This window comes from Oxyura jamaicensis, chromosome 1, assembly GCF_011077185.1.
Source record: "Oxyura jamaicensis isolate SHBP4307 breed ruddy duck chromosome 1, BPBGC_Ojam_1.0, whole genome shotgun sequence".
NCBI classification, from domain to species: Eukaryota; Metazoa; Chordata; class Aves; order Anseriformes; family Anatidae; genus Oxyura; species Oxyura jamaicensis.
This window is the reverse complement of record NC_048893.1, coordinates 157,031,845-157,084,001: the sequence shown is the minus strand read 5'-3', so window position 1 is coordinate 157,084,001 and position 52,157 is coordinate 157,031,845. Positions and strand designations below refer to the sequence as shown.

Genomic DNA, 52,157 nt, shown 5'->3' with positions numbered 1-52,157 from the left:
GGGAAGGGAAGGGAAGGGAAGGGAAGGGAAGGGAAGGGAAGGGAAGGGAAGGGAAGGGAAGGGAAGGGAAGGGAAGGGAAGGGAAGGGAAGGGAGGGGAAGGGAAGGGAAGGGAGGGGAAGGGAAGGGAAGGGAAGGGAAGGGAAGGGAAAGTTATTTGCTTGGATTCATTTCACCAGATTAAACACCTAGGAATTCAATTAGCTTGGATAGCTAATTTAAATAAATATAAATTATGTCTTTTTTCTTTTATTTTCTTTTTCAGATAAAATTTACCACTGCATGGCTGCAGAACCACCAAGGCTGCTTAAGTTCTGTTCACTGGTGAATAGGAGCTGACAGATCCAAAGGTGTAAGAGATCTAAAATAAAATTTATAAAATAATGAAAAAGTCTCTTTTAAAATCCTATGAACCAAAATTTAGTAACAGGTAGCTGTTTGCTCACATACAAAGAAAAAAGTTAATGCTGGAGAAAACTTAGAAGAATTTGTTTTATGTAAATTACCTCCAGTAGGACATGAGGAAATAAAAAATCCACAAACAGCTTGGAAAGAGACTCTGACAGACACAAACAAAATCATACCCCTTCAGACCTCCCCACTACAAAAACTTTGCAATGTAAGCCCAATAGAGAAAAAAATAAAATTATACATGTATATACACACATACACACACTATATATATATGTATGTTCCAGTGTACAAAGTAAACTCACTTTGTCTTTTAAGAATCCATTTTTCTTAAGTGCTAAAATCACATAATAGATTCTTTCTCTTTCTTAACCTCCTCTTTTAATCATCAACCACAATAATTTTCAAACAAAGAGATGCAGATTTTATCAGGCCTTTGATTACTATTGATGGATACTCTAAACAGTTGTGAAACAATGCAAAATGAGGACCTGGCTCATACTATAGGCAAACAAAAGACATCACAGATTCAGAATTTAATCACAAAAGTAGCAATTAAGCAAACACTTTTACTTTAATTCATTCATAAGAAAGGCATTTAAATACAGTCAATAGGACACTAATATTGCAATTTAGAAGACAAAACTAACATAAAGAAAATCTGAGCACAGACAAACAGGTACTGAATACTGTGTAAATTGCAGGAACTCTTAAGGCTGGAGGTCTGTGTCTTAAGATTTTCACCAGATTTGCCTGAGGTTATGAACAATCAGCTACTTTAAATCATATATAACCTATATTGTTTTGTTACTCTGTATTTGTATTTTATTTTGTAAATTAGTCAGTGTCTCTCTCATGATTGAAATGGTACTGGATTTTGCTTATCATTACTGGCCTTTTATTGGTTTTGGTTTAACATTTGAGATACATTAGGGTTATAAAGTTACCCTTTAATTCAAAATTTGTATCATATTTTAGGCATTTTAATTCCAAAAATAAAGAAAAAAATGCAATTCATGCTTGTTAATTTTAGGTAGCTAAAAAGGTAGCTAACTTTAGGTAGCTAACTTTATACAGTTATTATAAATAGTTAATTTCTTTAGTTATTTTGCATATTGATTTTAGGAAACGCTAAACACTTATTTGGAAACATCCTTAAAAGGAAAACTAGCCTAGATTTAGCATTTGGCCACGTGAGATGCATGACTTCTTGTGAGCTGAATGCACCTGAGTTCCCTTGATAATCTATTACATTAGATTAATCCAAAGTATGGGCAAAAAAAAAGCTGATGTGTTTAATAATCACTGCCTAGCACTAGCCAAAGGAAATGCTCAACAATGATGAGAGTCCTTCAGTAGACACTGAACTAAATGTACCCATTTATCAAATGTAGGCAGTACTGGTAACCGTCATTTATATAGTAGAATACTGCCAGGGTCCTGTGCTCAGACATGTGAAAACTGGGGTCCAGTTTTCTCTAGAACCTTATGGATATTCAACTTCTTTCATCTCCAGGAAATGTCTTAGGCATTAGACTAGAAAGCATTCTGGAAACAACTTCTACCATTTTATTTATTTGGGGCTGGGTCACTACAGTCAGGAATGTAGGAGTCATATTGAATGAAGAGACTGCAACTTCTAACTGTTGTCTGATGATTAGGATATTTCTTTGGGAGCAGGGAGCCCTTAGGTCAATACAACTCTCTCCGTATATTTTGAATTAGTCAATCACTACATAAAGAAATGGACAAAGAGAGATTTAGTGTTCTACCTTTAATTGGTCTACCCAATCTGAATGTCTTACATAATAAATTATAGTAGTTTTCTTAAGAGTGAATTCCAAATAGAAGACCATAAATGAAGTAGCAAGAGTTTGGAAGAGAATATAAACTGCCTTACATAATGAGCACTACATGAATCATAAAGTGAGTCATTATGCTGGGTGGTTCACATTAAGAACAAGTTGATGTTTTCCATATCTGTATTCTTAAAAAGATACTGTGGTGCATTTGCTCTCATTTGTATTTCTAAATACTTTAATTAAGATAATTATCCCGCAATGGGAAATTATCCTCCTTCACATATATAGAAACTTGTAAATGCCAAATAATAGAAATGTAGATTTTTCCTTCTTGTAGGAATATTTGTTTTCTGAAATATCCTATTCCTTCTGGGGCAAGATTCCTTAGTAGTACCAATCATAATGTCAAGGAGTTGTAGGCCTTTATGCATTCTTTTTTTTTTTTTTTTAATTTTTATTATTTTTATTTTAATTTGTATTTTTTATTCTTATTTATTTATTTATATCTCTGGTTGCATCTTAACTGTGGATCATGAATGCTCTATTAAAATCTGGGTCCCTGATCCTCCAGACATGGACAGCAGTTAGTGCATTACAGTTCATACCTGCTTGTACTGTTGACTTTCCTTATAGCTGAATCTAAGGAGAGTGTAAGATGCACATTTGTGTCTCATACTAAAAGGAGATCTAGATGTCTCTAGCCTCAGCAGCTCAAAATTAGTCCTAGATTTCCCAGTTTCATGGAATCAGAGAATGACTGAGGTTGAAAGGAACCTGTGGACGTCATCTGCTCCAACGCCTCTCCTCAAGCGAGACCACATAGACCTGCTTGCCCATAATCACATTCAGACATCTTTTAGGTATTTCCAAGGAAGAAGACTTAACCTCTCTGGGAAACCAGTGCCAGTGAGCAGTGGTTCTCACTGTACAGTGTTTCCAGGATGCTCAAACAGAACCTCCTCTATTTCTGCTTGTGCTCTTTTTCTCGTGTCCTGTCAGTGGGCAAGACAAGAAAAAAGCCTAGCTCTGAGCTCTTTGTACTCTCCCTGCAGGTATTTATATACATTGTTGCTAAGATCACCCCTGAACCTTCTCTCCTTCAACCTGAAGAGTCCCAGCTCTCTCAGTGTTTCCTGTTAGAAAAGATGCTCCAGGCCCTTAATCATTTCTTGGTGGGCCTTCATTGGATTCTCTCTAATAGTTCAATCTCTCTCTTGTACTGAGGAATTGAGACCTAGTGCTTCAGGTGTGGCCTCACCAGTGCTGAGTAAAGTGGAAGAACCATCTCTTCCGTAGCCTCCATGACTCACTTATTTTTTTCTTTCTAGAACCATTGCTGGAGGAAATGTCTTGTCATTGGGCATCCAGAATATATTATAGAATACCTCCTTCACTGAGGAGATACATCTGTGGCAAAACAGAGGGAAACACCTGAAACATACCTGAAACATGTATTTTACTTCCTTAAGCAATCTGGATTTTTTTTTTTTCAATGAGAGGAAATCTGCCTCATTCTATTTTCATTTGAGTCCCAGAAAAGATATGTCTAGGACATATATTTACAGTTCTTTAGAACACATTTTGGGAAGTGAAAGAAGTTACATCATAGTAAGTAGCTGTCCATATTCTAGTATGCAGAGATAATACACAAATGGTAAAAGTGAAACTATTTTAACAATCCCAAATGAGTTTCCAGAAGTTATGTTCAATCTTCTAGTGTTCTGACAGAAGCAGGAAAAGATATCTCTTTTCTACCTCCTTTATCATAGGAGTAATTTATGATGCTTTGAAGCTTGTGTTTTGTCACTTTTACTCTGCATTCCTATTTTCTACATCTTTTCTTCTGCCTTTCTATCTGAGAGTACTTCTGACATATATCATTGTCATAGGCTGCATGAGGATTAGCACTACTAACATTAATTAGCTTACCTATCCTATATTTTCTTAATCCAATAATCTAAACATAGTAGTTTTTTAAATTGTTAGAGATTATTTAACTCTTTATTGATAGTTTCACTGGCTTTCCTTTTTTTTTTTAGAAAAAAAAAAAAAAGTTGAAAAGAAATAGTTCAGTGTTCTAACCATCATTACCTTTTCTTCCTGCTATACACTTTTAAGCACAAGTGAAATTCCATTTCACTGGAGCAACATTTTTTCAATAGTTTTTCAGCAGAACCAGAATATATGTCTTCTGGAGTGGCTGGACAAGATGATGAGTAGTGCTGTATGAAGTGTTAATGAACAGCAAGCATAAAAAGGAAATTGGCAGCCAGTGAAAATGACAAAAAGCTTATTCATGAAATGTAGTACTGATGATATTCTATGATTTTTGGAACCTACCTAAATTCTATGGCTCTATCTACTAATGCATTATTCCCATTTCTCCCTCTTCAGTCACATTTTGCATGCAAAATAGAGAGCAACGTGCCTAACACAGTGCTCTCTTTCCACCAGTCAAAAAAAAAAAAAAATGGTGCTTGGATGAGATTCAAACTTTGCTCAGACTGATCACAGATCTGAACTTCAAAATTCAAACAAACAAATAAAGAAAAACAAGCAAACAAACTTCAGGAAAAAGATCATGAGAGGAATATATTTACGAGAATAACTTAACTGTGCATGACCCGAGACAAAAATACAACGTAATAATAAGACAAACAATATATGGAAATATGAGTGTGATACAAGAACTCAACTGTAACAGCAAGTGTAGAATCATCATGTATTCCACTATAGGTTGTAGCAGTCCGGCTCTTGAGACACAGAGAAGCCAAGGCAGGTGAGTCAGAAAATAAAGTCAGTGAGATAAAAGTAGCACTGATACAGTAATTCTATGCTATTGCACTGCTATTGTTATTTATTTTATTTTACATTATCTTAGCTTGTTCTTAGGATAATTCAGGTCAATTTAAAGAAACTCCTGTGAATAAATCCATTTATCTTACAGAAATTATGGGATTGCTTAGAGAAGTACATACTACTCAAAGGTAATTACAGAAACTAGCCTTAATATGTATGAATCTACCTCTATTGTGGTAGAGTTATGCTCCAGAAGTTAGTGGTGAGAGTAGAATCCTAAGGAAAAAAAAAATATATATGTTTAAAACACAGCACAGGAAAATAAAAATCCAATAGATTCCTAAATTCTTAGATAACCCAATATAACAGCACATGCACATGCAGTAATGAATCACGTTTTATAGGGATCCTCTCATTTGTTGACAAACACAGTTGTCTATCATCTTTTTAGGATGTACAGTAAAGCTAACAGTAAAAAACAAAAACCAACCAACCAACCAACCAAATGAAAAAAAAAAAAAAAAAAGAAAAGAAAAGAAATGCCACAAACCAACCAACCAAAAACCCACACCACACAAATACTTTATTAAAAGTATTCAAGGCATGCAGCATTTTATCAGAGAATACAAATAACGGTTTTGCAGGAGGAAAAAAAAAGATCCCTTCATGAAAAAAAAAAAAAAGTAATAGAAGATCATTCACTCACTGAAAAAGGACACAAGTTATTTTACAAAAAAATAGTAACAGTAACAGTAACAGTAACAGTAATAGTAATAATCTAGAGGGTTTATGTGGCAAGGTTTTAGTAGCAGGGGGCCACAGAGGTGGCTTCTGTGAGAAGAATCTAGAAGTTGTCCCATGTTAGATAAGGGCCTCACTGCTGATGACAGTCGAGCCAATAAGTGATGCTATTTGCACCTCTGTGAGAACATATTTAAGAAAGGGAAAAAACGCTGTCTCATAGCAGCTAGGAGAGCGAGAGGAGTGAGAAACAGACTTGCAGGCGCCAAGGTCAATGGATCAGTGAAGAAGGAGGGGGAGAGGTGCTCCAGGCACCGGAGCAGAAGTCCCCTGCAGCCTGTGGTGAGGACCACGGTGAAGCAGGATGTCCCCCTGCATCCCATGAAGTACCACGGTGGAACAGGTTTCCACACTGCAGCCCATGGAGGAGACCACAGTGGAGCAGGTGGACCTGCACTGATGGAGGCTGCGGCCTGTGGAGAACCCCTGCCAGAGCAGATTCTGGGACGGACCTCTAGCCTGTGGTGAGGAGAGCACTCAGGAGCAGGTGACCTGGCAGGAGCTGCTGCCTGTGGGGGACCCAGGTTGGAGCAGTTTGCTCCCGAGGGATAGACCCCGTGGTATGGAGCCATATCTGGAGCAGTTCTTGAAGAGCTGCTACCTGTGGGCAGCCCATGCCGGATCAGTTCAGCAAGGACTGCATCCCATGGGAGGGACCCCACAGCACAGGGGCCAAGAATGACCGAGAAGGAGAGGCCGTGAAGAAGCGCTATAGACTGACGATAACCCCCATTCCCCCACTCCCCTGTGCAACATGTTGGGAGGAGGTGGAAGAGGGTGGATGCGGGGAAGGTATTTTTGGTTTCTTTCCTTTGTTTCTCACTTCCCTATCTTGTTAGTAATAGGCAGTAAATCTTACTATTTCCCTACTTTGAGTCTGTTTTGCCAATCACTATACTTGTTGAGTGATCTCCTCGTCCTTATCTCAACCCTTGAGCCCTTTGTGTCATGTTTTCTCCCCCTTTTCCTTTGATGAGAGGGAGTGAGAGAGTGGCCGTGGTGGAGCTCGGCTGCCCACCCAAGTAAAACCACCACAAATAATAAGAAAGCTAATTGAAATAGGTATCAATTTAAGATTGTATTAGGATATAATTGGAATTTACAATGTGCAGCGTACAACCAAATTATACAAAGTCTTAAAGAAAGACTTTTGTATAAGTAATCAACTTTGTTCAAGAATTACTGTATCCTGCTAAAAACCAACCAACCAACCAACAAACAAACAAACAAAACTGTCTTCTAGTTCAAATATAATGCTTTAAAAAGTGGTACAGGTTTCATCCGTGGCTTTGATTTGCTCTCTTCTAGAAAAATATGTTAACACTTCAATTTAGAATGTTGCCTTATAATTCTAACACAAAATATTCACAGAAAGAAGTTGTGTAAGTCAATTAATTTATGCACACTCATACGCACACAAACATACTTGCACACATTTTCATATCTACAAATAAAAAAACAAGCATTAATTTAAGCAATTATTGATCTTAAAGTATATAAGATTTTATATCAGATTTTTATATAAGATTTTATTAATTTCCTATCTTTTTTAATAAAATACATGTTTTCAATAACACCAGGATGAATTCTAGTTCTACTCTCTGGAAGCAGGTGGTGGGAAGAAAGGAAGTAGTTTTCCCTCATCCTGACAGGCAGTAGAAGGAGACCTAGGCCAAGGAGGGAAATGGAGGCAGGTTCCTGTTCAGAGTGGTAGGCGAGCCCTGTCCCTGCCCACCTCACCTTCCCATCTACCCTTATATAACAGGTACAAGGGTCTAGAACATGACAGTCAGAACAATGGAGTAGATGAAAGCCCGTCCCAGTTGAAGAGGGTGCCTAAGGTAAGGCAACCTACCCCCTGCATTGCTACATCATCTGTCAAAAAAGAAAGAAGGATTATTGTCATGGGGGACTCCCTTCTGAAAGGGACAGAGGGCCTGATATGTATACCAGATCCAACCCGCAGGGAAGTCTGTTGCCTCCCTGGGGCTCGGGTGAGAGACTTTGCTAAGAAAGCTAAGTATGGCCCACTGACTACTACCCGCTACTGGTCTTTCAAGCTCGTAACAATGAGGTAGCAACGAGAAGTCTGAGAGCGATCAAAAGGGACTTTAGGGCTTTGGGGAGACTACTTAAAGGATCAGGGGCACAGGTTGTGTTTGTCTCTGTTCTTCAGATAGGGGGGATTGATGCTGACAAGCAGGCTCATCACATTCACACATGGCTTCGGGACTGGTGCAAGTGGCAGAACTTTGGGTTTTTCAATCACGGGAAGGTCTACCAGGCCTGCTGGCACCAGATGGGATGCGCCTCTCTCAGAGAGGGGTAAGGATTTTTGGTCAGGAGATGGCAGGGCTGATAGATAGTGCTTTAAACTAGAGTTGAAGGGGGAAGGATATAAAACCAGGCAAGCTGGTGATGAGCTAAGGGATGGTGCACTAGAATCAGAGGGACTGTGTGCCAGTGAGGACCTTCGGTCAGCTCCACAAGGTGCTGCGTGTAGGGAGGTGCATTTGAAGTGCTTCTATACAAACACACGCAGTATGAGGAATAAAATGGAAGAGCTAGAAGTCTTGGCTCAGTCCCACAGCTACGACATCATTGGCATAAGCGAAACCTGGTGGGATGAGTCCTGTGGCTGGTGTGTTGCAATAGATGGTTACAGGCTCTTCAGGAGGGACAGGCAGGGTAGGCAAGGTGGCGGGGTGGCGATGTATGTGAAGCATGGGCTGGACTGTGTGAAACTTCAGGTCAGCGATGGCAAAATTGAGAGCCTCTGGGTAAGGATTAAGGGATGAACAAATAAAGGGGATGTTGTTGTGGGAGTCTATTACAGGCCACCTGGCCAGGACGACAACGCCGATGAATTATTCTTTGCAGAACTAAGAGATGCCTTGAGATCAACTCCCCTTGTTCTTGCGGGGGATTTCAACTTGCCAGACATCAACTGGGATCACCACACAGATGACACGAGCAAGTCCAGGAGGTTCATAAAGCACCTAGATGATAACTTCTTGGTGCAGGTGCTAAGGGAGCCAACTAGGAAAGGTACCCTCCTAGATCTGTTGCCAAAGAACAGAGAGGGCCTTGTGGGAGAGGTGGCAATTGGCAGCCAGCTCGGTCATAGAGACCATGAAGTGGTTGAGTTTAGAATTTATGTTGACAGAAGGAAAACTGCCACCAAAACTTCAGCCCTGGATATGGGGAAAGCAGACTTCAGGCTGCTCAGGGAACTAGTCAGCAAGGTCCCCTGAGAAACTGCTTTTGAAGGCATTAGCGTCCATCAGTGCTGGTCAATCTTTAAGCACTGCCTCCTAAACGCACAGGATCGGGCAATTCCAAAATATCGGAAGTCAGCCAAACGGGGCAGAAGGCCAGCCTGGCTGACCAGGGATCTTCTACTGGAGCTTAGGCGAAAAAAGAGAGTGTACGACTGCTGGAAGGAGGGTCAGGCGACAGGGAAGGAATAGAGGGATGCTGTTTGTGTTTGTAGGGAGGAAACTGATGTGGCCAAAGCCCAGCTAGAGTTGAAGCTGGCCATGTCTGTGGGAGACAATAAAAAAGATTTTTTTAGATATGTGAACAGAAAAAGGAGAACCAGAGAAAACATAGGTCTGTTACTTGATGGGGAAGGTCTCCTCACAGACAATGACATAGGCAAAGCAGAGACGTTTAATGCCTTCTTCACCTCTGTCTGTAACGCTGATGATGGGCTTCGGGACCCAGGGTGCCCTGAGCTGGAGGACCGTGATGGTGGGAATGACAAACTCCCAACCGACCCTGAAGGTGTGTAGGATTTGCTGCTCCACCTGGATCCCTACAAGTCCATGGGTCCGGATGGGACTCATCCCAGGGTGATTAATGAATTGGATGACGTCATTGCGGGACCTCTCTCAATTATTTTTCAGTGATCTTGGGAATCTGGAGAGGTCCCAGTAGACTGGAAGCTGGCAAATGTTGTGCCAATATTCAAGAAGGGTCAGAAAGAAGACCCAAGCAATTACATCCCTGTCAGTCTCATGTCAGTGCCTGGTAAAGTTATGGAGAAGATGATTCTTGAAGTTATTGAAGCACACCTGAGGGACAATGTAGTCATTGGTCCCAGCCAACATGGGTTCATGAAGGTTAGGTCCTGCCTAACAGATCTGATTTCCTTTTACAATAAGATCACCCGACTAGTTGCCAAGGAAAACCAGCTGATGTGATCTTTTTGGAATTCAGCAAGGCTTTCGACATGGTTTCCCATAGGATCCTACTGGACAAAATGTCCAGCATACAGCTTAACAAAAATATCTTACGATGGGTGAGCAATTGGCTGATGGGCAGGGCTCAAAGGGTTGTGGTAAATGGGGCCACATCAGGCTGGTGGATGGTCACCAGTGGGGTCCCTCAAAGCTCCATTTTAGGGCCAGTCCTCTTCAATGTCTCTATAAATGATTTGGATGTAGGACTAGAAGGTGTTTTGAGCAAATTTGCCGATGACACCAAACTTGGAGGAGTTGTGGACTCGTACGAGGGTGGAAAGGCCTTGCAGAGAGATCTGGATAGGTTGGAGAGCTGGGTGATCACCAACGGCATGAAGTTTAACAAAAGCAAGTGTCGGGTCCTGCACCTGGGGCGGGGCAACCCTGGCTATACTTACGGACTTGGCAATGAGATGCTGGAGAGCAGCCCCGCAGAGAGGGATCTGGGGGTTGTGGTTGACAGCAAGTTGAATATGAGCCAGCAGTGTGCCCTGGCAACCAGGAGGGCCAACCATGTCCTGGGATGCATCAAGCACGGTATTGCTAGTCGGTCAAGGAAAATGATTGTCCTGCTCTACTCTGCACTGGTGCGGCCTCACCTTGAGTACTGTGTGCAGTTCTGGGCACCACAGTACAAAAAGGACATTCAACTGTTGGAGAGTGTCCAGAGGAGGGCGACAAAGATGGTGAAGGGCCTGGAGGGGAAGACATATGAAGAACGGCTGAGGTCACTGGGCCTGTTCAGCCTGGAGAAGAGGAGGCTGAGGGGGGACCTCATTGCGGTCTACAACTTCCTCGCGAGGGAGAGTGGAGAGGCAGGAGACCTTTTCTCCATAAACACCAGTGATAGGACCCATGGGAACGGAGTTAAGCTGAGGCAGGGGAAGTTTAGGCTTGACGTCAGGAGGAAGTTCTTCACCGAGAGGGTGGTTGTGCACTGGAACAGGCTCCCAAGTGAAGTAGTCACTGCACGAAGCCTGTCTGAATTCAAGAAGCGATTGGACTGTGCACTTAGTCACATGGTCTAAACTTTTGGGTAGACCTGTGTGGTGCCAGGAGTTGGACTTGATGATCCTTATGGGTCCCTTCCAACTCGGGATATTCTATGGTTCTATGATTCTAAGTACACATTTACATATCTACTTCAGGCTTTTATATTGTCTAGTTTCAGAGATGACATAATGTTCTATATGAGTCTTTGCTCCAGGTGAGCATCTTTTTTTCTTATTCTTGGAACAGGTGTTGAAATTCCTAGTCCACAAAGAAAGCCAGTGTGTTTTTTGGGAGCAACAGATTTCAAGCATATCAGCAGATATTAAAGCTTGAGTGTCTGAATATTGTAGTGTCAGTTTTGAAAGATTCTAATGTGGCTATGTTCTTTTTCTGATATCCTACCTGTGTAGTTTCCTTTGGACCTAGCTATGCCTCTATTTCAGTGTGTGATAGCAAATCTGAATGCATAATACTGTCTTACCATAGGTAGTTAAGTCCACACTACATGTGAAATGAAGAGTGAACCTTTAAAGTGTTTTATAGTCAAGTGGCAGCAGACTGTGATCAAAGATAAATTCTGAAGACAGCGTGAGATCTTCAGGCATGATGACATTGCATGTATACCTTCAGATGATACATCAGCAAAAATAAATGTATCCATTTCCATATAGTAGGCTCATAAAATCAAATAATCAACTCTCAGTAGCATTAAAGCTCCTCCTACACAGTCATGGCAGTCAGTATCTTTATGCATAATAGTATATACTAAACCAGTATAAATTAAGATGACTAAGTTCAATATAATATTATATTCCAGTCCTCTGCTTGTTGTTTAGAACAGTCTTAATTCAAAGTTTCAATTTCCTTTCACATTCCCCTGATTGCTTCCTTTATACTTATTCAAGAGATATATATATATACATATATATATAATATATATAATTTACATAGGTGTAATTTTGAAAGGCTTTGAAAGGCCATCATGGCTTTGGTATCCTAGTTGTAACACCTTTGGTTGGGATTTCTGTGTCTAATCTGTAATATTCTACAGAGAAAAAAATAAGAATCTGTAATATTCTACAGAGAAATAACTGTATTTCCCTCTGGACTGTGTAACATCTGGAAACCTGAATGCCTGTTGTGCATGTGCAGTGTAATAACAGCTCAAATTGATAGAAACAGAGAATCATATAATTCTGTGGATTTGAAGGGACCTTAAAAATCATCTAGTTTAAACCCCACTGACATGGGCAAAAATGCTGCTCATGAGATCAGGTTGCTTCAAGCCCCATCCAGCCTGACCTTAACTAATTCCAGAGACAGGGCATACACAGCTTTTCTTGGCAACCTGTTCTAGTACCTCACCACCCACACAGTAAAGAATTTCTTCCAAATATCTAATCTAAATACATCTTTTATTATTATTATTATTATTATTATTATTATTATTATTAGCTTATAATCATTCCTCCTTGTCCTTTCAATACACGCCCTGACAAAGAGTCCTTCTGCTGATTTATTTTAAGCCTCTTTAGGTTCCAGAAGGCTGCAACGAGATCTCACTAGAGCCTTCCCTTCTCCAGGCTGAACAATCCCAACTCATTCAGCCTGTCTTTACAGGAGAGGAGCTCCAGCCCTCTGATTATCTTTGTGTCCCTCCTCTGGATCCACTCTAATAGGTTCTTGTTCTTATTTTGGGGGCCCCAGAGCTGAACACATTACTCCAGGTGTTTCATGAGAGCAGAGCAGAGGGGGAGAATCACCTCCTTTATCTGCTGGATGTTTCTTTTGATGCAGATCAGGATATTGTTGGCTTTCTGGGCTGCAAGAGCATATTGCCAGCTCATGTCAAGCTTCTTAACAGTCAACATCCCCAAGTCCTTTTCCTCAGAGCTCTTCTCAACAAATTCAATGAGTTGATGCACATGCGTTGATGCACTAGTGATGCATTCAGTGTAGTATAAATTCCCAATTAATCTGGTTCGTTCAGACATAGTAACTCTGATGATCCTTTGATGTATCACATGACCTGCAGAATTTACTTGCAGTCCTCCAAAATGCTTTATAATATCATCCTCTATTTCACCCTCACTGTTCAGGGAGTTGTATGGCACATGCATGAATGGCCTGGACACACATTTTTCATGGATTTTTCTAGACAAAAATATCAAAGCTTCAGGTATGTATCTTTGTGACTCAGCTGCAGTCACCCATTCACCTTTCCCACCATGTGGTTTAAGGTTGTTTCTGTGCTTGATTTCACCTTTTATGAGATTAGATTCCAATTTAATCCTTTCACTTATTTCTTTACACACTACATGTTCACTTCTTTTAATTACTGTTATGGTAACACTTCCATTCTTTTTCTGTTCAGAAGTAATTGATCTCTATTACAATATAATTTTCACTTTCTAAATCCACCTGTTTTATTAGAATACAATGAACCAATTTAATATCCTTTCAGTGGAACTGATTTAACAGCAAGAAGAAATATCTTCAGTGCTGGAAGCTCAAGTTTAAGATTTAGACATAAATATACTACAGCAGGGCACCTCCCTTACCCAGTAAAATGATAAAGCTGCATTTAAAGTTAAGGAACTGCATACACGACAGATTGTTGCTATGGTAGTAATGCTGTTCTTCCTTGTCAATTTTTTCCCTTGGTGCTAGGTTGCATTTTTTTTTTTTTTTTTTGCAGTTTCTTCTTTTCCTTTGTAATTTATTGTCTGTATGTTATGGTAAAAAATTAAGAATAATAATAATAAAAAAAGAATCAGGATTTCCAACTGAATGAAATAGACATATATATATATATTGTATTGTAATTTAATTAGGAATTGTACTGACAATGAGAAGTTCTACCTGTTTTTTTCCTAATCACATATAGTTTCTATACAGAAAAAAAAAAAAAATCCATCATACATTAAGAGGTTTCTCAGTTCTCCCATTCTCTCTCTCTATTTTTTTTTTTTTTTTTTCCTTCCCCAAAGAACCAAAATAATTTCTAGTTCCCAGGTCAATCCCATGCTGGTAACACTGCAGTCACAAAACTCACCAGAAACACAGAGGATAGGACAGCTACTGCCGAAAGTTGTTACTGCAGACATCATCTTCCGGTCTCTTTCCCTTTTTCCTCTATCCCTTGTCAAGACAGAAGCCTGTTCCTACAGCATTGCCCACATGGAGTTTGAATGCTTTTTAAACTTAGGCATATGGTTTAGGAGTATACCCTCACTGGGTGCTCCTTTGGGATGACCACAGATCTTCATGACAGCTAATCAAAGAGGTGCTATAGACCAGAACCACCTCTCACAGGTGAAAGACCTCTCTCTGAGGCACAGAACAGAATTTTTGTCCAACAATACCAGCACATGAATTCTCCTTTTTTAAAACTTGATCACAGCAACGAGTCAAGGAATCTGAGAGAAGTCACTTTTATTAAGTATTTTCATTTCATCTCTTTAGCAAGGGATAAAATGAGCACTCAGTATGTAACAACTCCTTCCAAACTAGTCTAGAGAATACCTTAAAGACACATTACCTTTCCTGTAGAAATAGATTCCTAAAAATAGATTCCTTCAAACGACAGCATTATTTAAAAATAAATGCATCAGAAAACTATACTGACATTTTTGACATGCTGAGTAATGGAAGTGTCTCCTAGGCTATGTATACATAATAGTTTACTGAATCACAAAATGGTTTGGGTTGGAAGGACCTTAAAGATCATCTAATTTCAATCCCCATGCCACAGGCAGGGACACCTTCCACTAGACCGTATTACTCAAAGCCCCATCCAACCTGGCCTTGAACACTTACAGGGAGGGAGCAAGGTCTCTCTCTCTCCTCATTATTATTATTATTATTATTATTATTTATCCAAACTGAATAGCCACAAGCCATTACCTAGAAAGTGTGACACAATAAAAGTTGTGTATGAATACCCAGTCCGAAGTCCAGTCTCCTTTAGACCATGGTTACACTTCTTCCATTTCAGAGGCAGTTCAGAAGTGAACAGCAAGCAAACATATGTTTACTTGCAAGAAATTACATTAACGTAGTTCATGAAATCAATATGACCATTATCACATGGTAGTATGATAATGTGTTCTGGTTTGTTTACCTCCAGAATCTTAGCTGACATAACCTGCTTGGTTAAAGCCTTTGAATAAATGCTATAATAAATCAGTCTTCAGCAGACAAATTCTAGCTTTCTGCCATTTTTTGAGAAGTCATGCATTATCTGTAGTCCTCTCTAAATTATTTTCCCTCTGTTCTAATCAAAATCTGTTCTCTTGGCAGGGATTCACAATTGAAACCTCGTGTTTCTTTATATTTGTATCAGTGATTTTATTCTATGCTCTCACCTTCATTTGTGTTTTCAACTTTTTATTCATGAGTTTTTTTTATTAAATGTCTCTTTTCTTCTAAGTTCCATTTTAAGCATATTCAGTATACTTCAATATGTATTAGCAAAAAACTACTTATATCAGCAAAAAACTACAACAGGAGTTTCATGGAGTATCATTGTGAAACTCTTGGTTAACTGAAAACCTCTAAAATATCTGAATCATCAGGTTTTGTTAGAACTGTTGCTTCTGAATTTTATTTTATTTATTTATTATGGTGCTCCTGGAGCATTCTGCTTTGATTTTAGTCTTCTTTTCCAAATTTGTAGATTCCTTCCAGCATGAAGCTCGCTCTTTCATACTTGATACGTCCATAGTATCCAGTTAAGTTGCTCAGAGCCAAGGAAATCTGACAAGAAGTTTTCTCAGGATTCTTCATTTTCTCAGGATTTAGGCCCAGATCCAACCACCTGAGAATACTAGATTCTTGTTTTCTGGTTAGTGCAAAGATTAATATGAGCTATTAAATTATTAAATGAATTATTGGCTGCCTCCAGGTCTGGTTGAGTAGTACTACATAGTTTGAAAACAGTGTTACTGCCTTAAGCTAACCTCTTCTCAAAGGTTATTTTATGAAAGTTGTCCCCTACACATATGACTAAACTTTCACCCTACTGAAATGGTACAGAAATTAAAATATTTACATACATATTTTCAGCTAGTTTAATGTACTTTTTGAAATGATGCTTTTTCATAGATTTCATGTGGTCTCAATGTTTCATTCCTTCAAGCAAACAAAGAAACAAAACTCAAGTCTGTAGATTAAGATGGGAAGAAAAAGACTCTTCCCATCTTTTCCTGATTAAAAATTGAGTAAATAAATAAAAAGATAAAACAAACAAACAAACCTATTTTCATTCATAAATCATCCTTTTAATGCGTTTCTATTCATGTTTTATACAAAAACATTTTCTTTAAATCCATTTTACAATACATCTGCCTAGTGCTTCTAAGTTAGGACAAGGTAAAGTTGGAAACACATCCAGTGTTTTTCATTTTATTACATTCATACCACATCTTTTTTTTTTTTGTGAAATAATTATTACTTAACAAACACTTAAAGCAGATACCCCTTATATTATTATACTGTCCTTTGTGTGCTTGAATTATACTTTATTATTCAGAAAACAGAAAAGGCACTTTTTGCTATTTCTCCCAAATTTTATTGTCTTTTATATATATTTATTTTTAAATGTATGTAGAATGTTAGATCCTTTAATTGTAATTACAATTTATTTTTTATTTTTTAATGAAAACTGAGATTTTTTGTACCTCTTTTATCACTATGAAACAATTAGTGAAAGCAAGACTTCAGGTTGAATTATCAATTTGTAGTTCAATGAACATTATCAATTATAAAACTAAGTTTCAGTTTGAACAGACAGTAAAATGATAATGATGTTTAAAATAGCATTACATTCAGCTTATGCCATTTTAGACAAATTGCAACATTTTTTTCTCTTCAATGAGCATGAAAAACATTGAAATATTTTGCATTTTTTAATTTTAATTTTAATTTTTGCTGATTGCAGTGACTATATAAACTGGAAACAACAGAGTCCATGTGAAGGTTGTGTTTTTTGTTTGTTTGTTTGTTTGCTTGTTTGTTTCTCTTTCTTAGTCCTAAAAGTTTGAAATAATCTTTTAAAAGAAGAAATGAGCACTCATCAACTTTGTTGTTTTTGTCATTTTCATTCCCATTCAAAGTATTTTTCTGAAAATGCTGAATACTTCAACATTATGTCAGACTCCATATACATTTATAGAGCCTTTGTTAATTCCTCTCAGCAGTGATTCACTTTTTCTCGTAGTTCATTTGCAAAGTTTAAGAATATTATTGAAAAATTCTACTGCCTTTTGATAAAACATTTCTTAAACTTATTTCTTAAACTTATTTTTGCATTAGAATTACAAGCTTCTTGTTAAAATCAATAGTAAAGTATCCTCTAAATTTCTGAAACACTTCTATTACACATAACACAACTTAATATGAATGGCTGATTCAGACACTTTTCATGTTACATAATAAAATGTACTCTATTTTCTGCATAATTCTACACAGTCATTTACACTTCCCTTTCTAAATATTAGATTTGATTACATTTTAAAATACTTTAGATAGAGGCTTACAGTCTTCTATCTTTTATGAGTCTATTACAGAGATTAATATTCATTAATGCAATTTTTAGTAATTTTAGAACTTCTTCTCCTTGTTCAAGAAATAGTTTGAGATCAAAGCACAATTCAGAAACAGAATCAAGGAGGGGAATTTTAAGAAGGGACTCCAAGGACCCTGTAGTTTAGTCTTTTGCTGTATGGACTGTGTGTGTCATGTATTCATTTATCTATCAAATTTACATCTATGAGGAGATTTGCCAGAATTTATTCACTCAGTTACATACCACCATCACAAACAGACATAATGTACCAGCAGTTTTAATTGGGGTATTACATGACATATACAGGTGTCGAAATGGGAGACGGACCCGGAATAATGACAGAGTCTAGATGCGAGTATGATCGTTCTCCTTTATTGCATGTTCTAGCTGAGTATATATAGGCAACTAATTACAGCATGCGCCGACAACAACTTATGATTGGTCTAGCTTCTCTGTGACGTGTGACGCGGAGTGGTGTCACCTCTCCTCCTGGACATAGTTCCGCTTATTCTAGTTGCTACATCGCTCACAGTCATCAGCCCCGGGCCTACATCTTCACGATTCTTCAAAACCTGAGTTGCTCATTGTAATTAAGTCATGCCCCTTCTCACTTAACCATGATTCCACATACAGGCAAAGTAAAGAATACTTTGAGACCTTCATTTGCCTTCCAGTGAGGCAGTATCAGATGTACCTCCCAGTTCTCTGAAAAATTATAATTAGGAAATAACAGTTCCCTTTCTTGTGGTAACTTTTGCTGCTCTATTATAGAAGCTGCAATGAATCCATTCCTTATGAGCATACTTTGGACTGTGACCAATTAATTTCGTACTTCCTACATGAACTACATAGACTGGTTTACTTTTGCCTGTTTTCCAAGTCTCAGATCAGTCACACAATCCTTTCCATTAATTCATTTTTTTAAACGGTGTTTGTTGTGAGTGGTCTGTTTCCTTACTTTCAGAATGTTTACTATTCATCCAGTTAAGTATGAAATATACATATTTTTCATGAATATTACTATTTACTACAGAACAAATGCATTTTCTGCTTATTCTATTGTACCTACATTATTAATACCTTATCCCTTCTTATCTTGTATTTTTATCATACAATCATAGAATCACTAAGTTTGGAAAAGTCCTCCAAGATCGTCTAGTCCAACCATCCCCCTACCACCAATATTACTGGGAAGGAGTCTTTGAAACAAAGAAGACATTCAGTATCTCTTCCTTCTCAGTGTCTCCCATTACAAGGACACCTCCCTCATGCAGCAGGGGACCCACATTATCCCTAGTCTTCTTTTTACTGTTTACATACTTAAAAACAAACAAACAAACAAAAAAACCTTCTTATTATCCTTTATCTCTTTTGCAAGCTTCATCTCTAGGTAGGTTTTAGCCTTCCTTGTGCAGGACCTGACAACACTCCTATACTCCTCCCAAGAGAACAGGCCTTTTCTCCACATTCACAGACCTTCTTCTTCCTTTTGATCTTGTTGATGAACATCTTGCTAATCCACACAGGTCTCCTGACCCCCTTCCCCGATTTCCTACTCTTAGGGATACACTGATCCTGAGCCTGGAAGAAGTGCTGTTTAAATGTTACCCCGCTCTCACAAGCACCCTTGCCAATCTAGCCCATGAGATACCCCCACATAGCTTCCGGAAGAGGTTGAAGGTGGCTCTCCGAAAGTCCAGGGTAGCAATCCTACTTTTTGCCTTACTTCTTCCACCAAGTTCCATCTCGAACTCCACCACCTCATGATCACTGCATCCCAAGATGCCCCCAACCTTCACATCCCTAATAAGCCCATCCCTTTTGGTAAGACCAAGGTTCAGAAGCACCTCCTGCCTCATCGGTTCCTCCACCACTTGCATCAGAAAATTATCTTCAACGCATTGTAGGAACCATTAGGACTGTGTATACCTGGATGAGTTGCTTACCCAACTGATGTCTGGATGATTAAAGTCCTCCATGAGAACCAGCATCTGGGACCAAAAGGGTACTTCCAGCTGCTTGTAGAAGGCTTCATCGACCTCCTTCTACAGATCTGTTGACCTGTAGTACACCCGCACAACAGTGTCAGCCATACCAGCCCGTCCCTTAATTCTCAGCCACAAGTTCTCCACTTGTCCTTCACCCTCCCCCAGGTGGAGCTGGGTACATTCTAATTGCTCTCTCAAAGGGTAGGGCTTGTCGGTTTAAGAGTTTTAAGCACCTCTAGCAAAAATGGTAATGCTGTTATTTTGGAGAGCCTTATGTACAGCATATTGTAATCCCCCTTTAAACCTACTAAAAGCTAGTCACTTTTTTATTAATAACTTTCAGATATAACATCTTCCCTGTGTGGAGTGCCTAGGAAGGTATTGGAACTACCACATGTGGTTATATCCTCATAGTTAAGCCATACTTTATTTTTTCAAGTGGGTTGAACAGTGCAAAGTCTCATGGCTTGTTTCACACTTAGTTGTCTGGAGCAAAGAGGGAGAGGATTTGAAGGTGCAGGGAGGATAACATTTTTATTTTTGAAATACTCACCATAGGCTTATTAAGAAGCGGGTGAGTCAATAGTTTATCAGTATATGAGCAAGCAATAGAGTTACTTCATATTAGTTCTGCTGAGATTAATTTTAAAATTATAGGCATAAAGGTTTGCATGCTGAAACAGAATTTTCAGAAAACAACAGCAACTGTAGCAAATGACATTGTTAGTCTATGTTCATCAATATAATATTTGACAATGAAATAATTACATTTGTGTGGAGATTATAAGGAATGGTGTTGACTTAATTATGTCAGAATACCTCAGTAAAAAGTATTTTAGACAATCAACTAAATCACTTTTCCAAAAAGCCATGTTATAATGACATCAGAAAATGAGCTTTAAATGTAACATCTGAGGCTACAGTGCTGCAATTTACATTAATTCTAATAGCTGTAGTGCCAGGCAGAAAGCCACCAACAGAATATTAAATATTCAAAAATGCTATTGAATTTTTGAGAGGAGAAAAGGCTTTAGTCTAGTGTATCTTAATTGTTTAGTCCTTGTGTATTAAGCTAATTAATGTATTTGCTTATTTACCTTTTATTTTTGTTTTATATTTTATTTTTATGTAAAGAAATATTTCAAAATAGACTTATTCTGTAGCAGAGTCATTAAAAGTTAAGACCACTGCAGCATGTAAATTTTTATTCCTGGGTGTTTTTTCAACATGGAAGATTTTTGTGGTTTAAAATAAGTAAACAGTGATCAAAACATATATATATATATTTTTTTTCCTTTTTAATTTATAAGGATCTTTCTGAACATTTTTTTACTCATGAAAGAAAGTAGACTTAGTGGCAGCCCCTTATAATTGATATCTAGAACGTAACAACTTTTTATTGACTTCCCCTCTGTAAGTGCTTGTAGTGATACTTTGAATACATTATTTCTAAAACTTGGCTACAGGGAAAAGTTAATCAAGGCAGAGCTTTATCAGTATTTTTGTTAATAACAATCTACTAAAAAAAAAAATAAAAAAATCTATCTAATGAAAAATAGAACACTGTATTTCAATTTGCTCCTCAACCTGTAAAACAAAATATTTCAAAAGATATCCACACACTGTAGCTAATTTTTTTTTTGGGGGGGGGGAGAAGACCTCACTGGAAGTCCTACATTGTTTCCACTGAAACTGGATTACTACACAACAGAATCCAGAGACTGATGGGAGACAAATAAAAGGCCCAATCTATTGATTTTAGTACTGTGCTGCAATAAGGGAAGACATAGTCTTCTCCACCAGATTTCCTAGCATTATTTGTTGTCTTTTATTTTTAGACCAGTTATTGCTTGATGTAAAATGCATTAATAGTCTGAACAATGTGGCATTAACATCTGAAAATATTTTCTGTTGCTTATTATAGCATAGTGAACCTAGCACCTACATAGACCTCACAATTGTCCCTCAAATGTGATGCGTAAGTGGATGTATTTAGCTCACTAGTCCTCCTAATATTTAAATGCTGTGAAGGCTAATTCCCTGCTGTCTCCATACTGCCATAAATATAACAGTGAAACAGATAACAATTTTCAGATAAATAATTTTTACATAATGGATTGATAGTTCAGCTACCACTCAACAATTATACAATTATCAACCAAATTAAAACCCGTAAAAATTCCTACCAGTTGTTGACACTGAGAAGCTACTGTTGAAGCTTCAAGGAATTTTAGCAATAAAATTGTCTTTTTGTAAGGGGGAAAAGTAAAACAAAGAAAAAGAGCAAAACATCTTCCCCCTTAAAAAAAAAAAAAAAAAAAAAAAAAGTAATTAAAATAGTACAAAAGTGCAACATCCTGACAAGCAAATGACTTTAAAAGATACTGCATGTGGTTAAACTACTTGTATACAGTGATCATTTAACCAGATTTTTATTAACATTTGTTTCATATTCAGAGCAATACAGTATGTTATTTGAAATGAAGTATCATATTAATTAAATGAATTCCATAACTTTTAAATGGTCTAAAAATTCTAAACTGAGTTAAGTAGAATTAAGTAGATGAAGTTTAACCCAATATGCTTCATATTCTATGAAACTAAAAATACAGTAAATATCAATGTACATAAAAGGATATCAGCTGTACAGCATATGTCAAGAAAAAAAAAAAAAAGAAAAGAAAAAGAAAAACGTTCAAAAATCAGTATTTCTGCTTCATAAAATATAGATCAGTGTCTCAAAGAAAAAAAATCATGATAGAAAATGAGAACTTCTAAAGTTTTTATAGGAAAAATCCAATAAAAATGACTTTTTTTTTTTTCTGCTTTGCAACTGTACTGGGTGTATGTAACAATGTGTTTTTGTTTGTTTGTGGGGGCAGGGGTGGCAAGAGGTCAGGGCCATGGGTCATGGATAGATTGTTCTATCCCATTGCATGCCACAGCTGAGCCCAAAAATGAAAGCAATAATGTCTTTGTATCAACATATTTAAGGAAGGGCAGAAAATGATGGAAAGGCAGAAAAAGAAGGAAGGGACACTGAGAAACAGAGGGAGGTCAGAGAAGGAGGAAGATGGGAAAGGGTTATTTTCTCTGTTTTGTGTCAGAGAAGATAACCACTGCACGCTGTGGAGAACCCAGGCTGGAATAGATGGGTATTTCCTGAAGGAACTACAACCTGTGTAGGAACACACACAGGAGTAGTTTTTTTTTTTTTTTTTTTTTTTAAAAAAAATTTTTTTTTTTTTAAAGTCTTTTTTTTTTTTTACAGTCTTTCTTACTGAAAGACTGTAATCCATGGAAGAGCCCACCACAAGGAATAGGAAATCTGAGTGGGAGGGAGTGCCAAAGAGAAACCATTATGTACAATACCCATTTACTTCCAGCCATCTCCACTGCTCAGGGGAGGAATAGAAGAATCTGGAATGAAGGTATGAAGTTGAGCTTGGGAAAGGGAGGGAAGAAAGACATTTTAATGTTTGTCTTTCTTTGTCCCTGCCCAAGCCTACTTTAATTTACAATAAGATAAATTAATTTTCCCTAACCTGAGTCAGTTTTGCCTGTGGCAGTACTTGGTAAACAATATCCCTGTCTTTATGTCCACCCACGAGATTTTTAATCCTGTTTTATGTTCCTGTCTTTGTGAGGAAGGGAAGGGAGGGAGCAGCTAGGTCAGTGTTAGCCAAACTTAGCCAAAATTAACCCACAAAACCAACAAATATAATCCATTGAAATAATCTTACCAGACAGGCTTAAAATTTTGCAGAATCAGATACCACTGAAATCAGCACTGCTTAAACAGAAGGTGTAAGTATTTGACTCAGAATTCCTAAGAATAGTATATATATATATATATATATGTATATATATATTCATTGTGATAATTCTGGCTTTGATAGCTATTCCCAGTTTTGGAAATAGATGAACTGAAAATGTTGGCAATGAATTAGCATCAGTTACTGTCTTATTTCCAAATAATCCATTACTGGTCAAGTGATTTACCAGTGTCTTTCAATGCATATTACAACCATGAATATTTTTTTTTTTTAATTTCACTTTCAGTTTAAGATAGCTGTCACTGCCTCCTTCACTTAGATACAAACAGGCACATTACTATAGCTTCCATACATAGCTGCTTGACCTTACTGTTTTTGTTGTTGTTGTTGTTGTTTCTTTGCTTGTTTGCTTGTTTGTGTGTGTGTGCTATATTGGGATGTTTTGATAGCATTCTTATCTGTAATTTGAGAAGTTGTGGCAGTCTGGTGAAGTTTCCACTGAGTGGAAGAGAGGAAATATAACCCCCATTTTTGAAAAAGGAAAAAAAGGAAGACTCAGGGAACTACAGGCTGGTCAGTCTCACCTCTGTGCCTAGCAAAATCATGGAGCAGATCCTCCTGGAAACTGTACTAAGGTATGTGGAAAATAAGGAGGTGACTGGCAACAGCTAACATGACTTCACTAAGGGAAGATTGTGTCTGAGATTTCTGGTGGCCTTCTGTGTTGGGGTTACAGCACTGGTGGATAGGGGAACAGCAACAGACTTCATCTACCTGGACTTGTAAAAAGCATTAGACACTCTCCCCCATGATACCATTGTCTCTAGATTTCAGAGACATAGATTTGATATATGGATCACTCGGTGGGTAAGGCATTGGCTGGATAGTCACACTCAAAGAGTTGCAGTCAATGGCTCACTGTCCAAAGGGAGATCAGTAATGAGTGGTGTTTCTCAGGGGATGGTATTGGTACCAGCACTTAACATCTTTGTTGGTGACATGGACAGTGAAATTGAGTGCACCCTCTGCAAGTTTGCCCATGACACCAAGCTGTGTGGTGTGGTCAATGTACTGGAGGGACCTAGACAGGCTTGAGAGGTGGGCCTGTGCAAATCTCATGAGGTTCAACATGGCCAAGTGCAAGGTCCTGCATCTGGGTTGGGGCAATCCCAATTAAAAATGCAGGCTGGATGGAGAATGGATTGAGATCGGCCCTGGGGAAGAGGACCTGGGGGTGTTGGTGGATGAAAAGCTCAACATGAGCTGGCAATGTGCGCTTGCAGTCCAGAAAGCCAACTCTATCCTCTGCTGCATCAGAAAAATCAAGGCCAGCAAGTCTAGGGAGGTGATTCTCTCCCTCTACTCTGCTGTCATGAGACCTCAACTGGAACAGCGTTCAGCTCTGGGGACCCTAGCATGTGAAGGACAGGGACATATTAGAATGAGTCCAGAGGAGGGCCATGAGGATGATCAAAGGGCTGGAGCAAGTCTTCGCTGAGGACAGACTGAGGGAGTTGGGGTTGTCCTCTGGAGAAGAGAAGGCTCTGGGGAGACTTCATTGCAGCCTTCCAGTACCTAAAGGGGGACTACGTGAAAACTGGATGTCCTGGTTTCAGTTAGGACAGAGTTATTTTTCCTCCTAGTAGCTGGTAGGGTGCTATGTTTTGGATAAGGATGAGAAGAGTGCTGATAACACGCTGATGTTTTAATTGTTGCAGAGCAATGCTTACACTAAGCCAAGGACTTTTCAGCTTCTCGCTGTCCTGCCAGCGGACAGGCTGGGGGTGCAGCAAGAGTTGGGAGGGGACAGATGCAGGACAGCTGACCCAGACTGGTGAAAGGCGTATTCCATACCATCTGATGTCATGCTAAACAATATATAGGGGTGGCTAGCCGGGGGGGGGGGGGGGAGGCAGCCGCGCGGGGTTGGGCTGGGCATCAGTCAGCGGGTGGTGAGCAATTGTATTGTGCATTACTTGTTTTGTACATGCTATTATTATTATTATTATTATTATTATTTCCTATCTTAACAAATTGTCTTTATCTCAGCCCACAGGCTTCACTTTCCTGTTTCTCTCCCCCATCCCAGAGAGGGAGGGGGGAGGGTGAGCGAACGGCTGTGTGATGTTTAGCTGCCGGCCGAGTTAAACTACAACACTGGAGAAGGACTCTGTGTCAGGCCATGTAGTGACAGGACAAGGAGGAAAGGTTTTAAGATAAAAAAGGGTCAGATATAGACTAGATATGAGGAAGAAATTCTTTACTTAGAGGGAGGTGATGCACTGTTAATGGCAGCCCAAAGAAGTTGTGGATGTCCTGTCTCTGGAATTAGTAATGGCCAGGTTGGATGGGGATTGGAGCAACCTGGTCTCATGGGTGGCTGCTTTTCACATGTAAGGGGAGTTGGAATTAGATGATCTTTACGGTCCCTTCCAATCCAAACCATTCTATGATTTAAACATTCATCAGAATAGCATTACAAAGCATTTAATGGGATCATAGAATCACTGAATCTCCTGAGATGAAAACGTCCCACAAGGTTAATTGAGTCCAACACCTGGTTCCACACAGGTCCACCCAAATATCAAGACATATGTTGATAAGCATTATCCAAACACTTCTTGACATCTAGTAGGCTTGGTGTCATGACCCCTTCCTTGGGGATCCTGTTCCAGTGCCTTACCACTATCTCAATAAAGAAACTTTTCCTAATATACAACCAAAATCACCCCTGATGCAACCTCGTGCCAGTACCTGGGGTGCTATTGCTGGTCACCAGAGAGAAAAGTGACTCTCCTTCTGCTCCCCTTCTTGAGGAAGCCATAGAACACAATAAGTTTAACCCTCAGTGTCTTCTCTAGGCCTGTGGTGGTTTTACCTATCTGGGCAGCTGAGCTCCACTGCAACTGTTCTCTCACTCCCCCTCCTCAAAGGGAAAGGGGGAGAAAACACGATGCAAAGTGCTCAAGGGTTAAGGTAAGGACAGGGAGATCACCCACTAATTATCGTCACAGGCAAAACAGACTCAGCATAGGGAGATTAGAGAAATTAATTACCTATTACTAACAATCTAGAGAAGTGAGAAACTAAAATAAATAAATAAATAAATAAATAAATAAATGGACCCCCCCCCCCCCCCGACATCCACCCTCTTCTTCCTCCTCTCCCCAAGTGACACAAGGGAATGGGGGCTGTGGTCAGGATGTAGCACTTTGCCTCCACCACTCCTTCATGGTCACTGTCTTCCCCTGCTCCAGTTTGGGGTCCCTCCCACAGGATGCCATCCTTCCCAAACTGATCCTTTGCGGGCTTCCCACAGGCAGCAGCTCTTCAAGAACTGCTCCAGATATGAGTCCATACCATGGGGCCCATCTGTTACGAGTAAAATGCTCCTGCATGGGTCCCCCATGGGTGGCACCTCCTGCCAAATCACCTGCTCCTGTGTGGTCTCCTCTCCACAGAGGCTCCTTCAGGTCAGATCCACCTGCTCTACCAGGGGCTCCTCCACAGGCTGCAGTGTGGAAATCTGGTTTGCTGTGGTTCAACATGTGCTGCAGGGGGACATCTTGCTCCACCATGGGAATCTCTGCAAGCCACAGGGGAACTTGTGCTGTGTGCCTGGAGCACTTTCTGCCCTCCTTCTGCACTGACCTTGGGGTCTGCAGGGCTGTTTCTCACTCCTCACTCTCCCAGCTGCTGTTGAGCAGCATTTTAGTTAGTTTGTTTGTTTGTTTACCTTTCTTAAATCTGCTCTTACAGAGGCACAAACAACATCGCTTACTAGCTCAGCTCTGGACAGCACTGGGTGAGCAGGCAGGAACTTGCACTTATTTAACATGGGTCAGCTTTTGGACTCTTCTCACAAAGGTCATTCCTGAAGCCCCCTGCTACCAAAACCTTGCCATGTAAACCCAACACAGCACTGAATAAGCCTAAATGGATGCTCTCTAATAGTTTTATATTCTTATATTGTGGCATCCAAAACTTCACACAATACTTGAGGCAAGGTTGGAACAGCATGGAGTAGAGTGAGAATCAGTTCCCTCAACTGGCTAGCTATGCCGTGCTTAATGCATCCCAGGACATGACTGGCCCTCTGGGCTGCCAGGGAACACTGTTGACTCATATTCATTTTGGCATCAACCACAAACTCCTTTTCTGCAGGCTTGCTCTTCAGCCCCTTCCTCTACTCTGTACAAATGTCCAGGGTTGCCCCATCCAAGGTGCAGAATCCGGCACTTGCTCTTAAAATTCATGTGGCTGGTGATTGCCACCTCTTTAATTTGTTGAGATCTTTCTGCAAGGCCTCTCTACTCTCAAGAGAGTCAACAACATCTCCCAGTTTAGTGTAATCTGTAAACTTCAGGTCCAGCGTTCAGTTGATTTATGAAAATATGGAATCCCAATAGTGACTTGCCACTAGCCCCATATAATATAACTCTTTGAGCTTGACATGTCACCAATTATTCACCCATTGTATTATGCACTTTTGGTGCTGTATGCTGGGCATTTTGTCCAGAAGCATACTATGAGAAACAGTATTGAAAGCTTTACTGAAATTTGAAAAGATTACATCAACTGGCTTCCCTTGGTCAACTAGGGGAGTAACCCTGTCATAAAAGGATAATAAATTTATTAAATAGGACTTTCCCCTTATGAAACTATGTTGGCTGTGTTCAATGACTGTGCTGTCTTTCAGTTGTATTTCAATATCTACCAATAATCTTCTTCATAATTTTACCAGTCACTGAAATGAGACTTACAGGATTGTAATTAACAGGGTCTTGTTTCTTGCCCTTCTTGAAAACTGGGACAACATTTACCACTGACTGGGTCCTCTCCAGATTTCCAATACTGTTGAATGATAATTGCGAGAGGTCTTATGATGGCATCAGCCAGCTTTCTGAGTACCCTGGCATGAATCCCATTGGTCCTCATAGACCTATATGCATCCAGCTGGAGCAGAAAATCATTCACAGATTTGGGGTTGGCTGGGATTTTTTTGTTCCCACAGTCACAGTCCTCCAGTTCAAGTCTCCAGGGGTCCCAGGGCCCATCCTCCCTGTTGAAGACAGATGTGACTCTGCTTTGTCTATGTCCCTGTTTGTGATAGAACCATCCTCATCAAGTAATAGACCAATGTTATCTCTTCACAGAATCACAGAATCATCTAGGTTGGAAGAGACCTCCAAGATGACCTAGTCCAACCTCTGACTTATCACTAACAAGTCCTCCACTAAACCATATCACTAAGCTCTACATCTAAACGTCCTTTAAAGACCTCCAGGGATGGTGACTCGACCGCTTCCCTGGGCAGCCTATTCCAATGCCTAACAACCCTTTCCATAACGAAGTTCTTCCTAATATAAAACCTATATCTCCCCTTTAGCCCATTCCCCCTTGTCCTGTCACCAGGCACATGGGAGAATAGACCAACCGCCACCTTGCTACAGCCTCCTTTAAGAGACCTGTAGAGCGCGATAAGGTCACCCCTGAGCCTCCTCTTTTTCAGACTGAACAATCCCACCTCCCTCAGCTGCTCCTCATAAGATTTGTTCTCCAGACCCTTCACCAGCTTTGTTGCCATTTTCTGGACTCGTTTGAGCACCTCCATGACCTTCTTGTAGCAAGGGGCCCAAAACTGAACACAGTACTCAAGGTGCGGCCTCACCGGAGCCGAGTACAGGGGGACAATCACTTTCCTAGTCCTTCTGGCTACACTATTTCTTATGGAAGCCAGGATGCTCTTGGCCTTCTTGGCCACCTGAGCACACTCCTGGCTCATGTTCAGCTGACTATCAACCAATACTCCCAGGTCCTTTTCTGACAGGCAGCTTTCTAACCACCCATTTCCCAGCCTGTAGCGCTGGTTGGGGTTGTGCCCCAGGTGCAGGACCTGGCACGTGGCCTAGTTGAACTTCATACCGTTGGCCTCGGCCCATTGGTCCAGCCTATCCAGGTCATCACACAGAGCCCTCCTACCCTTGAGCAGATCAACACACGCACCTAACTTGGTGTCGTCTACAAACTTACTGAGGATGCACTTAATCCCCTCATCCAGATCATCAATAAAGATATTAAAGAGAACTAGCCCCAGTACTGAGCCGTGGGGAAATCTACTAGTGACCGGCCTCCAGCTGGATTTAACTCCATTCACCACTGCTCTTTGGGCCTGGCTACCCAGCTAGTTTCTAACCCAACAAACAGTACACCAGTCCAAGCCAAGAGCAGCCAGTTTGTTGAAGAGAATGGTGTGGGAAACAGTGTCAAAAGCCTTTCTGAAGTCAAGGTAGACCCCATCCACAGCCTTTCCCTCATCCAAGCCATAGAAACCCTCATCCACCAAGCCATCCACTGTGTCATAGAAGGAGATCAGGTTCGTCAAGCAGGACCTGCTTTTCATTAACCCATGCAAACTGGGTTTGATCACCTGCTTGCCCTGCAAGTGCTGCATGATGACACAAGATAATCTGCTCCATGAGCTTCCCTGGCATTGAAGTCAAATTAACAGGCCTATAGTTTTCCGGGTCTACCCACTGGCCCTTCTTGTAGAAGGGCGTCATATTTGTTAGCCGCCAGTCGACTGGGACCTCCCCCGATAGCCAGGACTGCTGATAAATGATGAAAAGTGGCTTGGCCAGCTCTTCCACCAGTTCTCACAGCACCCTCAGGTGGATCCCATTCGGTCCCATCGACTTGCGTACATCCAAGTGCTGTAGCAGGTCGCCAACCTTTTCCTCGTAGATTGTGAGGGCCACATCCTGCTCCCCTTCCACCAGCTCAGGGTACTGGGTATCCAGAGAACAACAGAGAACAATTGCCGCTAAAGACTGAGGCAAAGAAGGCATTGAGCACCTCCGCCTTTTCCTCATCTCTTGTAACTAAGTTTCCCCCTGCATCCAGTAAAGGATGGAGATTCTCCTTAGTTCTCCTTTTTGTGTTAATGTATTTATAAAAACATTTTCTGTTGTCTTTAACAGCAGTAGCCAGATTGAGCTCCAGATGAGCTTTGGCCTTTTTAATTTTGTTCCTACACATCCTTACAACATCCTTATAATCATTCTGAGTGGGCTGCCCTCTTTTCCAATGATCATAAACCTTTTTTTTTTTTTTTTTTTTTTTTTTCCTAAGCTCTAGCCACAACTCTCTGTTCAGCCAGGCTGGTCTTATTCCATGCTGGCTCGTCTTTGGGCATGTGGGGACAGACCTCTCCTGAGCCTTTAACATTTCCTTCTTGAGGAGTGCCCAACCTTCCTGGACTCCTCTGCCCTTCAGAACTGCCTCCCAAGGGACTCCACCAACCAGTGTCCTGAACAGCTCAAAGTCTGCCCTCCAGAAGTCCAAGACAGCAGTTTTACTGGTCCCCCTCCTGACTTCACCAAGAATAGAGAACTCTACCATTTCTTGGTCACTCTGCCCAAGACAGCTCCCTACTACCACATCTCCCACCAGTCCTTCTCTGTTTGTGAACAGAAGGTCAAGCAGGACACCTCCCTGGTAGGCTTACTAACCAGATGTATCAGGAAGCTATCTTCCATGCTCTCCAGAAACTTTCTAGACTGCTTCCTCTGAGGTATATTTTATTTCCAGGATATGTCTGGGAAGTTGAAATCCCCAAGAGAACAAATGTTGGTGATTTCACAACTTTTGCCAGCTGCCTGTAGAATTCCTCATCCGTCTCCTCATCCTGGTTTGGCGGTCTGTAATAGACCCCCACCAGGATGCTTCCCTTGTTGGCCTTCCCGCTGATCCTAACCCACAGGGACTCAACCTTATCTTTCCCAGTCTCAGCCTCGAGTTCCACAACATCAAAACACTCTCTAATTTAGACAGCCACACCATCACCCTTTCTGTGCTACCTGTCCCTTCTGAAGTCTATAGCCAGTCATTGCAGCACTCCAGCCATGGGAGTAGTCCCACCGTGTTTCAGTGATGGCAACCAAGTCATAGCCTGCCTGCTGCACGATGGCTTCCAGCTCCTCCAGTTTGTTGCCCATGCTGTGTGCATTAGTGTAGATGCACTTCAGCTGGGCCATTGCCTGCTCCCCCGGCCCTGACACTGTTCCCCCGGCACACCTCTAACAAGCCTTATTCCCTCCCCGTCCCTGTCGCCCTTCCTACCTACTTTAAAGCCCTCTCAATGAGCCCTGCCAGCTCCTGTGCTGGTGTCTGTTTTCCCCTTCGAGACAGGTGGGACCCATCTGCAGTTAGCAGGCCGGGTGCCGAGTAAAGCACCCCGTGGTCAAAACCCCCCAAGTTTCCGTTTTGGCACCAGCTTCTGAGCCACCTCTTTATCAGGTGGGCTTTCCGAGTCCTCTCTGTACCCCTTCCTGCCACTGTAGGGATGGAGGAAATCACGACCTGTACTCCCACTCCATCTACAGCTTGTCCCAGTCCCCTAAAGTCCTGTTTGATAGCCTTCAGGCTTCTCTCTTCCATATTATCTCTGCCAGCCTGGAGTATCAAAAGAGGATAGTAGTCAGAGCGGCGAACCAGGTTAGGAAGCTTTCTGGCAATGTCCCTGACCCTGGCTCCAGGGAGGCAGCAGACTTCCCTATGGGTAGGGTCAGGTTGACAAATAAGTCCCTCTGTTCCCCTGAGAAGGGAGTCGCCTACAACGATCACCCTTCTTTATTTCTTAGTGGAGGCAGTCCTGAGACATGGAGTCAACTTCCTCGCGCTAGGCATCCTCCTGGGTAGTCTTTTCACCTCATCCTCACCCACTGGTCTCTCAAGCTCCAGGGCCTCAAACCAGTTGTGTATGGGCACTTGGGGAGGCAGGGCTGGTAGGGAGGGGGATTGCCTGTGATGTCTAGCAGGGACCTGTTTCCATTCCTCCTCATCTCCTAGGTCCCCTCCCTCTGCTTCACAGGGCAGGGGGACCACCATGGTTTTGGGGTGTCTCACCCCAGTGCCGTTCCTTCAGGCCTTGCAAGGAATTGTCCCACAGGTCTATCTCCTGCTCACACTCCCTGATGGCCATCAACCTCTCCATCTCTTCCTTGAGCTCTGCCACCAGGCTGAGCAGGTCATCCACCTGCTCACACCTCACACACACAGTGTCTCTGCCACCCTCAGAGAGCAGCAACAGGCTCAGTCATTCCGTGTACCCAGAGACCTGAATGGCCACATTTTTGAGCAAGCAGTCAGTCTGGGTGGTCACAGATTTTTTATAAAGAGCTCTCCACCTCGTGATGACTATGTCTGTTTACCTATAACTATGCAGCTGGTAAATGAGTTGTTCTCGTGAGTGGGGCGGAACGTTCTGCCCTGCCTGCGCACACTGCCACGCAAACTGCCGCACCTCACCCCACTACCGCACCTCGCCCTGTTTACCCGCCCTGTTCACCATGCTCCTGGTCGCTCACGCTCCCTATGGACTGTCTTTGTATGGCGAGGAGGGGGCGCTGCTGGCTCCACCTATGCCTCATCAGGCTCCCTCGTGAGGGTTGCTGGGTCCTGGCAGCTCCCTCAGCTGCTTCGAGTGGCCTCAGTGCTGCAAAAAAGCCCTGCCTGCCTCAATTCCCCGCTCCGCAGCAGAATGCGGAGCCCCAGTACCGGTCATCTCAGCGAGTGGCTGCAAAATGGCACCAATGCCTGATTTAAATGGCCTGCCGCTCATGCTGCTGGCTCCGCCTATGCCTTGTCAGCCTATTGTCCTCCATTTAGTTGTTAGCATAATTTAAAAATACTTTTTTATTTTCCCCCACAGCATTGGTCAACTAAAATAGCAAACAGCATCTCTACCTGTGTGCACCTGAACTTGCTGCCAGTGGCCAGACACTTTATTTTTCCACTTAAACTGTAGAAGAAGATCCCTGCTTAGTCAAGACAGGTGTCTTCCCCACCTTCTGACTTATAGAATCATAGAATCATTAAGGTTAGAAAAGACCTCCAAGATCACCTATTAGAACCGTTACCCTACATTACCCACTAGACATACATTACCTACAGAAGGTCTGTTCTAACTGCAGAGAAATTACATATTTTTCAAGATAGTGCACTTTTCATTTATGTAGAATAAGTAAAACATGAGAATTTCTTATGATGAATGTACCTGAAATGGCATAAAACCTCTACATACAGACACTTGGGAAATGATTCACTTAAACAGTTGGCAAGTTGGCAAGTGCCAGCTTAAATATTCAGTGGCATCTGAGACATCTGCACAGGGATTAAAAATGTGATAAAAGTTGTAGGGTTCTGTCACCCAACTCTGAATTCCTTGAAGAGCCTGGAATGATAATCACTCTGCATAGGTAGTAGAAACTATCACTAGTGTTTTCTCTACTTCAGAGACAATAGGTCTTCCTGTATTATCTTACTGGGTTTCCAGAAAACTTAGCTACTAGTAAGAGGATTTTTATTTTAATTTTTTTCCCCATACCTTTTCCACTCACTAATTAGAAAAAAAATGATTGGTTTGTAGAAAATGATGCCTTTTTGGTGGAACAACAAAAGAAAAACAACAACAACAACAACAACAACTGTATGAAATACCTGTATCACTTCTTCACATCAATCTGTCTTCCAGTTTCCAACAGAACTCACAAAAGAGAAATATACAAAAGAAAGCCAGGAGAGACTGAAGAATGCTCAGACTGTTAACTTTTTTTCCTAATCTGAAAGTCTGGAGACAAGAAGAACCATTAGAAGCCAACTACTACTCAACGTCTGCTGTTAAAAACTGTATCTTCCAATACTCTGATAAATCCTTAAATCTCGTTCTGCTAGAGACAGAACTGTGTTTTTCAGTGATTTGCTGTGAATTCAGACTCTTTGACATTTTTTCACAAAAGAAGGAGAAGCTGCAGTACTTAAAACTCTAGGATTGTAAGAATAGCTTTAGTTCACACTATATACACACCTAAAAGAACTGTTTGATTCATCACTGGGTAAATATTTAGTTTTAGTGCAATTATATTAATGATTTTGATCACTATTCATATTTCAGAAAAAAATTATACACAAAAATTCTCCATTTCTATAACGTCTTACTGGATTAACTTCATTAAATTCCATGTTAATTTTTCTTGAATAAAAAGACTGCAATGTTAGGCTGAAAGGCAAATTATATACTGAACTGCTTATGAGTATACCATTATTTGTGATTAAATTTGAGTATTACTGGCCTATTAACCTGTACAATTTGAACAAGCTACAGAGGTGGTGAACACTGCTATTCATTAAGACCTACTGACAGGTTCACAGTTATTCATATATCTAAGCATAATATTTTCAATGCTGATGACTCACACTAGCAGTTTTTAAAAGTTATACACCACCAGACAAAACTCAGATAAATAGATAAAGTAAGAGGCAACTGATAAAAAATACCTTATAAATAAATATTTACCTGAAAATGTTAAAGCATTTGCAGAGCTGTCACAATGTTTTAAAGGTGATAAACTAACCTCTTTTGAAGCTTAAATACAGACAGCTTTATTCAAGAAAATTCTATGAAAGGTGTAATGAGAAAGAGGTAACTGAAGATAATACAGAACTGTAGCTGGAGCTAAAACTGTCAAGTCTAAGTGCTTAAAAATTCATATTTAGACATCAAATATGAAGAATCAGGTCTTTATACTGTTCATCAACCAGAAGTTTCCATACATATACAGAAAAGAAAAGGCCAGGTTTTCAAAAATTACCATACAAAGTGGAACTTCTTGAGATCTCATGGGAATTTATAGTATAGAGACTGTCTTTTTGTTTTGTTTTGTTTTAAGAAGGTGCTTTCCTATTTTCACTTTCACAACTTGCTACAGAGTTGTCCAAAGGAGATTGTATTTTAAACATAATCATGTCTATTATGATGATCAAGGAGATGTGTCTTCTGTGTCCACAGAACTATCTGAAACAGTGGCAGACAAAGCCCTTTTTTCTTTTTTTTTTTTTTTCTTTTGTTTTTGTTTTGTTTGTTTGTTTGTTTGTCTGGCAAAAACAAGACACACATAAGCAGATCAGAACAGCTTCAATAAGAGAGACAGTGCCTGAAAAATGCAATGAAGTTTCATATGTGAAATCTGTGAGCAAACTGGAGTGTCAGTCAAGCTTGATGTGTCATGGTATAGTGATTCTGACTAGGATTCAAGCAGGTAGTCTTGAGAATGTGGCACTGGGGTCAGACTTATCATACTTTTCCCTTACTAATAAGCTTAAAAAATTAGTAATAGTAACATAGATATGCTGCATAAAACTGCATGCTAGGTTAGCTCTCTTAACAGTCCTCAGAACTCTTTTAAAGTACCATAACATTTTATAATGTTCTAAAGATCTGATGGTTAAATTGAGTATCTTGGTTGTGGAGGAATCCTCATTGGGAAGGAAACTGAGAAAAACTGCTTGTTTGTGACAACTGCTTGTTTGTGACTGTGGGGAGTAAACCTCAGTCAGTAGCCATATGTCCATCCAGCCTCCAGCCTCTCACTCATTTGCCTTCCCCTACAAGAAGAGGTAGAAAATAGAATGAGAAAGCTTGTGGGTTGACATAAAGGTAGGGAAATTGCTTACTATTTACCCTCATGGGCAAAACAGACTCAGTTTGGGGAAAAATATTACATTTATTGCAAATTTAAATAGATTTGAGAAACAAACAAAACAAAACACTTTTTTTTTTTCCTTTTTTTTTTTTTTTTTTTTTTTTCTTTAATTAACATTGCAGAAACCTAGAGTCAAATCCTGTTATGGTAGTTGACTTCCATAATTTATATAGCATTTTCCCACATGCTGCAAGGGAATACCTGCTCTGCCTAAAACACCTCCTTGCGCTCCATCTTCTCTAACCTTATCATTCTCACTAATGTTTCTTGCTCTTTTTTACTCCTTGTCTGCCTGTGTGTCAATTTTCTCTTTTTGAAATACGTTGGTTTTTAAAGGTGCCACCAACTTTGCTGATGAGCTCAGCTTTGGCTTGCAGTGCATCCACTGCAGATATGGTTGGAATCATCTGTCCTTGGCACAGGGAAGTCCATACCTCTTCTCACAGATGACCCTCCTGCAGTGCCTGTGCTGTCAAAACCTTGACATGTAAACCCAATACAGTGATAAATCAAAGACTCGGGAGATCCCATCTGAATGCCTGAATAAGGACATTTTTTTTTTTTTTAAATAATAATAAATTCAAAATGTCATTGCCATTTTGTTACAGAAAGGAACAACTTTCAACAAGCTTTCCTAAGAAATATATGCACACCATAGTTCTGTTGTCTGAACAGTCCTAATTTACCTAAACACAGACTGAACTCTTCCTGTCTATGCAACGGGTTACTCAATAAGTAAAACCACATCTTACAGCTTTCAAATTGGCATCACACAGAATCACAGAATTATAGAATGGTTGAGGGTAGAACGGATGTCTAGGTCATTTAGGTCCTGTTCAGCCATGGCCACCAAGACCAAGTTGCCCAGGTCCACGTCCACCTTTTGAATATCTCCAAGGAGGAAAGGTCCACAACCTCTTTAGCAACATGTTCCAGTGTTCAGTCACTCTCACAGTAATCCTCAAAGTAATGTAATACAGGTGATAAGATTAAGAAAAAAAAAAAAAAAAAAAAAAAAAAAAAAGAGAGAGAAGGTTAAATGCAGAAAAATAACAATGTAACATTCCTACATTATGAGGAACTTTCTTTCCTTCAATGAAATGCTACTTTATGTATGAAAATAAAATAGCTGTGTGGGATTTTTGAGCTGTTTATATGGTCAAAAAAATGTAAATGCAGAACTTGAAACTGAAAACACTCTATATAGTGTAGTCAAGAGCTGTATTTTCAGTATATGCTCATGGTTCAGATGCATTGAAGAAATAATGGAAATAGTTGGAGAATATAGTAGGTGTGGGACAGGATGTTATTTCAGAATCAGTGGCCAGAGTTAGTACTTTGTGTCAGCTTCTGTTTCAAGATGTGCTGGGGATAATGTTGAAAGCAATATCATTTACTAAGTCAGTGAGGTTATGTGAGATAATGCCTAATGTTGTCCTCAAAAGTTTCCACCAGTATAACACTTCATGAAGGGCTGGGAGCTGAAAGAAGTCAGCTTTTGTCTGCAGTTGCATTGTGTCTTCCTTTTGTTTGTTTGTTTGTTTTTGTTTTGTTTTGTTTTGTTTTTGTGCATGTGTGTGCACCTGTGTGTCTTTATTTACCTCCTCCAACCTACTGTGGGTAACCTTCCTGAACTGGGCCTTGAACAAGATAATCTCCAGAAGTCACTTCCAGCATCAGCCATTCTGTGATACTGTGATTTATATGTGTCTAAAAGACATGCAGCCCCATACATATTGAATCACAGAATGGTTCAGGGTGGAAGGGACCTCCAGAGGTCACCTGGTCCAACCCGTTTGCTCAAGCTGTGTTACCTATGTCATCTACAGCAACTTGCCCCAGACCAAGTCCAAATGTTTTTTGAAGATATCCAATGGAATAGAATCTACAACATCCCTGGAAAACCTGTGGCAGTACAAGTGCCTTCACAGTAAAAAAAAAGCTTTGCTTTGTGTTCAGAGAGACCTCCCGTGTTTCACTTTCTGCCAATTGCCTCTTGCACTGGGAATCACTGAAAAGAGCATGGCTCCATTCTCTTCTGCACCTTCTGCACCTCTCTTTTAGGTCTATGCCTCTCTTGTGTTGGGGAACCCAGACTGGACACAGTACTCTAGATGTGGCCTTATTTTCCCTGAGTACAGGGAAAGGATCACCTCCCTCAAACTGCACACAATACTTTGTCTAATTTAGTTCAGGATACCACATTGTGGGCTTTCATTCAACTTGTCCACCAGGCCCCCCAGGTCCTTTCAGCTGACTAGCACTTAAGCTGGTCAGCATATACTGGTGCAGGCAGTTGTTCCAACCCAAGTGCAGGATTGTGTTGAACTTTTTGAGGTGCTTGTCAGCCCATTTCTCCAGCCTGTTGAGTTCCCTCTGGGTAGAAGCATGATGTTCTGTCACATCAGCCACTTCTCTATTTTTTCCGTCATCAGTGTACAGTCTACCCCATCATCCGGATCATTAATGATGATGTTGAGCAGGATTGGACCCAGTATTGGCCCCTGGGGTACAGCAAAAGTTATTGGCCTTCCAATTAGATTTCATGTTACTTATCATCACTCTCTAGGCCTGGCCATTCATCCAGTTTTCAATACACCTCACTGTATGATTATCCATCTGTAGTGGGTTTACGTGGCAGGCTTTTGGTAACAAAGGGCCATACTGGTGGCTTCTGTGAGAAGAATCTAGAAGCTACCCCATGTTAAGTAAAGAACCTGCTGCTGATCAGAGCTGAGCCAATAAGTTATGTTGTTTGCACCCCTGTGAGAGCATATTTAAGAAAGGGAAAAAAAAAAAAAAAAAAAAAAAAAAAAAAAAAAAAAAAAAAAAAAACCACTACGCCATACAGCAGCTGGGAGAGTGAGAGGAGTGAGAAACAGCCTTGCAGGCGCCAAGGTCAGTGAAGAAGGAGGGGGAGAGGTGCTCCAGGCGCCGGAGCAGAAGTCCCCTGCAGCCTGTGGTGAGGACCATGGTGAAGCAGGCTGTCCTCCTGCCGCCCATGGAGTACCCTGGTGGAGCAGGGTTCCACGCTGCTGGATCAGTTCAGAAAAGACTGCATCCCAAAGGAGGGAACTGTGCTACATCATGAGCTGCAGGGGGATAACCTACTCCACCATGGGCCTCACCACAGGTCACAGGGGAACTTCTGTTCCAGCACCTGTAGCACCTCCTCCCTTTCCTTCTGCACTGACCTTGGTGTCTTCAGGGCTATTTATCACTCCTCACCCTCCGAGCTGCTGTTGTGCAGCATTTTTTATTTTATTTTTTTTCCCTTTCTTAAATCTTTTCTCACAGAGACACAAACAACATCACTTATTGGCTTGTCTCTGGGCAGTGGCAGGTCTGTTTGGAGCTGGCTGAAACTGTCCTCCATCTAACATGGGGCAGCTTCTGGTCTCTTCTCACAGAAGACACCGCTGCAGACCCCTGCTACTAGAACCTTGCCATGTCAACCCAATACACCCTCTTTAACATGGGTGTGATATTCCCTTTTATCCAGACACAGAGGACTTCACCTGAGTGCCATAAGTTTTCAGACATAATGGAGAGTGCCTTAACAACTTAGCAGTTAGTGTCCAATTCCCTCAGATTATCCTTTCATAGGGAATTCCTAAAACAGAGAGTTACTTCCATTCAGTAGGAGTAGTAGGACCTGTTATTCCCCAGATCAGCCATTGGGTCAAATTTTAATCCATTTTAATTTATTTCCTTTATAATTCTGTGAAATCCATAGACACAGCAACAGCTTCTCTCACTGCAGGAATCACACTCAGTAAACCTTTAAAAAGTAAATTATAAAGATCTATGTTGAAGTAAGTTTTGTTTTGTTAATGTCTTGTTTCTCCCTGCATTACTCATTGTAAAAGCTGTGTTTCCATAGTAACTGGATAGAATTACTACTGGTCATCCAATTTCCAGGCAAAATGTACTTATTTTATCCATTTGTTCCTGCACCAATATTATACTTTACCTTAGATAGTCTATGCCTTTTGCTGAATTTATGGATAGCAACCTTATCCCTTTCAAGCCTTTGTGTCATGAGGCTAACCAAGCCCAGTGCTTCTAGTCTCTTCTAATGTAATAGACTTTCCATTTCCCTCATTATCACAGATCTTCACTCCATCTGTCAGTTTGTATTCATCTTCTTTCAATATGAATAACCACAGTGTATATTTAAGAGGAGATCTCACCAGAATTTTGAATAATGGAACTAATAGTTTAAATTCAGCTGACAAATCTGAAGAGAAAAATTGCATTTTTCACAGCTGTAACATATTGATACTTTTTAGGACTGAAAATGACACAGCTTCTTTGATGAGTCTGAATTTCAGGACTCCATTTTTGTCTGTAATTCTTCTTACTAGTTTCCAGATTCACAGAATGACAGAACCACAGAATGGTAAAATTTAGAAGGGAACTCTGAAAGTCATCTGCTCCAACACCCCTGCTCAAACAGGGACACCTAGAGCAGGTTGTCCAGATAAACATCCAGACAATCTTTGAAGATCTCGAAGAAGGGAGACTCTACAACCTCTCTGGGCAACCTGTTCCAGTGCACTGTCACCCAGACAGTAAAGAAGTGCTTCCTGATGTTTAGAGGAAACCTCTTTTATTCTCTTTTGTGCCCATTGCCCCTTGTACTGGTACTGACCACCACTGAAAACAGCATGGCTCCATCACTTTTATATTCTCCATTCAGGTATTCATACACATTGTTAAGATCACTCCTGAGCCTCCTCTTCTCCAGGCTGAACAGTCTCAGGTCTCTCAGCTACTCCTCATAAGAGAGGGGACCTTTTCCTTTCATCACCTTGGTAGCACTCCGTTTGACTCTTTTCTAGAATGTCCATGTCCCTCTTTTACTTACTGGTGCAGAACTGAACGCGGTACTCCAGGTGTGGCCTCATCAGTGCTGAGAAGAGGGGAAGGATCACCTCTCTTGACCCTTTATCTAATGCAGCCAAGAATACCATTGCCTTCTTAATGGCAAAGGCACATTTCTGACTCATGTTCAGCTTGGTGTCCCTGGGACTCCTAGGTCCTTTTCTGCCAAGCTGCTTTCCACCTGGGTGACCCCCAGAATGTGCTCAGGGTTTTTTCTCCCCAGGTGCGGGACTTTGCACTTTCCCTTGTGTAGTGGGTTTATGTGGCAATGTTTTGGTAGCAGGGGGGCATAGGGGTGGCTTCTGTGAGAAGGATCTTGAAGCTGCCCCATGTTTGGTAAGGGCCCCACTGCTGACCAGAGCTGAGCCAGTAAGTGATGTTGTCTGCACCCCTGTGAGAACATATTTAAGAAAGGGAAAAAAACACTGTGACCCACAGCAGCTGGGAGAGTGAGAGGAGTGAGGAACAGACTTGCAGGCGCCAAGGTCAGTGAAGAAGGAGGGGGAGAGGTGCTCCAGGCGCCGGAGCAGAAGTCCCCTGCAGCCTGTGGTGAGGACCATGGTGAAGCAGGATGTCCCCCTGCATCCCATGGAGTACCACGGTGGAGCAGGGTTCCACGTTGCAGCCCATGGAGGAGACCACAGTGGAGCAGGTGGACCTGCACTGACAGAGACTGCGGCCTGTGGAAGACCCCTGCAGGAGCAGATTCTGGGCCGGACCTGCAGCCCGTGGAGAGGAGACCACGCAGGAGCAGGTGACCTGGCAGGAGCTGCTGCCTGTGGGGGACCCAGGTTGGAGCAGTGTGCTCCTGACAGATGGACCCTGTGGTACGGACCCATATCTGGAGCAGTTCTTGAAGAGCTGCTGCCTGTGGGCAGCCCATGCTGGATCAATTCAGCAAGGACTGCATCCCGTGGGAGGGACCCCACAGCACAGGGGCCGAGAGTGACCGAGAAGGAGCGGCAGTGAAGAAGCGCTATAGACTGACCATAACCCCCATTCCCCATTTCCCTGCACCGCGCGGGGGGGGAGGTGGAAGAGGATGGAAGCTTGGTGTCCCCGGGACTCCTAGGTCCTTTTCTGCCAAGCTGCTTTCCTCCTGGGTGACCCCCAGCATGTGCTCAGGGTTTTTTCTCCCCAGGTGCACGACTTTGCACTTTCCCTGCGCAACTCGGGGGGGTGAGGGGGAAGGTGCTTTTGGTTTCTTTCCTTTGTTTCTCGCTTCTCTAGCTTGTGAGTAAAAGGCAATAAATCTTACTATCTTCCTACGCTAAGTCTGTTTTGTCCGTCACAATAATTACTGCATGATTTCCTCATCCTTATCTCAGTCCTTGAGCCTCTTTCATCATATTTTCTCCCTGTTCCTCTTTGAGGAGGGGGAGTGAGAGAGCGGTTGTGGTGGAGCTCGGCCGCCCAGCCGAGTAAAACCACCACACCTTGTTGAATTTCATGATGTTCTTCATGTATTCTTCACAATACTGATTTTTGCACTATCAGATGTTGTATCATTTTGTCTCTTTCTTTAGTCCCATAGTTCACACTTTTATTATTTTATTTTATTTATTTTATTTATTTTAATGTGAGTTTGAGCAGACACATAAAAATCACACTGAAGCTGCTTAAGTTACCAATCTATCAGCTAGAACTGATTGGTCGCCCATTAGGGAAACATACACATCTGTACAAGTAACTTTCTACAACACAAAGGAAAATACATTAGCTGAAATTGGTTTTGAAATTCAGACTAGAAAAATTTACTTCACAAAATATGACCCTCTGTGTAAACATGGTTAAATAAAGTTGTTTTCTGCTTTGGTTGTACTTTCTGCAGAAATTTTCTAATTCTCTAATTACTTTTAATTATCTGAGCAGAACATGCATGGAATGAGTCTTAAGTATCTCTAGAATTATTATGACTTCTGCCTTTGCAGCATTGGCAAAAATCATTAAGATATTCCTGATTTGTATGACAAGATCATTAATTTCATACAAGAGTATTCCGAACCCAACCCTTGAAAAACATTGATATTTCATTTTTCTTTTATCACATTTTTAGAATTAGTGATTTCTGCTGTCTTCTCACCTTTAACCAGAACCTTGGTCAATTTGTAGCTCTACGAATTTTTATATTTTCTATTCTGACTTACAGTTTTCCATATAGTTCTATATCATCTGTTTTGTTGAAAACCATGCAGATGGAAGCTTTGTATTTAATTTCTATGATTTTATTTTTCTTGAAATGTGTATTGCATTATTTTTCTCATTTTTCTTGCATTCAGATTTGTTTTAGTATAGAAGGATATTCAGATCAGCGTGTCTATAGACAGACTGCTTTTCTTTAGCGATAAGTAATACATTAAATATTTGCACTTTTGGGCATCGGTCAGCGGGTAGTGAGCAATTGCATTGTGCATCACTTGTTTGTACGTATTATTATTATTATTATTATTATTATTCTATCTTAATAAACTGTCTTTATCTCAACTCACAGGCTTCACTTTCCCGTTTCTCTCCCCCATCCCAGAGAGGGAGGGGGGAGGGTGAGCGAACGGCTGTGTGGTGTTTAGCTGCCAGCCGGGTTAAACCACAACAATACGTTTACTAAATCACAATCTTTTCATAATTGTATGTTATATGCCACCTTATTTCTTGTCAAAAAATTAGGGGATTAAAACCTGTGAGTCACTGAGCAAGGGGAAAAAAATCATGTTTCTCTTTTCAGAAGATGTCTGAGGGACATTGCAGTTTCTATGAAATGAAATGAACAAAAACTAATAATAAGAAGAGGTTTAAGTTCAACTTTAGCAGAAAATACACTTTAAAATAATTCCCATAAAATGTATTCCATAAATAGTCCCTAACATATTTGGCTGAATCTGAATGAGATAAATCCACTTGCTTACAAGTTCGCAAAGGTTTGGGGAAGGAAGGCCACAGTAAGAGCTAAGGAAAGATGTATTCATTATCATTATTATTATTATTACCATCATTATCATCATCATTATTAATTATTAATATCAATAACTATTATCGATTATAAGCAATTAATTATAATATTTAATAATCATTAATTAATAATGGTTGTTAGTTAATCGTTATTGTTGTATTATTATTGTGACTATTATTATATTTGTTATTTATTATGGGTGATTATTTTTTGGAAAAAAATGCTTAAGGTTTCTTTGATTGTTTTAACTTTCAACCTTCATTCTGAAAAACTCTTTATTTATCAAGAGTATTACTTAATATCTTGCATCTAACTAATATTTAGCTAATATTTAACATCTAACACATCTTCAGTAACTGCAGTAAACTGCTGTAAGATTCACAGAGTAAAGACTGTTAAAGAATGTGCACTCTGAAAAGACTGATTTTTGCAACACAGAAGATGCAAAGACTAGATATAGTATGCTAGAGCAATAGCCCATTAAAAATTGCAGTTTGAGAAGATTGCATTTGCAAAGACAACTATGCTACACCAGACTGATTATTTATGACAAGTATTCATAAAACCATGTGCAGATTAAATCTGACTGTTGTTTCAAATGTTTCAAGGACATGTTAGTTTTAATTTCAATGGACTGAACAGAAGTGATAGTGAAAAAGGTTTGACTACACTTCACCTTATGAGGAAAACAAAACCGAAACCAAACAAAACCTGTATTCTCTACTACTTTGTTATATTTGCTGAATCCCATAGTATACACTGATAATCCAGGATAAAGACAGGATTGGAGTTACAGTGCTAGAATGTTGGCAATGTATAGTGTCAAGATCTGTGAAAGACTCAACCTGCTAAATAAACTGTTAATAGGAAAATTGTACCAAATCTAAGGAAACTTGGGTTAATGCATAAGAGAATACTTTGCATTTTTGTCAAAATATGTGAAGAGATATAAGGATGAAAGCATTGTGTAAACAAATTCTGTATGTCTTCTCTGTCCATAAAATTCTAAATACAATAATGTTATTTTATATATGTATTGATTTCAATAGTAATTTTTAGTGTTATTTCTACAAATAGGTGTACAATTAACTTATTTTAGTGCGTGGACATATTAAAAGAGGTATGACAAATAATGACTACAAAATTTGCAAAAAGAAATCTGTTGTTATTAAGGCTTCAGAAACTCTTATGAAATGCACATACTAATGTATAAATTGTATTTATGATTCATATAAGTACCTTCTTTTTCATAAATCACTGTGTTGATCTAGATATTTTTCAAATATCACTGTGTTGATCTAGAGTCCAGTACAGCTGTTATCTTTGTCCATGATAATTCATTCTGAAAAACAAGCATTTGATAAGCTCCCTTAAGAAGCAATTTTAATAAAATTCTATTCTTTTGAGTCTAGAGACTGCTTTTCAGTTGCTCATGATATAAAATAAATAAATAAATAAATAAATAAATAATGCAGATTTGATCATTTTTCACTACTTGATATGTAATTGGAAATATCCTGTCTCTAATCCTATTCATTACCATCTGTTATTCTGTCTTAAATGAGAAAAGTCAAGTTAAAATAATTAAGTAGTTTGTATTTATATAAATACATTTGAAGACTTTTGTCTGAAATGGTAGAAAAATAACCTGCATGAATAAAAACAGTAAAAAAGGAAAAAAGATCTCAAAAGAGTTCTTTTTCAGGGTCTGGCGGTTACTTGGTTCAGAAGGGTTCCAGTCGTAACATAATATTTGCCTCCTAAAGGTGCTACCCTGCAATCTGTCTATCTTGCAATCTTACTTCTTCTAATGTTTGGTCACTTTTTTTTTTTTTTTTTTTTTTTCTTTTTTTCCCATCTTCTTTTTATGCTGTTTACCAGATCTGCTGACAAGGTAACATGCCTAGAGCTTAGAAAGAGTAACAAGGAGATTTTTAAACATGAAACAACTGAAAAAAATGTGAGAACAAGAAAGACAAGAACAAGATATTAAAAAGTCATATAAGTATTCCACAATGTCTTAACTGAACTCTAACTGTCTTGGTGTCATTTTCAAATAAATCTAGGCTGAACCATTAGAGGGGATTTTTCAGAAAAATCAGAGACTTTGACACTAAGGCATAGTACTGTGACAGATGGAAACTGTATTCTGATAGTTAATGCTAAGCCATATATAATGAAGATTCAGAAGGAATGTACTACATAAAGATGACTTTGGAAACATGCTTTCACCCACTCACAAATTCAAAACATAGTATTGCAGGATATACAGTAGTGAAGAAAAAATGATGGTTGAAGTAAAATGATGGTTGAAGTTCAGCCGTAATCTGAATTGTATTACTTTAGAATTAGCCTAACTATGCTTTTAGACTTGATGAGAATATAACAGACGTTATATTCATATTCATAATTTATATCTAAATTACAAAGTATGTTTGTTGAATGCAACTTTACCATTTTACTTCCAACATATTTTGAATTGTCTGTATTGTTCCATTGTTTAAATAATTCTTTCTCAAAAGTAAAAACAATCATTTTTTTTTTTTCAGTGTTACAGCATTTGTTAGGATTCTATTTTAAATTAACCATATGATTTGTAGTACTTGCTAATATCCAGTAAATATAATTCACATTCAGTGAATTCATATTCAAGGTACAGAGGAGATGCAGTATTCACGTAACAAGGCTAAAATTTAATTAAACTTTGGTGATGTAATAATCATTGTATTACTTCAATAGTATAAAGCCAGCTACGCATGTTTTGCTTTACTAGCAGAATGTGCTGGGTTTATGTGACAAGCTTTTGATAAAGGAGGGTCTGTAGGGGCAGACTCTGTGAGAAGAGACCAGGAGCTACCCCCACATCAGACATTTCCATGCCAGTTCCAGCAGCCTTCAAAAGGGACCCACTACTGGCCAAAACTGAGTCAGTCAGTGACACTGATGGCAACTCCATGATAACATATTTAAGAAATGATAAAAAAAAATCTGTGCTTTGAGAGAGGGAAGTGAGAAAAATAAAGAAACAGATGAGAGCATTGAAGAAATGAAGAAAGAAGAAAATATGCAGACACTGAGATCAGTGAAGAAGGAGAGAAAGAAGGTGCTCCAGGTGCCACTGGATCCAGAGAGTCCACTGCAGCCTATGAAGGATCTTACACTGCAGCAGGTGGACATGGCCTGAAGGAAGCTGCAGCCCACTCTGGAGCAGTCCATTCCTGAAGGACTGGTCCCCATGGAACAGACCCATGCTGGAGCTGTTCTTGAAGAACTGCAGCCCATGGGAAAGACCAACCATTAGGGCAGTTCATGAAGGACTGTATCCTGTGGGAGAAACTCACCAGTGGAGCTGGGGAAGGGAGTGAAGATAAAGGAGTGGATGATGATAGTGTCCTGATTTTGTCTGTGATGGAGTTAGTTTTATTCCTAGTAGCTGATATGGTTCTGTATTTTCAATTTAGGATGAGAATAATGCTGGTATCATGCTGATATTTTAATTTTTGGAGAGCAGTGCTCACACTAAGTCAAGGAATTTCCAGCCTCTCATGCTGCCCTGATCAAAAAGAGGTTGGGTGTGCACAAAAAGCTGGAAGGGGAGAGAAGCAGGACAGCTGACCTGAACTGGCCAAAAGGATATTCCATAACATAGGAGTTGGACTCAATTATACTTTTGTGTTCCTTCTAACTCAGATATTCTGTGATTCAATGATAACATAAGGCATTATGATGAACAATAAAACTGGGGAGAGTTTGCCAGGGGGAGGGGGAGGGACATGTTGCTGTTCAGGGTCTGGCATTGGTCAGTGGATGGTGAACAATTGTATTGTATTTTGTATAATATATTATTATTAATAATTATATATATATATTGTATATAGTGTATATAATATATATATATATATATTATATATATTTCCAATTCTCTCTCTATTCCACTGGGGAGAGGAGTGAATGCATGTGTATTGCTTATCTGCCTTCCAGGTTAAACTACAACAGTCCTTTTGGCACCCAATGTGGGGCTCAAAGGATTGAGATAATGACACACCTAACTAGAGCATTTTAGAACAAGTTTGTTATAAGCATCATATTAGTTTAATAGCTGCTTGTCACAGTATTGATTTATTTGCTTTCGGAGTTGTTGTACTACCTTCGTGTTATGTAATACCTTCCTTGCTGTCTATGCTCCCTGTCATGCTGTTTATCACTTCTGAGGGCTAGTTTAAGGTTATCATTTTGCCGTACTGTGTAACACTGGCTTGTGATATGATAAAATTACTGGTTGTGAGACTAATCTTGTATTTGTGTTCAGCATTGCCATCAGCTCCGTACTTCAGGAACCATCTTTCAGAGACTATTAATAATTAGACTCTCTATCTTCACTCCTTGGGGAGACAAACTACAGGGGATATAACAGAGGATGCTTTTTCTACTGCTTCACCATCCCCTTCTCCTTTTTCATCCCCTCCTCCTCCAAGCTAGTCACAACAACCCTTGAAAATTTGGAGTATCTTTGGGATGTTCAAACCAATGTGATCTTATTGCTGTCTCCTAAATGTGTGTCTGGTTTTGTTAAAAGTTAGCCACATCTTTAAGAATACCACCCAGAGATCTGTCCTGAGGCTGGATAGTTATGAGTGACAGGGAGTGTAGGAGGATATGGGCAAGTACCAAGGACAGTGAGCACCTTCGATCTTTTGGAACTTTCACCTCTGAACATGTGCAAGATCCTGAAAAACTAGTAAAATATTTGGAGAAAATACTCTGTCACACTGGTAATTCCAGAGAGACACAAATCGCTGCAATGTGCTGGGGCCCGGCCCATGTCTAGAGAACCCTGTAAAACACTAGTCAGCACCCTCAAGGGGAAGAGAAGGTCTCTGGATCTTGCCAAAAAAACGACAGACCCTGCAACCATTCCAACCCCTGCAACAGACCTTGTAGCCACTCTAACCCCTGCAACAAACAATGTGGCCACTTCAACCCCTGAGAGAGACCCTGTGGCCTCTCCAATGGGTAACATGCCCTGTGGCTACTCCAACCCCTGCAATAGGCATTGCAGCTGGGCCAGAGAACCAGTCCATGATGGTATGTCACCCCTATACACAATACAAAATAATGCATGCAAAAGTCATATTGCTTAGTAAGGAAAACAAAACAAAACAAACAAACAAACAAAAAAAACGACTAAAATGGGGAAAGAGGAAGAAGAGGAAGAGGAAGGCTACTTCAAAGCAGGGCTATCATGGGAACAGGAGGAGGAAAAGGATGATCTCAGAAATACAGCACTAACTACCCTATTCCTGTTCCTGAGTGCGCTTTGAGATATGCAAAGAGATATGCAAAGGGTGACCACATTCTGACCCGGCTGCTCCAATGCTGAGATAAAGGAGCCAGTAGCCTGGAATTAGGAAGCAAGAAAGCCAAGCAGCTGGGATCCCTCTCTAGGCAAAGGGGCATTGAAAAAGTATTGGAAAAAGGACATACACCTTCAGCCTCTGTAGGTGACATGAAGGAAAGATATCCCTTCAATGAAGATGTTGTATGACCCGCAGGCAAGTGAACCACCATGGAGATATGTAACCAGTATCAGAGAATTAGCCTTGCTGGAGGTGATTAATAATGACCTAGACAATAAGCAGTTATCCAAAGTTCCAGATGAAGTCAAGAGCAAATGATCTGTGTGACAAAAGAGTGTATGGAGCACACTGTGGTCATATGCCAACTCATTAGCAGTAATGACCTGGAAAGATGGACAAGAACAAATTGTAGATAAAATTGCTGACCAACTATGGCAATACGAAGAGTGTCTCTTCCTCCATATGGGCCTGTCTCTTGGTTGTTAAGAAACTTTCCCAAGAGGTACACGAACTCAGAGGAATGCTGTAGAGAAACTGTCTTGGGAGTTCCAGCAATTCAAAGAGGACAGGTCTTACTCTCCACCTGTACAAACCAGTATCTCAGCTATTAGAAGTAAGCATTCCTCTCTTCAAAAGAGAGGATATAGTGAGCATACACTATGTATCACCCTGTGGTTTTGCCTGTGTGACCATTGAGAGGACATAAGGAAATGGGATAGAAAATCTACCTCAACCCTAGAGGCAAGGGTATGTGAATTGCAAGGAAAAACAATCACAAAGGGGGATTCTTCCATGGAAACTGCTGCTCCAGTTTCCAGCAGGTAATTCCCCAGATAGAGTAATGATAGAAATGGCTTACAATCAGATTGTAATTTGGAATGTGCATTCTCAAAACAAAACAAAACAAAACAAAACAAAACAAAAACAAACAACCACAACACCTAATAAAGCTTGTGTTTCCTTTTTGCTAGTTGGTGGAGACAGCTGTTATTTTGTTGATCACAATCCTCGGGATCTGACAATGTCCATCTTGCTATTTAATTCTTAGAAACTGGATATACTGTCTAGGTTCTTCAACCTTACTTTGTTTTATGGCAAAAAACAGCTTTCAGGAGTATTTGGATTATTTGTTCCCTTTCTCAAGAACTTCTTGTGCTGTGCTACCTCACACAATGATGTCATCAATGCATTACTGGGGTTCAGGAGCTTTCCCCTGTTCCAGTGCAGTCTTTATCAGTCCATGGCAAATGGTAGGGCTTTGTTTCCATCCCTGAGGCAGTCGATTCCGGGTGTACTGAATGCCCCTCCGAGTGAAAGCAAACTGTTGCCTGCACTATGCTGCTAAAGGGGTGGAGGAAAAAATGCATTAGTGATATCAATTACAGCATACCACTTGACTGCCTTTGACTTCAGTGACTGCCTTTGACTTCAGTTCGTAATAAAGTTCTAGCATTCCTGGTACAGCAATATTCTGTTGTAAAGTGAGCTCGTTCAAACCATGTTAGTCCACTGTTAGTCTCCACTCACTGTTAGAATTTCACACTGGCCATATAGGAATATTTAAGAGTGAGCAAGTCTTGCTGATCACTTCTTGGCATTCCAGTTGATGAAGCAGCTCATGGATGGGAATCAGGGAGTCTTAGTTGGTGTGATATTGTGGTAGCAATTGACACCTGCTATTCTTCAACCCTCAGCAATCCCACAACAGAAGGGTCTTTTCTAAGAGTCTGTGCAATGTAGACAGCTGCTTAATCTCTGTATTTAAGACAGCTATGCCAAAAGCCCACTGGTACCCTTTCATTCCTTGAAGTACGCTCTCTAGAGGTAGTCTATGCCAACGATTCATGGAGCCTCTGGATCAGTTGCAGTGGGGTGAGTTTCCCACTCATTCCCAGTTAGGCTCACTTTGGCTTCCAATAAAATTAACTATTGGGATCTCCCTGTCACTCCAGAAATACAGTTGGGTTCTGACCCTTGGTAACCTGTTGGCAACAAGGTACACTGTGCTCTGGTGTCCACCAGAGCCTTGCACTCCTGTGGGTCCAATGTACCAGGCCATCAGATCCATACAGTCCAGTAAATCTGGTCCCTTTCCTCTGCCTGGCCAGAGGCAGGGCGCCTCTAGTCCTGGTTGGAATAGTTATCACTTAATTATTGCAACTACAAAACAGAGGTCTCTTCATCAAGGTCAGAAGTAACATCAGCCTTTCTACTCCCTCTGGGGGACTGCCCATGAAACTGGAGCAGCAGTTTTCTTAAAAAAGCCCTTTTTGGCTGCTGTATTTCCTTGTAGTTCATGTACCAGAGCTGCTAGGGTCAAGGTACCTTCAACATCCCACTTCCTCATGTCTTCCCTGTGGTCATGCAGACAAAACCACAGGGTGCCACACGCTGTGCATCCATGGTACTCTCCCTTGAGCAGGGAAATGCTGGCTCTTAATGGCTGAGATACTACTCCATCTGGGTGAAGAGGAAGATATACGTTCTTTGTGGTGGTGGTCCTGTTGGGACAACTTCTCCACAGCCAGGATGCAGGCCCATAGTGGGGCAGAGAGATTTTCTTTGTTACTGAAGCTGGCTGGACAAAACATCTGCTGTTGGTACCATCTCTCCAATTCATTCCTACCAGCATGCTGACATACGATGGTGGTGCGCTTCAGACAATCTTCCACCACATGGATTGCATGCACTGGATTTCATTGGGATCTTCAGGTATGGGATTGTCCAAATCACTATAAACCTTCTCCAGCACAGCTAATTCCCTCGGGTGCCAGAGGCCTTTCTCCATGGTTGTCTACTTGCCTAGTTGATATACAATGTCTTTCTTGAAGGGATACCTTTCCTTCACACCTGCCTCCTGAGGCTGAGAACTTATGCTTCTCTTCCAATTTCTCTGTCAGTCTCCTTAGAGAGAGATCCCAGCTTCTTCCTTCTTCCTCCCAGCTTCTTCCGTCTTCCTCGAGAGATCCTCGAGGCTAGGAATGACAAGATCGAGTCTCGAGGCTAGGAATGACAAGATCGAGTCCCTTTGGGTTAGGATCGG

General features: G+C 40.5%; 1 long non-coding RNA gene across 1 annotated transcript; it reads right to left on the bottom strand.

Annotated features, from left to right (window-relative positions):
• Window positions 1-7,621: 7,621 nt before the first annotated feature.
• On the bottom strand, window positions 7,622-29,155 carry LOC118163244. The gene is made up of 3 exons (XR_004748940.1): window positions 29,146-29,155; window positions 22,181-22,188; window positions 7,622-7,749 (listed from the first exon to the last, which is right to left on the bottom strand). It is a non-coding gene; the product is annotated as an uncharacterized LOC118163244 (long non-coding RNA).
• Window positions 29,156-52,157: the final 23,002 nt, after the last annotated feature.